The sequence below is a fragment of the Sardina pilchardus genome, chromosome 7 (genome assembly GCF_963854185.1).
Source record: "Sardina pilchardus chromosome 7, fSarPil1.1, whole genome shotgun sequence".
Taxonomy (NCBI): Eukaryota; Metazoa; Chordata; class Actinopteri; order Clupeiformes; family Clupeidae; genus Sardina; species Sardina pilchardus.
Genome location: NC_085000.1, coordinates 8,748,476 through 8,820,564, shown reverse-complemented (window position 1 = coordinate 8,820,564; position 72,089 = coordinate 8,748,476). Strand labels below are relative to the sequence as shown.

General features: G+C 41.3%; 4 protein-coding genes across 4 annotated transcripts in view; 3 read left to right on the top strand and 1 right to left on the bottom strand.

The window, feature by feature from the left end:
• Positions 1–439: 439 nt before the first annotated feature.
• Positions 440–7,607, bottom strand: LOC134087241 (troponin C, skeletal muscle). Its single transcript, XM_062540616.1, has 6 exons — positions 7,477–7,607; positions 2,826–2,880; positions 2,223–2,366; positions 1,749–1,863; positions 1,164–1,300; positions 440–930 (listed from the first exon to the last, which is right to left on the bottom strand). The coding sequence occupies exons 1-6, from the start codon at positions 7,477–7,479 to the stop codon at positions 899–901; spliced, it is 486 nt and encodes a 161-aa protein (XP_062396600.1). The 5' UTR covers positions 7,480–7,607; the 3' UTR covers positions 440–898.
• A 25,724-nt stretch (positions 7,608–33,331) lies between these two features.
• On the top strand, positions 33,332–53,839 carry si:rp71-17i16.5 (phosphatidylinositol 4,5-bisphosphate 3-kinase catalytic subunit gamma isoform). Its single transcript, XM_062540193.1, has 10 exons — positions 33,332–35,041; positions 35,235–35,300; positions 35,676–35,901; positions 37,193–37,287; positions 38,072–38,218; positions 38,703–38,793; positions 39,559–39,689; positions 48,466–48,577; positions 52,581–52,738; positions 53,022–53,839. The coding sequence occupies exons 1-10, from the start codon at positions 33,332–33,334 to the stop codon at positions 53,277–53,279; spliced, it is 2,994 nt and encodes a 997-aa protein (XP_062396177.1). The 3' UTR covers positions 53,280–53,839.
• Positions 53,840–66,321: 12,482 nt separating this feature from the next.
• On the top strand, positions 66,322–68,435 carry si:rp71-17i16.6 (uncharacterized protein LOC100148415 homolog). Its single transcript, XM_062542141.1, has 5 exons — positions 66,322–66,609; positions 66,789–66,947; positions 67,228–67,325; positions 67,665–67,750; positions 68,106–68,435. Exons 2-5 carry the CDS (start codon positions 66,841–66,843, stop codon positions 68,328–68,330), a joined length of 516 nt encoding a protein of 171 aa, XP_062398125.1. The 5' UTR covers positions 66,322–66,609; positions 66,789–66,840; the 3' UTR covers positions 68,331–68,435.
• A 2,381-nt stretch (positions 68,436–70,816) lies between these two features.
• Positions 70,817–72,089, top strand: part of lamb2l (laminin, beta 2-like) — a 49,703-nt gene continuing 48,430 nt past the window's right edge. The window contains exon 1 of the mRNA XM_062540612.1: positions 70,817–70,972. The gene's annotated coding sequence lies outside the window, so the exon portion shown is untranslated. The remainder of the gene's footprint in view (positions 70,973–72,089) is intronic.

The window sequence follows — 72,089 nt, the reverse complement described above, 5'->3', positions numbered from 1 at the left end:
ATGATCTGTGACCCAAACGAGTGCCAAGGAAGGCGGGAGGGCAGGGAAGGGGAAGGGGGTGGGGGGTTAGTTTTATGAGAAAATGCAGTGACGTATCTCATTGACATACAATATTATATTTAGGTGTGGAATATGAAGAATGAGACTACAAAAAGACAAATGTGTCAACTTGTAATAATGGCATGGACATTTTACTGGAAATGACAGTGAGTAATGCATCAAAAACAACATGCTGTAAACATTCCAGTACTTTCTGTCAAGTAGAGAGAGGTTCGGCCAATTCTGTTTTTCTCTGCCATGGCTGTTGTCTAATTCAAGAAGAAATAAATCCCCTTGAACACACACACTTCCTGAATTACATGATATAGTTTCTGAGTGTTTTACGTCATTTGTAGTCTCTTTAACATCAATATAAAACATGGAGGTGGGATTCTGAGGCGAAGATGGAAGCTAGTTTATTTTTGAACGTTTCACAGAGGGTGGGGCACGCAGTGAGGGCCCAAAGAGGAGACTCAAATAAGGGGGTGGGATGGGGTAGGCGGGTATCTTTCCAGAAGTAGCAGGTGTGGAAGAAGACAGCTGAAAGAGAGGCAAGGGGTGGGAGGGAAAGTCTCTCAAGGGTGTATTGGGAGGAGGAGGAATGGGGATAGATGGGGGGTGGGGATTAGTCCACTTCAAGGGTTTCACATAGCTATTTATAAATGTCCACCAGCAGCCATCTCCAGAAAAGTGTTGGCAATAGAATATATGGTCGATTCATCACCATTGGCTGCTGACTTTTCTGTAAAATGATGGACTTCCCATCTTCAATCTTCATTCTTCTCCAAGGTGTTAGTTCTCTGTATTTTCACCACAGCCTCTTGTAAAGAATGGGGAATGAAGGAATATGGTTTGTCTCTTACTGGACGTTCTCCATCATTTTCAGGAACTCTGTGAAAGAGAAGGAGAGATTCTGGATTACATACCACCATTGGAGAGGGATGTTGTGATAGTCTACACAGACATAATGAAGGTGGTTATAGACATACTGTAATGAGGGGAGCAGAGAGAGAGAGAGTGTGTCTGTGTGTGGGCGTGCATGCGTGTGTGTGTGCGTGTGTGTGTGAGTATGTTTTTATAATAAGATATCATAAGATGTGTGTTCACAGATAAAATCTCCTCACCATCGAAATCGATCTTGCCATCTTTGTTTGTGTCAGCGTCAGCCATCAGCTCGTCCACTTCCTCCTCCATTAATGGCTCTCCGGTGGCACGCATGATGTCGCCAAACTCCTCACGGTCGATCCACCCATCCCCATTCCTGTTGCCATCGTCATTGGAATCAAAACAATCATTCACTTAGTCATCTGAAAGGGATTTTATTAACTATCTACTATGCACTTCACTAGGACACACACATGGCCTAGAAAAGGGTGAAGATTTTGGGCAGTGCCCCCTGCAGATGTTTAAATGTACTACAACCAGGATGGCTGTCCTCGTCCAATGTAACCATGTACAGCAACTCAGACACTGGCAAGTAAGTAATGTCAAGTAAGGTCGGCCTGTGGGGTACTGTTCAATCATGTACCTACTCTGTACATACAAGAATAAACGTGTGCATCACAAATGACGGCATTCAGGTGATCATTTGTTAAAACTAACAAACAAAACAGATTTAACCAAATCAGTGATTGTTGGTTCACAGATACTTGACAAATTATTGGAAGGAAAAAAGATTCAGTTCATGCTTAAGGCTTACAGATACGCACTTGTCAAACACACGGAAACATTCTGATAACTCCTCATCTGACTTTCCAGCCTGGTCCTCTTTCAGCTGCTGCACCATCATGACTAAGAACTCCTCAAAGTCGATGGTTCCACTGCCTACAGAAGATTTAATAGATTAACGAGTTTACTGATCTGATGACACTGATACCTACAATAAACAAGCACTTCACATTTGGAATATAAACACTAATGTTCTCTAGCCAGAATGTTGAAGGAAATAAGCAATTATATTTTGAATATATGCCTTTTCTGAATTAGCCATTTAAGTAATCTTGTCTAGGTGTTTTTATGTTAATGTGTATTAAAGAGGTATGTGTTTGCACTGAACTTTACAGTACATCAATGAATAACTAATTACCATATGAAAGTGTCCTATAAAATTTACACATTTGTTTAATAGTCAATGGAAAATATAATATGAGCAGGGAAATATTACATCAACAGGTTTGATTTACCATCCTCATCAACCTCTATAATAATGGCATCCAGTTCTTCTCTGGTTGGGTTCTGGCCCAACATTCTCATGACTTGACCCAACTCCTTGGTGCTGATATCACCGCCACCATCTGTGTCAAACAAGTCGAAGGCAGCCTTGAACTCTGACAAAAACAAAGATAGGTAATTTAAAGCAACTGTAGTTTTACACTGCACTAATGCTGTTGATAGTTATGTCTAAAAAAATAAATAAAATAATGGAACATATAATGGATTCTGTTTATATGACATTGGAACAGCAGGAGGCAATGATGGGCTGGCTTGATCAAGTCTACTAATTGCCTCCTGCTATTCCAATGTCATACAAACAAGATCCATTACTGTAAATGTTCCATCATTATTTGAGTTTTTTTTTTTAACACAATTATTTTTTTAAAACACAATTCAGTAATGTCATCAGATATACATGGGCAAATCAAAGTAAGCATGGATATTTGCCTATAGAACAAACAAAAAACAGTAAACAAATAAAAACAAACAGGCTATAACATATCAATTATTAATCATTCATTTGACAATGTTTTATGCAGGCAAAACATACAAACACACACACACAAAATTACCCGCTGTCATTTCCTCGGTCAAGAAGGAGCGAGCATCTGCTTGGGCATCAGTCGGCTGAAAAAGAAAGAGGCATTTTTGTGAGAGGTATATAATTTGGCCATTTTTGTGAGAGGTCTATAATCTCATATACACACAAAGAAAATTGCATTGTCCAAATAATCAAAGAACGGTCCAGACCATTTAAAAAGGAATAATCTCTATTACTTCTTTTTTACTACCAAGTGATCAATTTGAATATGATTAATTATTGTTGAGTCATGATCAAAGATTGTTGAAAGGTGCCTACTAAACAAGACCTTTGTGATATTTTGCATCATTGAGCATTGTCTAAATTGAACAGATGTCTTGGATGCCACAAGAGGTCAAAATTCAAGCTAACTACCTTTGTGACATAAAACGGTGACTTCAACAATGTTAGTTGCCTCCCATTAGAGCAAAAACATCCAAACTTTCAATAGACTGGTCCTCACCTCCATTCTCTAAAATGTCACTCGAGTTAGCTAGTCTTCAAGGCTTGTATTTATTTGAATGATGAAATCATAGCAGTGCCAAGCTGATATGTTGCTTTAAAAACATGACGTGACGTGATTTCATCACGTGATTTCATTTGAGGCATTAAAGAGCTGAGGATTGTGCATACAAAAATTGTACTTGAAGAGAGCAGTCATTCGCCGTTCCCCACAAAATTTGATGAAACATTCCCCAATCTAGGTGTGCAAAGCTAACACATGGCTGTAATTAAAGCAAAAGGAAGCTCCACAAAGTATTACATCAGGGGTATGATGACTTTTCCAACCCTATTATTCTAGTTTTTAATTTCTTTATTAAAGTTCAGAACTGTAGCCGTTTAAAATTATTTTGATGTTGTAGTTGATGTTGTTCATTTGTAGATAAAACTGGAAGAAAAAAAATGGATTTGATTTCAGGCTGTAAGACAATTAAAGTAACTTCAAAGGGGTGTGATGATTGTCTATAGGCACTGTAGATAGTAAGTAATGAAAGTGGAAAAGAAAGAAAGAAAGTGACTATCTTTTCAAATAATTAAGAGTCGGATTACTCTCTAATCTACAGTAAGGCAGTTCCTATAGTAACCTGTCTTTATGTATTGCATCATTACACTATAAAGCAACCCTAATCAATTTCTCCCTCATTAGGGTTGATTAGGGTTGCTTTATAGTGTAATGATGCAATACATAAAGACAGGTTACTATAGGAACTGCCTTACTGTAGATTAGAGAGTAATCCGACTCTTAATTATTTGAAAAGATAGTCACTTTCTTTCTTTCTTTTCCACTTTCATTACTTACTATCTACAATTTATATAACCATTTAAATTCAACCAGGAAGGAAACAGTCCACTGAATCAACAATAAAACACATTATAAGCATAAGGAGAAACTGAAGATCAAAAGAATAAAACTAAATCCCATTTCTTGCCACTGAGCGATCAGTCATTACAGTTAATGTCTTCAGCGAGAAATCCCTCACTGTGAAAGAGGGTCTTTATTAGTGCTCTGAAACCCAAACCAACATATTTGTGCATTACTCTGAAGTTCTGGTTTGAGGTTAGTGCTACACCTCTTTCCAAGTCGAAGGAGCAAATGCATGGTTGTGGCTTGTCTTGAGGCCATTGTCCACCCAGTATCACTTGTAGTTGGGATCACAGCAAAAGGTGAAGAACTAGTGTGTAGGCTAGAGCACCATGGAATGAGAGAAGTTATGTGTGTGAGTGTGTGAAGGGGGGGGAGGGGTGGGGGGGGGGGGGTTGAGTTTACGCTCAAGCAATGATGCCAAATGATTATTATAGTGCATGAAAATGCACTATACTGTTCTTCCAAGTCTTCTTCCGCAACTTCTTATTATTCTTCTTCTAACGCACGCAATTCAGCTTGAACCATTTAAAGGTAGGGTATGGAATGAGCTTTTTTGGCCATTTTTGCAAAATCACTTGAAATCCTATTCCTAACCCACTTATAGCCACTAAGTTAGAAGCACTGAAATGGAAATTAAACACGTCAATCACCTGCGGAACGGGCAGGGCTCGAAAAACTCCAGCCAATAGAATTCCTCACCCCATTCCATCATTTCACAGCTCGATCGTCAATCTAACGTCTTACTCCTCTTCCTACTCCCCCTCCCCACCGCGCGCGACCCTTTCGAAAGCTGGTGACCGCGAGTCAGTGCTGAAACGAAACCAACTGCCTGCTGCTGCACGACCATGTTCCCCTCTTGTTGTGTCACTTCATTTCTATACAAACTAACTAAGGCAGCGGATACCTACGGAAACTCAATCACCCACGCAATAAATAAGCTATGTAGCAAAAATTACATTTTACCATGACACGAAGAGTGCTGTAAACATGAAATCGAAACTTAACAGCTTGGAGCTACGGTGGAATAGGCGAACCAACGGGGCAGCACTAAACTCGGATATTTCAGGAGATAATCGCCCTGGTAAGAACAAACCAGATTCTGTTCAAATATACACACCTATGGCTACTGAACCATATGTACTACAACCCTTTGGAGGTGAATAGCCTAAAGAATGTAATTGGGGAAGTTGATGTGAGTGATTGTATGGAGACTACAGCTCATAGTGCTGTAGACGCCAGGATGGCATTTCATTTAGCCTGGCTCGCTCTCGCGCTGCGCATTTGAATTGTCGCTCGTGCATGGAGGGCGGGACTTGAGGTTGTATATGTTCAAACTCTGCCGTCCGTTTTGCTAATTCCGTACCCAACCTTTAACATAGAAACTTCATTCAAACGTTGTTGCGTAGGTCTTGCTTATGCCATGTGTGCTTTGTATTTTTCAACTTTGTAACTTTTTTACTTTTTAAACTATTAGTTAAAAACTATTACAATTTCCCCCATAGACTTAACATTGCTCATTATGACATCACGGCAGCAATTAGAATCTTAAGCCAGGTGGCCGGCCACCTGGGCACCAACTGTCAGTTTCTCTGGCTTTAAGCATACAGTCTCTCAGAAGACTACACATATCCTGTTAAACTGTTTCCTCTGTCCACAACTGTTTCAAAATAAAAGTCCTCACTGCAATAATACACTATTAACTCATTTAACCATTGAAACTACTCAACTATTTAACTGTTCAACCATTCCAACTGTCAGTTATCATCCACTATGCCTCCAGTCAACTACATGAAACCTCCATGTACCTAGCAACCAACATAGCAACCATTAAAATTAAGTGTTTATGACCGTTTCCATAGCAACCAACATGATTATACTGCAGTAACTTATTGTTTATTGATAGTGGCCACCATGGATACCCTAGCAACAAATGTTTCAAAATAAAAGTCCTCACTAGCAAGTTAGCTAGTTAACATGGTTAGCATAGTTAGCATTGTTAGCATAGTTAGCATTTTTAGCATAACTGCAAAAAAGCATCAACTAAGTTAGCTAATCAGCCTGGTTAGCATTATTAGCAAATTTAGCATTGTTAGCATAGTTAGCATTTTTAGCATTACTGCTAGAAATCATCGGTTAAGTTAGCTAATCAACCTGGTTAGCATTGTTAGTAAAATTAGCATTGCTAGCATAGTTAGCATTTTTAGCGTAACTGCTAGAAATCATTACCTAAGTTAGCTAATCAACATTTTAACATGGATAGAAATCATTAGTTAAGTTAGAGCTGGAATGTTTCATCTTTAAACTGTCTACCTTCACACTATCAACTCTCTGTAAACTATGCAACCACCATGTTTACCCTAGCTACACCTTAGTAACCATATCTACATTATCTATCTATTTTTGCATTTTCATGCACTGGTAATTCCTTGGAATTGCATTTCTAGTTTTCTTTGAGATCCAGTTTTGAAGCCGAATGGGGTCACTGCTCTCTCCCTGCACAACACCGGATCACAAGGTCCAGAAATTACTAGCTCTCTCTCTGGGATTTGGCCCTTCAGCATCAAATGGCTGGGTCATTTACTGGCCTTGCTGGCCTTTTCACCTGTCCTCTGCAGCAGAAATAGTGCACCATAGACCAATGTATACTTGGCTTATCAGCTAAGCTTCAAGTGTTAAGATGTCAGCTATGTTAGCTCCCATGAATGTGACATTGATGTTCCTGCCAGTGCTCTCTCCAGTGCTGACCATCATGTCAACTCCCATCACAGCATCTAAGATCAAATAAACTTGCCTCAAAAATCCTCCCCCAAAGGCTAATATATGACATACTTTGGAAAAGTCATATGGAAACTAAATGTATTTCATTTTGAAAATGTACACATTCTGACTGCAGATAACTGATTAGACGCTAAAAATGATCAACAACTGGTGTCCACAAAATAACTGCTTGACCTGTTTGCCACAGACACCTGTTCTTTTTCCACACCAATACTCTGAACGCCCACATAAACATCCTCATACATCCAGTGGTGCTGCGCTGGGTGTTTTCTGGACACCTTGATGATTTCATGGTCACGCAAGATACTAGTCCATGAAGGGTGAATGTCCAATCCACTATCTTTACAGACGGTCAGCTCTGTTTCCAGGACTACTGTCTTCAAAAAAAGCTTCTAATCCCAAGAAGAACCAGGTCATCCTAACTAACTGATTGTCAGTCAGTGTCCTTCCCTTTTACATCTCGACATCCAATAGGTATGTAGCATAGAGAAAATCTTACCATAGTGGCTGGCTTGGCTGATGAGCTGACCAAAGAGAGTCAGAGAAAAACAAAGATCTGTGATTCACACTCCCCCTGAAAAAAAAACAAAGTATCCCGACGAGGATCCAACACAACTTCCCCAATAAGTACCTGTATGTTCCCTCTCAGTTAAACCGAAGCTGACTGGGATTGGTTGAGACGTACTCGAGAGGGTTAACCTTGACCAATCTCTTTCGTGCTTGACGAGGCTAAACCCCGCCCCACACCCTTCCCTAGGCTGTCTGTACCACTCTAATGCCCCATGCACACTCTTGCTTTCCCCATATTTAGCTAGAGGACAGGGCAGGCAGCCGCAATGACATTTAATGAAAAAGGAAAAGGAAAAAAACAAAAACAAACAAGTGAGACATCGAGAAGTTATTTTGGCACCGGATTAACAAAGAATGCTCGGACAAATGGATCCTCTCTTTTGCTCTCCTACTCCTCCTCCTCATTCTCTCTCTATCCCTCTCTCTGTCTCTGTGTAATATGCACAAACACAGAGAGAGAGAGGGAGAGAGAGAAAGAGAGAGAGAGAAAGAGAGAGATGTGTTTCATTGCTTGCATGCTTGTGTCTCTCTCCTCCTCATCTGTCCATCTGTCCATCAGTGTGGCTGGTTCGACCGTCTTTCTTCACCAACACTATGTGGACACATCATGTTTGGACTTCTGCAAAATAGGTGACAAGTAATTAATATTCTTCTGGTGTCAATGATTCCTGTCCATTAGAATAAAAAAGTATTAGGAAACTGTCAGAAAAATATTCACTCCTTCAAACTAAAGAGAGAGTAGGATGTAATTTAGTTAAAATAACATATTTTTCAGAAATAATTGTTTCGTACAATTATATAAATATGTTTTTCACTTTCATCTGTCTATCTTCATAACATGTTAAATTCTTTTCAGTCATAACAGTGACACATCAGAAATTGTTCTTCACTCTGGACCATATAATTTCCCGATGACTTAGACATGAACATTCAATTCTTCATTGATGACATGTATTGTTAAATAATTATACACAATTTCTTTCTTTCATTCTTTCTCTCATCTTTTCAACACTCTTCTGCAGCTCATCTCTCTCTCTCTCTCTCTCTCTCTCTCTCTCTCTCTCTCGGCTTGTTCCTGGGCTGCTCTCACCTCTACTGCACAAGGAGTGACCTTGTCCACTAATCCGTATCTACACATCATTCCCGGCTCGTGGCTGCTCCGGTTTCTTGTTGTAATCCTTGACGTGCTAGAGTTTCGTTGGCTTTGCAAATATGTATATCTCCAAGGCCCAACTTCTTTGCTGCAAGGGTGACCACATGTCTTTGGGTGACCACTCACACGCGCACACATACACACAAACACAAACACTCCCTTCCCTCTAAAAGCTCTTGCTTTCTTTCTTCCTCCTTTTCACACACAGAAACATACACACACACACACACACACACACATGCATGAGCGCGCACACACACACAAACACATACACACATACACATACACACATACACGCTTTCCAACAAAAAACATACAGACATCTCTATGTAACACAAACGCTATGTAACGCAAAGATGTAACGCAAATTAACACATTAGAACACACATTAACATGTATGTCAATCGGCACCAGTCTTTGATGAGCAGTCACCAAAGGAGCATGGCCCTAAGTCAACAGTTTGACTCATGCACCGGGAAGAAGTAAAACAAGCCATATGCTACATGCTCCATTGCATGTCACAAGCCCAGGCTATCAGTCAAGTTAAAACAATTTGGTATGTCTGTATCTATCATGCGCGCACACACGTGCGCGCGCGCACGCACACTGACACACACACACGCACACACACACACACACACACACACACACACACACATCCACAGACACACACAAATATTTTTTTCTTTCATACACCGACAATAAAGCATCATAATCAAATGTTTGGAAATCAACTGCCCTCATCAAGTAACTTCCTGTGAAATATCAGCATGGAAATCAATTTGTGATTTAAGGCTTGTTGCTGCACCATGCATGGCTAAACCAATGGTCACTTAGCAACTGGGTTACTAAACAGTGGTGGGCTCATATGTCAGGCTAAGGATTTAGGATTAGGTGATTGGCAGGGCATCCTTTCTGGCTCTGTGTCTTCCTCACTACCATATAGCAGAGCAGTCAGCACTCATATTCCTTTCTACTGTGTTGAAAGGTTTGGCTGAATCTGTTGCTCTCTAGCTTTTAAAGCACACATCATAAACGCTATCTCCTTGATTCCTTCGGTAGATGCGTTTATGGAAAGGTGATGCTATGCAAAATATATACATGATTCTTGTGAGTGTGAGGGACTCCTGGGGAAACACAACCCACTTAATCTCTGAGTGTACTTATTATAGTCTCAGTAGTTGGTCAGGTCAACAGACACTTGTTTGCCTCACTCATTGACTGTCATCAAACAAGCCTGCACAAACAGTGATACAGATATATGTGCCTACCCTACCCAAGACAAAAGAAATCCCAAACAAGACATGACACTTCTAAAACCCTGTTGGGTTTGGGATCTGATTCTAACACAGAGATCTGTGACTTCTGACAACGGAGCCAACTGCTTTACTGCCTACATCCAAAGTCATATAGATCTCATTTTTTCATGTGGTTCAATAGGAGACCACGAGTACGCACAACATTCTGGAGTTGGCAAGGGTCATTGATTTGACTGACCGCAACAACACTCAAAGTGTGATCATTATTTCCCCGCATGCCAACAAGACCAAGCACGCATCTGAGCACTCTGACTGTCTATCCTTGACGGCTCCATATATATCTCCATAATCCACAGAACTGCTATGCACTGCACACAGACACGGTCAGAATTTTGCTGGAGTTGGCAGCTATAACAATGACAGATTTTTCTGATGTTATTACACAACGCCAAACCATATATAATAATCATATAAATCAATGACCAATACATTATTTCCACAATGAAGAAATGGCAGTCAAGACAGGGTGTCAGCTATAATATATAAATTACAATATAATTACTCAAAATGGAGTTAAGCACTGTGTAATAGTTCCATGGCATATTTTCACAATGTGCTTTGCAGTTTGAAATGCCTGTTTTCTGACTGAAGATTTGAGTTACTCATTCAGTGGGACTCTGTCCAGAGTGAGAGCACCTAGTGTGTTTTGGGGTGTGGTGGTAGAGGTGGTAGTGGTGGTGAGTGTGTGTGTGTGTGTGTGTGTGTGTGTGTGTGTGTGTGTGTGCTGTGTGTGTGTTGGGGGGCCGACAGTAACTGTATAGCCTAGGGGCCCTTGGCCACCTTAATCCGCCCCTGTGAGTGACAGTCATATTTTGTATCACTTTGCGGTACATCTAGTTTAATATGCACATATCAGATCTTGATCTGACTTGATCAGATGCACTGATCAATGGAAGCGTTTCATAACCTAGTAGGCCAAACTCAACTATGATCCCCATCCACTGGCAAATGTATGCATGAATACATGAACCTCTGCTGAACCCTTTTATTGTCAGAGTTTACTGTGTTTCATGGCAATAAATAAAGTGAGTCTTACAGTCGCATGCAAATGTTTGGGCAGTGGGCACCCATGCTAAAGTTGATTAAAAAGGGGAATAAAAATAATCTTTTGGAAATTGTGAATGACGAATGTATCGTAAAAAAAAAAAAAATCTTCCTTAAAATAAAGGGTGTATAAGTTTATGCAGGATACTATGCATCCTAATAAAGTTCCCTTGTCCTTTGGAATTAAAATAGCCCCACATCCTCGCATACCCTTCACCAGATTGGCACGGGTACTTTTCATAAGATCATCTCTCAATGCAAATCAAACTATTAGCTTAGGCTATAAAACCATGCCAATCTCTAGCTGTGGTGAATCCAAACTTTTGTGTATGACTGTATATGTTTTGTAAGTGACAGCATCTCACCAATGCATCTTTCATTCACCCCTAAAATACTTCATTTTGCATTGATAGCTCAGTGTGGGTAGCTAGCTGACCAAGTCAATAAACATGGCAATGCAACAGTGCAGTGTTAGCGTCATCAAATCTCTACAACATTTATGTGCACTGTGTGTTCCTCCATTCAAACTTGAACATTCTGGCCCAGGTTTCCATGCCAGACATAAATAGAGAGATGATATGCATAGGCTGCATACTAAGAGATGTATGTAAATATATTCACTTCAGCTCAATCCCATTGAACAATTTAGCTCCTTGAGGGGACATACAAATCAAAGATCAGACATACAGATATTCCCCATCAGCAGTCATATGTTAGCAGACACTTCATATCTTCTAGCATAAACAGATACAAAGGTTTTTATCAAACAAGCTTGGTTGATTTGCTACTGTTCTGTGTTACCCTGAGGTGACATACGAATCAAAGATTAGAATCAGAGATATTCCCCATCAGCTAGTTTAACTCCTAGACATTGCTTTAATACTGAGCATCTGATGTCATTTGTACTTATATTGTTAATCCAAGCTGACGGAAAGTAGCAGGTGGTTGTTTCTTTCTCTTTCTCTCTCTGTCTCATACGCACTCTCACTCACTTGTTCACTCACTCACTCACTTGCTTTCTGTCTGCGTTCTCTGTCTCTCTCACAATCTGCATCTCTTTCTTCAGAGCCCCTCCCCTTTTCTGCACTTTATTCTTAGACAATCTTTCTACAGACACAGCTGCAACCTGGGCACCAACCAAAGATGTCTCTAACTAAATAAGGAAAGGGGCAGAATAAGGCCAGAGACTGTTGATAAAGCAAACGCTTCACAAGAGAGTAATTTCCTGTATCTGTAGGAGTCCGGAAGTCCTAACACCAAAGTTTAATTATTTTTCCTGTGTCCGAAAGAGTGTTTCAATGGCATCAAACACAATGACACTAAAATAGTACACATATTCAAAAATCATATTCATCCTCTCTTAATGCTTATTCAGAGAAAAGTTTATGTTTGACGTAATGGGCATGCCTATTTCTGAGTCCTGAACTATGTGCCATTTCGTTCCATTGGAAATTTCCTTTATGATTCATCTTGGTGACTAGACAATCTTTGATAAGACTCTGTCTTCATGGAACTCAGCCTGGTCTCTTGATCCCTCTTACAGAACAATAGCTTCGACCATAACAATGCAGACAAGAGGATCTGAGACGGAGAAAGGGAGCATATCAATTAGATAAAACACTAATCACTGGCCAAATCATGTTTTTTCCATTTACGCAGGAAACTGAGAGCTGTGGGCTTATGTGAAGAAATTTATGTGAACAAATAAATTCACGTTATAGAGAACAGGCACTTGTCTCCTAGTACCACATGTTTAGGAATTCACTCTCAGCCTTCCAGGCAGCTGCAAAAGCAGCTAGAGCTGCGCACTTCTCCAACATCATCAGCAAACATTCCCACCGACCCAGAATCCTTTTCAGCACTTTGAATTCCATCATCAACCTCCAAGTCCCCTCTCAGGTTGAAGCATCAACTGACGTCTGTGAGACATTTTTAACGTTTTTTATTTAAAAAATACTGAGAAGGTTGTTTCATCGCAATTATTGCCTTTTTTAAACTCTGCTGGTATTTTAGAGCCCTTTCAATCAGGTTTTAGAGCACTGCATAGCACTGAGACAGCCCTGCTGAAGGTTACCAATGACCTGCTCCTCACCCTGGACTCTGGTGATAATGCCATTTTGGTCCTACTAGACCTTAGTGCTGCATTCGATACTGTTGACCACACCACTCTCATCACATCTTCAGCTAAAAACCTTGGTGTCATCTTTGAGTCTGAGTTTAAGCAAAATGCCACAGTGGTAAAAAAGCAGCTTCTACCAGCTCAGAGTTATTAATAAAGTTAAACCCTCTCTGACATTTAAAGACCTGGAAAAATTCATGCTTTTATTGCATTGCGGCTGGACTACTGCAATTCTTTATACCTGGGACTAACCCAGACACTTATTTCACACTTACAGCTGGTTCAGAATATCTGAAAATCTGTAAAGTGGTGTGGGGGGGGGTCTTAAACTGAGTTAAAAGCTAAGGAGTAGAGATGGGCTTTGAGATGGGATTTGAAAGTGTTTAGAGAAGGTCTAATGTGGTTGGGGAGATTGTTCCAGAGTTTGGGGGCAATAGCAGCAAAGGCACGGTCTCCTCTACATTTAAATTCAGTTTTGGGAACAGTCAGCAAAAATAGATCAGAAGATCTAAGACTTCTAGCAGGGGAGTATTATCAGACCTCATCCATCCCCATTCAGCCCCCAGGGCCCTCAGATCCTGCAGCATGGGTCTTCTGCATGTCCCACGCTCCAGACTCAAATAAAGAGGAGATAGAGCTTTTGCAGTAGCTGCACCTCGCCTGTGGAACCAGCTGCCACCCCCATTAGATGCTCCCTCCATCACCAGTTTTAAATCTAAGTTAAAAACACACCTCTTCTCCCTGGCGTTCCCTTTTAGTGTATGATTGATATTTTCCTCTTCTTTGTTTTTATTTATATTTTATATTACTTTTATATTACTTTTGAATTTGTTCTTTTAATTTTTATCTATTTTACTGTGTCATACCTTGCACCTGTACGACACTGTGGTCAGTGTAAACTGTATTTTATATGTGCTTATAAATAAACTTTACTTACTTACTTACATACATACAGCACTCCAGCCATGGATGTTGATGGAGTACAGCACACTTCATATTCTCCCTCTTACCTCATTCATTCTCCTGGTGTTCTCTAGGAGATCAAACTGTTTGATTCTCTGCTCATATCTGTAGTGGAATAACAACAAAGGCTAATGGATCCTGTTGTCAACGAAACCGTCTGGAGACAGGAATCACCTGTAGAGAGCCTCCTCGTCCAACATCTGCTTCTGGAAGAATGTTAGAAAATCCCATGAACACACACCTAAACCTTGTGGAAAGCCTTCTTAGAAGAGTTGAAGCTGTTATAGCTACAAAGAGTCGACCAACATTATATTAAACCCTATGGATTAAGATGTCACTTAAGTTCATATGCGAGTCAAGGCAGGTGGCCCAATACTTTTGGCAAAATAGTGTACAAACCGGATTCCAAAAAAGTTGGGACACTATACAAATCGTGAATAAAAACTGAATGCAATGATGTGGAGGTGCCAACTTCTAATATTTTATTCAGAATAGAACATAAATCATGGAACAAAAGTTTAAACTGAGAAAATGTATCATTTTAAGGGAAAAATATGTTGATTAAAAATTTCATGGTGTCAACAAATCCCAAAAAAGTTGGGACAAGGCCATTTTCACCACTGTGTGGCATCTCCCCTTCTTCTTACAACACTTAACAGACGTCTGGGGACCGCGGAGACCAGTTTCTCAAGTTTAGAAATAGGAATGCTCTCCCATTCTTGTCTAATACAGGCCTCTAACTGTTCAATCGTCTTGGGCCTCCTTTGTCGCACCTTCCTCTTTATGATGCGCCAAATGTTCTCTATAGGTGAAAGATCTGGACTGCAGACTGGCCATTTCAGTACCCGGATCCTTCTCCTACGCAGCCATGATGTTGTGATTGATGCAGAATGTGGTCTGGCATTATCTTGTTGAAAAATGCAGGGTCTTCCCTGAAAGAGATGACGTCTGGATGGGAGCATATGTTGTTCTAGAACCTGAATATATTTTTCTGCATTGATGGTGCCTTTCCAGACATGCAAGCTGCCCATGCCACACGCACTCATGCAACCCCATACCATCAGAGATGCAGGCTTCTGAACTGAGCGTTGATAACAACTTGGGTTGTCCTTGTCCTCTTTGGTCCGGATGACATGGCGTCCCACATTTCCAAAAAGAACTTCGAATCGTGACTCGTCTGACCACAGAACAGTCTTCCATTTTGCCACACTCCATTTTAAATGATCCCTGGCCCAGTGAAAACGCCTGAGCTTGTGGATCTTGCTTAGAAATGGCTTCTTCTTTGCACTGTAAAGTTTCAGCTGGCAACGGCGGATGGCACGGTGGATTGTGTTCACTGACAATGGTTTCTGGAAGTATTCCTGAGCCCATTCTGTGATTTCCTTTACAGTAGCATTCCTGTTTGTGGTGCAGTGTCGTTTAAGGGCCCGGAGATCACGGGCATCCAGTATGGTTTTACGGCCTTGACCCTTACGCACAGAGATTGTTCCAGATTCTCTGAATCTTCGGATGATATTATGCACAGTTGATGATGATAACTGCAAAGTCTTTGCAATTTTTCGCTGGGTAACACCTTTCTGATATTGCTCCACTATCTTTCTGCACAACATTGTGGGAATTGGTGATCCTCTACTCATCTTGGCTTCTGAGAGACACTGCCACTCTGAGAACCTCTTTTTATACCCAATCATGTTGCCAACAGACCTAATTAGTGTTAATTGGTCTTCCAGCTCCTAGTTATGCTCAAATTTACTTTTTCCAGCCTCTTATTGCTACTTGTCCCAACTTTTTTGGGATTTGTTGACACCATGAAATTTTGAATCAACATATTTTTCCTTTAAAATGATACATTTACTCGGATTAAACTTTTGATCTGTCATCTACATTCTATTACAAATAAAATATTGACATTTGCCATCTCCATATCATTGCATTCAGTTTTTATTCACAATTTGTTTAGTGTCCCAACTTTTTTGGAATCCGGTTTGTATATCAGGGCATATTGCATAAGCATGGGTGGAAACATTATTGGGGCGGTGGTAGTGTAGTGGTTAATGAGCTAGGCTTACGTCCGGTAGCCTGAAAATTGATGGTTCAATTCTCGGCTTCCACCGTTGTGCCCTTGAGCAAGGCTAACCCCAAGCTGCTCAAGGGACATCCTTGTAATATAGTTGACATATGTAAGTCACAAAAAGTGTCTGCTAAATGTAATGCATATGTTGTCTTTTGCGCACAGCGGCAAGCCGGCAACTGAATGGGGCTGTAAAAAAGACATTCATTCATTAGGCCTATACAAAATAGGTCTTTTTTTTTTGCTCTTTTCAGTCTTTAGATTGAAGTTTGAGGGAGTTGCAGTTGTTCCAATACAAGGGTGACACGAACTACAGTACACAACTTGTAGAGCTTGATGATTTATACTGTCTCTGTGATCATTCCTTATCTCAACCCACAACAAACCACTTGTTAGAGCAACACTGTAAGCCACCTAGTGGCCAATGACCAATGCCAATATGATAGTGGCAAATCACAGGGTTTTTACTGCTTACACACTAAATCTTTGCTGTTACACATAAAAAAAAAAACACCATCACCACCCCACACCAAATCTCCGAAACCTAATTTCAGCCTTTTACTCAGTTTTCAATGTCGTCAGACATCTTTTTGCAAAAGACCACACCCAACTCTCAAAACAAAAAATCTAACAGGAAGTTGCTTGATTTCATTTTTAAAAAACAACCTATCAAAATCCCACACTCATTTGCCACTTATCCACATTCACTCCTCCAGGCACAAACACTCATTACTTTACTGAACACCATCTTGTCATTGCCTTATAGATCCTTTCAATCTGTTCAGGATTTCCGGTTGAAATGTTCAGAACCAATGCAGATACTTTGAAACGAAAATGAATCAGACTTTAGTGTAATGCTCTACAAAAACTCAACTTTACAATTTGTCTTTTGTTATTTTTGCTTGTACCATGAGCTCAATAATGTTCTCTGTTCTCCTCCGGAACTGCCGTAGAAACGCACATGTTTGTGTCTGCAGTTGATAGAGTCGGCCTATGAATACACACACACACACACGCACACACACACGCACACACGCACGCACGCACGCACGCACGCATCTCAGCTTTTTCAAACATCCATCTGGTGGTCATCTCATTTTGCTTTGTTGGCAGTAAAATACTGTATTCACAACAGCAAATTATTTTGGGAAAAATCACTATTTTTGGTTTCAATATTGACTACATGTTTTTTACGATTGTTTACACACTCAAATAAAGATTTCCACTCAATTTTCTAAATCCAACTCCAAGGAGTAAAACACCTCCACATATTTGCACAACATTATACATACAATGTCTGCTTCACCCTTTTTGCAAAACATTACACACAGTGATTTGTAAAACTCTACACACATCCTTAGACACAATAAGGATTGTGAGGTTATTTCCTTGTCAAAGCCCCGGATTGCCAATGACTACACTAATGAATGAATTGGATAACCACATCCACCAGGCGTGGAAGCACTCATGTGCTAATTTGAAAATGCAGCACTCAGGTGTGCTATATACAGTCTTGTTGCTTTTACAGTAGTTGTTCTTCAGAGTCTAAATGTATGTACTTCATGCAGTAATTTCTATTTGTCTACAGATTTTATTTGTTTCATTGATTTCATTGTTGGTTGATTACTGTTAGTGATTATAGTAAGAAATGCTGTAAGTATTCATGACATGTCATTTTGCAAACAATCTAGGACTAACGCAAATTGAGTGTGGTGTTTGGATAAGTGTTAGTGATGAATGCGACATATGGCAAGAGATTAGTCTACTCTTTTCGTGTGTTCCGGTGAAAACGTTGCTCCACCTATATGTGATGGAGATAATAGGTAATGGTTCATCCCTCTCCAGAACTGAACTCCGTTTATGCCGACTGAGGAGAAGCCCTGCCGGCAGTTAATGGAAGTGGACATTAGTTTTATAAATCCAACTGCTGAGGAAAATATTACTTGAGTAATATTGGCGGTGTTGGGGAGAGATGCAAAGTCCCATCACTGGCATAACTGACCTGGCCAGGGTGCAGTGGCCATTCCGTTATTCATTTAATCCTTGTCGTTTAAATGCTTAGTGGTCAGTCTCACTGTCTCTCTTCCCACCACTTTTCTTAACTTTCATGAACGCGAAGAAGACCTAATCAGAATCGCTAGGCTAAGTGTTTTTGATGAAGTCAATGCCTGGATTTAAGAACGCTACGGAAATGACGATGACTGAAGTGGGACAGTGCATCTTCAATGTGATGCTGCCATCGGAAATCACAGTGCAAGCGCTTTTGTGGACTACAGCACTTCTTGTCATAGTTGCGGCAACTGTCAATGGATGGATACTATTTGGACTCAAACAGATGGAAGATCTCCCTTGGACCCCGCGTTTTGTGTTGTTAGAGAATCTTATTTTGAGTGACGTTCTTTTCATCGTCACACAAGGTCCTACAGTTGCCTACTGTCTGTTTCAGAGAACCACTTTGTCTTTAGGGAACTGGTGTTTTTTCCAGTATTTCCTGGGTACAGTCTGCATTTTCTGTTCACTTCTCACCATCACTTGCATGGCCATGGAACGCTATCTATACGTATGTCAGGCCATCCACTACACAAGAATCCTCACCTTCCGTTGCATGTGTATAATTGTGGGGATCATCTGGATGCTGTCTCTATGTCTGACGTCTGTCGGTATGATCCTTCTGTTTCTCGGACGAGACCAGGATACCCCGTCCGCACGGCAAACCACTTTCGGACTCTTGTGTGAGCCAGACACGCTGGAAACCTCCTTGGGTAACCCTCGGGCACTGGCTGTTTTCCGGAAGCTCTCGGGCTCTATCCTGACAATAGTCTGTCTGCTGAGCTACTCGTTCTCATATATGCGTATGTACCAGGACGCAAGCAACGCCGTGCAACCGTTTCAACAGGTGAACCGACGGGCGCGCAAAACTGTACTGTTCTACTGCGGCATGTTGCTGTTCCAGCTGCTGCCCGTGTTCTTCAAGATAAGTTCGGACGCGATCTGGGAGCTGAAGGGTACTGCGTCCATGGTATCCGACGCGTGTTCCGTACTGTCCCCTTCACCGACGGCTGGAAGTCTCCACATTGCACTCGTGATGCTCTGTCTTGTGCCGCCTTGCATCAATCCACTAGTCTATGGATTGCGGAACCCAGAGGTCTACCAGGCGTGTTCGAGGACGATCTGCTGTTCCATGAGGGGGCGAAACCCCATTCATGCAGAGGGGTCAACCTAAACCCAAAGCCATGGCATCAATCTCCATAATGCTCGGGAGAGACTGAGATTGAAACAAATGGAATCAGTACTCTTAATGTTGACAGCTCTTAATCTTTTTTTTTAAATAAGTTGATTGTCGGGAAGGTGTCCACTCAAGTCACAGGTACATTGAGGTAAATAGGCTAGTGGAACTGGGTCATGCTGCACATCTCTAGGTCTCAAACCTTCAGCTGTTTTGAGATAGATAGCTCAGATCACCTCTCCAGTCCTTGCTTACACTGACTCCTTATACCTGTTTAAAATGAGTCTTAACTTTCTACGTTACTAAATTCCCTCAGGATGAACACATTATTTTATCTATAGGCCTAGCTGTCTATCTGTCTATCTGTCTATCTATCGATCTACTGTATCTATCTATCTACAAAGTCTTGCCACACAATGTCTGGAACCTGTCACTGAAACACCATAACTCATACCATATCTGCAAAACCTATAGTCTCATTTTCAACATTTGACACATTGCTTACGTTTACTGTGTCATAGTCCATGAAAGACCGAAGAGCAGGTTGAGCAGTGTGCCGTACTTGATGTTTCAATTTTTTTTGTAATATTGTGACAAAAGTGTTTACAATGTGCAAAATGCTTTTTTTTCTGTGAGCAATAGTTAGACTCTAGTTAGACTAGAGTTTTGTCACTCTCCCTGTGTGTGTGTGTGTGTGTGTGTGTGTGTGTGTTTGTGTGTGTGTGCATACACAGTACATGTGTACATGTGTGTGTTTGGTCTGTATAGTATCAGCTGCCAGCATTGTATGTATATTTTAGTTGTTAACAAATGTCATTTGAAAAGCCATTGATAATAGTATCTGTAAAAAGATGAATAAATACTTCAGTAAATTGCCATGCAACCATTTTCTTTTTCTTTTTAGATGGAACAATACATGTTAATTATTTCACTCACAGTCTGCACTGTGACCTCGATGTCATCAATTACTGTAAAAGAGTTGTTCCTGGATATCATTCTGGAACAATGGACCACAAGCACATTCTGTTTATTAATCTGATATCATTTTAAAAGGCTAACTGAGAAACATTGGAGAACGCTTTTGCAATTATGTTAGCACATAGCGTAATCTGAAAATTTCCGCTCTAATTAAAAAAAACAATGCAACTGATTTCAGCTGGTATTCTGTCTATAATGTAGTGGAATGGACATTTCTTGACCACATAGTAAACATGTTTTGGGAGTGCTTTACTCATACACTGGGTATTATTTATAAAGTGTAATACGTGCCTAAAAGTGATTGACATGGATGTACTATTCAAATGTTCTCATAAACCTCAATGATTTTGTTGTATAAGCTTTAGAATGCATTGTGATACTTCACACCTAATGGATATTGACTGTAAGTTAAGTGTGGTTGCCCATGTTTTCATGATGCTTTCTATAGTGACTGCTTGAAAATGCGTAGAAATTCCAATGTCAAAATGTTTATCTCAACCACATGTAATAAAAACTTATTTGACACTTGTTTGCATAATCAGTTACTGTATTCATTCAGTGGATTTTCTTATCATAGGTGACAGTACAAAGATACACAGGTCGTCAAGTGAGCGATCTGTTTGGTTGTTGGGGGCATTTAAATCGTTTGAATCTTTTGAATCTCTATGTCACCAAAGAAAGAGGAAGGGCCAAAGATGAATAGTTCTTTGTTTTCAGCTCTTATCAAAGCAAAGAACAAATGGGGAAGTTCACATGCTCTAACATTCACCTGCCTTCAAGAGCACGGTTGGAAACGCAAACATAAAACTTCCCAGTGAGCAGTGAGATAAGTTCTTGGTAAGTACAGTCATTTATTTTCATTTGAAAACAGACAGAGCAAAAGGAGTGAAGTAGTATTTGTCTGGACAGTGGACACAAAAAAGGACTGAGCTCTTTCAATCGAGGTACTCATTTTCCTTTTTGCTATAATTTCCTTTCTGTCAGAAATAATGCATGGACTTATTATTCATGGCTTGTCCACATGCTCCAGTACTACTGAATCAGAGAGATCCCAGGCACTGGATTGCTGCTTAATGGCAGGTTGCTTTGTTGTCCTTAAACATCACATCATATCCATTTTCAGTACAAAAAGGACATGTTTGGAATGACTTGCTTGCTGTTCGTTATGATAGGACAGTGAAAAGACTGACAGGCAGCGAGTGGGAGAGAGATGGGATGGAATTGAGGAATGTCAGACTCCAGACTCCAGATTCTCTTGGGCACTTGGACCTGAATGTAATATGGACACTGTGGCTACTCTATTTATGCCACAGCACCCCTGAATATCAGTCCAATTTTCAGCGACTTAATGTCAAAGGATTTTGATTAGTAGCCAACTTATAAAATACTGTGGGCTTTTTAGGAGATGACTATGAGCTGAAAAAGAATAGGCAAAGGCCCATGGCAAAATCATAAACGATGCTGAAAACAGTGAAAGCATAGGTAGCTCATGCAATAGAAGAAGAATCTACTACAGCATTTCATTTGATTATGACTCGAGAGTAGAAATATAGTGGGTTGCCATTCAGCACAGAGGGGTAACCAATTATGCCCTCAGGTTGGCAACACAATGAGTTTGAAGATTTGATTTCATATTAAGGTAAAACAAAATTGTGTTGCTTTAATGGCAGTTCACAGCAACTAAAAGAATCATCATCAACAATCAGCAAGTTCAGGAAGCTAGAAACTTAGAGCCACGTTTAAGCTATTCTTCCCTGTTCAGTTCATAAAGGTTTACAGTTTCCGTGCAATGTATTGCTGCTGGGAAGAAAATTACATATTACAAACTGTTTTTTTTTTTTCAAACAGTTTTATTGATTCACAAGCTCGTATATTCAGGAGTGCTGCTTGGGTGTAGATATTCAACAAGTATACCTCCGGTGCTCATCAGTATGGAGATCCAACAAAGTTTCAATCTGGTAATGAGGCACTCGAAAAGGAAACATGTTGGCATATTTTTAATGATTAGCCAAGTTCAATTAAGGCTTTTTAAAAAATACCTTTTCGAGTGCCTCAGACTCACTACCAGATTGAACGTTTTATTGATTCATTTGGTCTGGTCCTGTTCCTTCTGATTCTGCTACAATTGGTGGAGCATGACCACAGCACTGCTGCTGCGTTTGACAGCATAAAAAAAAAAAGGATATATAGGATACTATACTTACTGGGAGGAAGTCATCAGTAGAGCTTTTTACAACTTAACGGTTAAACATTTCCTGTGAAAACTACAATATGTTTCTACAGCTATTGCTCATAACATTACTTTTCTGTTCTATTATTGTAGGCTATAAGCTCACAGTAAGAAGTTTAATCTCCAGTAAAAGGCGAGACACTACAGTTGAATAGGGTAAAATTTTTAAATAATAGGTATCACCATGAAACTTCCTCAGTTGATTACTTACACAAGTATGAGAAAAAAGTGTATTACACGTTTTTGAAATGTGTATGGTTAATTATGCAAATTAGGCATTATCTCATTAAATATGCATGATTTTGCATATATTTCCGGTAGCTAGATCTGAGCAAAGCCAGGTGCAAAATTATTCTTTCATGTTGTTTACAAACAAGATTACAATAAAATTACAGAGGTATTTCAGGATATCTGCTTTCGGAAATCCAAATATACTGTCCACAGCCTTAAAAAACATTTTTTTTTATTATTAACATGTCACATAAATCAGGCCAGGAATGATGTATTAACAAATCCCTCTGTAAATGTCTTAAGAATACTGTCTAGATTGCATAGCGTCATGCAGGAGAAATGGGGCTTTCCAACGGTGTCACACACGATATGATTTGGATCACGGTCGCGGGAGTACATGACAGCATGGGAACTTTTGAGAAAATGTGGAGAAATACATAGGCGCGAGCACACAAAAGTTCGTGAAATAAACACCTAAATGTGCAAATCGGACTTTGTTGTTGTAGTAGGGTGGTAGCTAGAATACATGCTAAGGTAGCAAACTAGCACAAAATCTCGAAATTGACCGGAGGTCACAAAAACAATGTTTTTAGTCGGCAGGCCAACTCCAGGAAATGTGCTTAGAAAACACTTTTGATGGCATTTTTTGTTAAAAGTTGGCAACCATGCTAGAAGTTATTAGAGGGCTCTGAGGTTCCAGAATCCAGTGGTTGCCAAAGTCATATTTAGAATTTAAGGTCAAATTTGAAGGTCAAAAGCTCAAAAACAATAATAAATGTTATAGATTGTCTTTTTGGGGACCTCTTTTTTTCATGGCATTCTTTTTTAAATGTTGACAACCATGCTAGAAGTTAACAGTAGGGTCTGAGGTTCCAGAATCCAGTGGTTGCCAAAATCATATTCATAATTTAAGGTCAAATTTGAAGGTCAGAACCTCAAAAACAATAAATACATGTAATGGTTTGTCTTTTTGGGGACCTCTTTTTTCATGCCATTCTTTTTCTTTTAAAATGTTGGCAACCATGCTAGAAGTTAACAGTAGGGTCTGAGGTTCCAGGATCCAGTGGTTGCCAAAATTAAGTTCACAATTTAAGGTCAAATTTAAAGGTCAACAGCTCAAAAACAATAAATAAATGTTATGGTTCGTCTTTTTGGGGACCTGTTTATTTTAATGGCATTCTTTTTAAATGTTGCCAACCATGCTAGAACAGTGGGGTCTGAGGTTCCAGATGGTACTTGCCACAATGATAGGTAAATGTGAAAAGAATTTAGATTTTAACACTCACATCAGAAGCGACCAGGTCGCCGGGCTCACTGAAGAAGAGTCAACATGAGTCCGATTCAACATGAATTTGTTTTATCCACTCATGATTTTATATTGGGATGTTTGATTTAGCTTATCATAGAGCGGCTCTGGCCTGTCAGCCTGGGGCATTCGAAAATGTGTACATTCCAATTGGTTTTCGCCGAGCTACATCATAGTTCATTAGCATATTCAGACTTTTAACTTTTTCGATCTGGTCACCCAATTCGTTTCGCTTTATTATTTTGTTTTATTATTATGTGAGGCACATTGAGCTCCCCTGTATGAAATGCACTATATCAATAAAACTTGCCTTGCCACCGTATTTGCTATGGCCACCCTATTTGCAGATAAATAATGACATTCGTCACTCTGGTTGCTTCTGATGTGAACACACGGTTAGGTGATAAGTTACATAAAACAATCTTCAGTTTTGCGGATGACAAAAAATAATGACATCATTAGGAAATAAAAACCGAGAGTAGAGACTGTATTGCACACTTTCCACGTGGAATTATTCATGGTCTACGGGCAAACCATGAGGAGGCTGACACACGCATCATCCTACATATGCTGGAAGTAATTAATGCTGGGTACAAGAACATCATTGTGAAGTGCCGTGATACAGATCTCCTCCTTCTGCCTCTTCACTTCACTAGAAACCAAGTCTGCAAGGTGTGGATGATGAGTGGGACTTCCAAGGAAAATGAGTGCTACCCAGTCCACCTTATCAATGAGAACTATATACCTCGGGTATTTGTGGATAATGTACTCGGCTTCCATGCCCTAACTGGTTGCGATACTGTCTCCTCATTTGCTGGACATGGGAAGAAGTCATGTTGGACTGTGTATTTGCAACACCCAGAACGGTTACATGGTGTTGGTCGGGATGGGCCTCAAGGTGACGTTGAGGAGTTTTTGTGCCATCTGTACAAAGCACCATGCACATTTTTGGGTATTGACAGGGCTAGACATGACTTGTTTCAGATTGGCAAAAAGGCAATGGAAATGTTACCTCCAACAAGTGATGAATTGTCATTGCATCTTGCATGTGCAAATCACCAGGCAAAGGTATGGTTGCAATCTGACAAGGTAGATGTTATGGCCTGGTCAGATTGCACGATATCAGCCCGATTTTGGCCATTTGTCGTGACCGACAAGTTTACAGCGCTGTATCCGATTTCAAATGATCGGGCACGACATCAAACGCGGAGGGAATCTTATAATGTGACATGCTTCACGACTTGCGATTTGTCGTTCACAACGTTCTAAAACAGCCCGACCAAAAGACTGGCTTGTCAGAAATTTGACGGGAGTCGTAATGACGCGACCGATGCTTTCGGTGTATGTGGCCACTCTCCCGACCAAGACGCGCAGAGGTTTTCATGGTTCTAAAATCGCATAGTGTGACATGGTAGATCGTAAACGACAATTGTGAGCGACAAAAACATTGTAGCCTATAGTCTGACCCTGCCATTAGTGAAATCCCTGAGGAGACAGGTGGTTGGAAGGTTGTAGACCAACACTTGGTGGTTGTGTGACTCAGGAACCTCCTGTTCCAAGTAGTTGCTTGGAGCTGATAACTCGTGGTTGTAGAACCATATGCCATACACATGCCTGCACTTGCCTTAAGAATGGACAGCCTTGCACACCTGCATGCAGTTGTGATGCTGATGGATGTCTCAACAATGTAGGGATGGAACATGATCAGGACGAGACAGCCTTTTTGTAATACAGCAACAAAAATTGCACATTGCAAAACATTGCATATATTACAAAAACATTCAGACAGTCTGAATTGACATTTGAATTGACATTGACATTTTGCCTTGAAATAAAGAAGCATTCTTGTTATTCATTAGGAATATATTCTCTAGAGAAAGTTTTGTGTTATTCATAGCATAAAGGAGTAATGGCCATATCAAGTCTATATATCCAAATTATTTATCAATAAAAATAAATCTTTATCAAAAAAATCTTTCAAACTTTTCAAAAAAGAATGCCATGAAAATAAGGCTGGGATTATACTTGCCGTTAGACCAAGCGTAAGCGTATGCGCCCGTGTGCGACCTGCTGTGTCCTGTGTACAGACTCGCTGCAGCATTAGGCACCTTACTAGAGGTCTTCACCAGGGGGAGACTAGTAGCCTAATATCAGATGTGGATGTGGCCATGTGCCATTGTTTACTCTCATGATTGCCCCCAGCTTTGATGTCGATAATGCATCTTGCAGTCACTTTCTTTTGGCAATGATCGCCCCCTACTTTCTTGTCAGTATTGCATCTCGCGGACGCGTCGTGTTCGTTTGCGACGACGTGCACGACCGACGCACCAAACGACCGCAAAATACGCGAGGCAGCCATGATGCGTACACGAACGCGTTGTCTACAGCAAGTCTAAACGTGCCTTAAAGCCCCCAAAAAGACTAACCATAAAATCTATTGTTTTTGACCTTTTGACCTTCAAATTTGACCTTGAATTATAAATATGATTTTGGCAACCACTGGACTCTGGAACCTCAGACCCTACTAATAACTTCTAGCATGGTTGCCAACTTTTTAAAAAGGATGTCAAGAAAATAGAGCCCCCCAAAAAAGACAAACCATTAAAATCTATTGTTTCCAACTTTTTGACCTTCAAATTTGACCTTAAATTATAAATATGATTTTGGCAACCACTGGATTCTGGAACCTCAGACCCAACTAATAACTTCTAGCATGGTTGCCAACTTTTAACAAAAAATGCCATCAAAAGTTTTTTTTAGGGTCTTGGCCTGCCGACTATTTCAACTGCCGTGTCTCGCAGAAGAAAGTCAAGATGGGTGTGCTTTCGAGTGTGTTTGTGTGAAATATATCTTACAGCAGCCGCCCCTGGGTTGCTTTATATAACTGAACCCAGGGAAAGACTGAAAACACACAATGTTCTATTATTGTATAAGCTCACAGTAAAACGTTTAATCTCCAGTAAATTAACAGAAGAAAGTCAAGATGGGTGTGCTTTCGAGTGCACTGTAACGATTTTTCGCGATTGTAACAGTATTTTACTGTAATGCACGCAGTAATATACCGTTTACTCCAATACAGTACATTACTGCTTGTAGCAAAGGATTGTGGGTAAGAAACGGACACTTCTGTACAGTACTTTAGTACTGTAAGTCAATTTACAGTAGTAAAATCCCCGGGAAAAAATTGACCAATAGCAAGGATTTATTTATATTTAAACAGGGAGGTGGGTGAAAATATAGTGGACCGACAGACCAGATCATACACATTTGTAAAAAAAATATATTAGGATTTGGTCATGCTTACATAAAACAAGCATAAACTGCCAAGAAAAAAATTGCAAAAAAGAAAAAAAGAAATTGTTCTACAGCGAACGTTAGCCCCCCAGCCCCCGCCCCCTCTGCCCCTTGCTTGTGCTGCGTGTGAAGTTGAACAGTTTCTGCCTCTCTCTGTGGACGGATGATTATTCCAACAGTTCATATGACGGTCAGTGAAACGAACTGGTGAGTAAATAAACATTAAGTACATTAAACAAATGTAACATCGTAATGCAATTTGTTCGAGCTCAGAGTCCAAAGTTGTTGTGCTTGCCTCTGAATGAGCTTCAACTCCGGTTTAGCTATTGATAACGATGCTAGCAGCTAGTTGCTTAGCGAGGGCTGCCTCAGTTCAAGTGACTAGCCTTTTCAATGCTATCTGTCTCAAGGTCAAGTCGCAACATAGATCCCAAGTTCCCAACTAATGCCTGGTGGTGAGAGAGCGTGCTCATTTGAACTGCATGGTAAAAAAACCCCCTAACAAATCAAAACGAATGGATCATTTTTTCGAATTGTGCTCATTGATAGACATGTAACGTTAGTGACGTTTGCTAACGCTCTCGGCTAGTTAGCTAGCTAGTCTTTCAGTTAACATTTCTTGAATACTAACCAGCGAAAGTCTTACATAACCGGATTTCATGATCTCAAAGTGTAGCTAGGAAACATGTGCTGTCGTATTTATTAATAATATGCCTACATCTTGAATCTAAAACGGGCAACCTAGCAGTGACTGAGGTAACGTTAAAGGGATATTCCGCCATTTTTGGAAATACGCTCATTTTCCACCTTCCCTCGAGCAAAACAATCGATATTTACCTTGTTCCCGTTCATCCAGCCATTCTGTGAGTCTGGCGATACAACTTTTAGCTTCAGCCTAGCATAGATCATTGAATCGGATTAGACCATTAGCTTCTCGCCTGCTAGCTTCATGTTTAAAAGTGACTAATATTTCTGGTAATTTTCCCATTTAAAACGTGTGTCCTCTCAAGTTAGAAAGTGCAATAAGACCAACTGAAAATGAACCCTGCCGTTTTTCTAGGCTGATTTGACATGGAACTACATTCTCATCTGGCGTAATAATCAAGGCAACTTGCAGCTACTGGCACTACTACTGCTTGATGTCTATGGGGACTATTTTCAGATGCTGCGTACGATATCACTGCGCCTATGGTACGTTTGCAAGTTGCCTTGATTATTACGCCAGATGAGAGTGTAGTTCCATGTCAAATCAGCCTAGAAAAACGCCAGGTTTCATTTTCAGTTGGTCTTATTGCACTTTCTAACTTGAGAGGAGACGCGTTTTAAATGGGAAAATTATCAGAAATCTTAGTCACTTTTAAACATGAAGCTAGCAGGCGAGAAGCTAATGGTCTAATCCGATTCAGTGATCTATGCTAGGCTGAAGCTAAAAGTTGTATCGCCAGACTCACAGAATGGCTGGATGAACGGGAACAAGGTAAATATCGATTGTTTTGCTCGAGGGGAGGTGGAAAATGAGCGTATTTCCAAAAATGGCGGAATATCCCTTTAACAATCGCTTTTTCTGGTTGCAACAGGTGGTCCTCCTTGCCGCCCGACTTCTGCAAGCCTGGAATCTGGTGAGTGCTAAAATCAATTCAAACTGCTTTTATTATCAAAGTCTTTTTAAAGACTCATATATAAGTGTCTCTGTTATTATCTACTGATTACACGTTGACGTGCATTTTTTACTTAATAAATCGATGGTAGCATTTGTATGTAAAATGGTGGTAGCATTTGTATGTAAAAAAAATGCAATGTAAAAGTTTTACCAGCATATAAAGAGACCTAGAAATTTTAAAAAGGGTTTAATGTGACCAAGCCGCTTCTAGAAGAGTTCTTGAGTCCAAGAAGCGCTCCTAGACAAACGTTCTCTGAGACCTAGAAATCTGACTAATTCAAAGTTCATTTGTGGACTGATTGTTGATTTTGCACATTGTTTAAAGTGTTTGATTGATATTGCTTGTTTGTTACAGCCTACAGGTGATTGTTCTTAAAGGGATATTCCGCCATTTTTGGAAATAAGCTGAATTTCCACCTCTCATAGAGCAAAACAATTGATCTTTACCTTTTTCCTGTTCATCCAGCCATTCTGTGAGTCTGGCGATACAACTTTTAGCTTCAGCCTAGCATAGATCATTGAATCGGATTAGACCAGTAGTGTCTCGCCTGCTAGCATCATATTTAAAAGTGACTAAGATTTCCAGTAATTTTCCCATTTAAAACGTGTCTCTTCTCAAGTTAGAAAGTGCAATAAGGTGGTGTTTTTCTAGGCTGATTCAACATGGAACTACACTCTCATCTGGCGTAATAATCAAGGGAAGTTGCAAACGTGCCACGGGTGCAGTGATATCACGCAGCATCTGAAAATAGTCCCCATAGACAACAAGCAGTAATAGTGCCTGATATCACTGCGCTCATGGTACGTTTGCAACTTTACTTGATTATTACGCTAGATGAGAGTGTAGTTCCATGAATTGTTGTAGTTACATCAATTGTTTTGCTCGAGGGGAGGTGGAAAATTAGATTATTTCCAAAAATGGTGGAATATCCCTTTGAGGCAAAACCGTGGATGGTGACGATGGATGGCAAGGTCATCATTGAACCACAAGAGCGCTTACTGATTTCGCCTCTGCGTTGCCCGTTCTCTGGAATTCAGCCTCTGCTCTGGAATTCGTTCAGAGGTTTGTCTTTCTAAGTTAATGGTGATATTTGAAGTGGCTATGTGTAATTCTCATGCAACATTTTTGATTCTCACATTGTTTTATACAACAGCCACACATGATAGAATAATATTGTTAGTTGGTTATCATGCTAGTGAATCTGGACAAGGTACCTCTGTGTTTTTGTGTCAGGTTATTCGAATACTGTTGCCAAGTTTTGTTATATTTAATCTAAAAATCTAATGCCTCATTCACATAACAGTATGCAACAGTTAGTGCATGTTAGGGGCAGCCATGACCTACTGGTCTTCGGGCTTGTAACCGAAGGGTTGCCGGTTCAATTCCCGACCAGTGGACCATGGCTGAAGTGTCCTTGAGCAAGGTACCTAACCCCTCATTGCTCCAGGCAGCCAACTGTACTGGGTTAGTGTGTGCTGTGCACCTTACAGAGTGTTTCACTGTGTAAATTCACTAATTCACAATTGGCCGGAGTGGTATGCCATGCCTTGTGGGTTTGAATCCCAGCTGCCTCTGTTGTGCCCTTGAGCAAGGTACTTAACCCTGAGTAGACAGAAACTCTTGCACAAACTGGCTGCATAGTATAGACCACATTCACACTGTACACATCACACAAGAAACAATTTAACTCATATTTCAGCCGGACAATGCACAAGCACACTGATTGCGGTGTGAATGAGGCCTAGTTACATATACTGTAGATCCTGTAAGATACTGGACACAATTTAATTGTTTTTTTTTTTTTGTATTCTTTTGTGATTGCAGATTCATTCTCAGGATCAACCTCCAAGGCTCCAAGTGCGAGACCAAATCCCACACCAGCAAGAAGACCGGTAAAAGAGTGCAAAAGAAAATCTGCAATGTCAATGTGGCGTCATTTATCAGAGAAATAGTGGACTCTAATTGGCAGAATTTTTAATATGTGTCAACCTCCATCCCATTGATGCTACTCTCTGTTAACAGCTTTCCATTTTCACCATGCCATGAGATCACAACTGTGTGTGCTCTCCCCTCTTTCTTTTTTTCTAACTCTCTGTCCCTCTTTCTTTCTCTCATGGGAGAATTTGTATATGTTGTATTTGTGTTTTGTTAGAGGTATATTGCAATTTAAGCCCATTTTCTGAGTAGCCCAGGATGCAAAACAGGACAGGATAGTGATTGCCTGTAGCCAGCAATGTTGAAGCTGCCAGAGCAGATTCGAAATGTGACCCTCCATAGCGAAAACAGTTGCTTTGGTTAAATCTACAAAGTTAAGTTATTGTGCTCACACGAACGGTCATAAACTAAACTTTCCAACGATATGTATATAGAAAGTATTACAGAAACTATCGCTAAGATAACCGCATTCAAAGTTGACATGGTTCTCCCATCACGATATGCCAGAAGAGGAGAAATCAACTTTTTAAACGGCGTGGACAACGGGAATGACTGCTAATGTATTGAATCTTCTCCGGGTTGAACAGTCAAAACGTATGTTTTTCCGTGAAATGAGTTCACGATATGAAACTGTAGATAGTATACTGTCGAATTATGCGAAAACGTGAAATTCAACATTTTAACCCGGAACTTTGTTTATTGTGGATTTTCTCAAAATAGTATCAAACGACTGTTTTCGCTATGGAGGGTTACAAATGAGCCAAATAGTCAAGACCAGACCAATCTTCAAAATTCAGGTGTCAATCACTCTTGCATCCTAGGCAACCCAGAAAAGAGCCTTAAAACGAGTATGAGTACTGCATGTTGTTCTTTGTGCCTTAAGTTTTTAATTAAATCAAATATTACTGATTTTGATTGTGTTTCTTTTTCACTCACAATTGTTTACCTTGTAGTTAGTGGGCACTTTGTTTAAACTTCAATTTCTGCTATCTGATTGTTTGCTAGACAATTTAATGAAATCAGATTGGTTGGGGAATACAACGCCTTGTGTAGCCTCCCTGACATAGTACTGTAACAGACATAGTACTGTAACAAAATGTAATATTGCTATTTATGTATGGGGATTGGTCAGTGATTTTTTTTCAGCCTATTAAGTAGATGATAATACAGTAATTGAGCTAGTATTGTAAATGAACATACGGTAAACATACTGTAAATAAGATTACAATAAGACAAAAAATACTGGCAGCTGGATGCCAGTAAGTTATTGTAAATAAGATTACAGCAGGGACAAAGTTACTGTAAATAAGATTACAATAAGGGCAAAATTACTGGCAGCTGGAGGCCAGTAAGTTATTGTAAATAAGATTACAGTAGGGTCAAAGTTACTGTAAATAAGATTACAATAAGGCCAAAATTACTGGCAGCTGGAGGCCAGTAAGTTACTGTAATCTGTTTACAGTAGTGTGGAGTGGTATTGTAAACTGATATACAGTAATCATACTGTAAATTATATTACAGTAAGTTACTGGCCTCCAGCTGCCAGTAAGTTACTGTAAAAACTACAGCAACGTTTTTACAGTGTGTGTTTGTGTGAAATATATCCTACAGCAGCCGCCCCTGGGTTGCTTTATATAACTGAACCCAAGACCGAAAACACACAAATAGCTTTTTGAGTTTCACTCTGTCAAACACTCTGTTTGACTGACTGAGGAAGAGGCCGTACATCAAAACATTAATCAATTGTTCCATCAAGGTCTCTAAAAGCTATTTGTGTGTTACAGTCCTTCCCTACGTTCAGTCATTTGAAGTGGCCTTGATCCTGAAGCTAATTCTGTGGTCAATGCTTCTGGTCCTGGACCACTGAGGGGCTTGAGTGCACATGATATCTATTCCATTTCTTATTTTTTCTTACTTTTAACTACACTTTTAGAAAGTATGTGTAATCTGCAGTTCTCTCTCTCTCTCTCTGCTAGCATCCATGGAAGAGCAATGTGTTTTAGAGACGCACTCACAGTACGTCTGCAGAGACAACCTCAGATCTCCTGAAAACACCCTCCAGTTCATTTGTGAGTTTCCCAGAGAGAATCGTCCCTCAGGTGATGGACAGGAGACCTTTGTGGTTAAACTCCCAGCTCAGTGCAATGTGCACCAGCTGCGCTTGCGTCTCTGTATGCTAGCACAGGAGAGGTATCAGCTTCCCGACCCTCTTGGACTCTTAGACCCTGAGAGATATCAGCTCCTGTATACCAAAATGGATGACGTGTATGAGATATATGATGATTGCCAAGTCCTGCAAACACTAAATGTGCCCTGGTTTCTCGATCCCCATGGCATGAGGATGGCACGCATTTCTATCGCAGAAAAGAAAACAGATAAAGAAGATGTGCACAATTACCATCATGCTTTAGCCAAGCTTATTGGATATGACTTGAATTCTACCGCAGGGAGCAGGCTGAGTGAACTGAGCTTTACCCGCAGAAAGTTTGCTGCCCCCCGCAGAGAGGAATTGAAAAGCCGTGACCCAAAAGCTTACGCCACTGAACCATGGACCACAACCACACCCCTTCAGAAAGACCTCCAAGAGTGGCATGAGCGCAAACTTCCAATTGCCGTCTATTTCAATAACAAAGGCTTTTGTATGAACATAGACATTGAAATTTCTCCAGATCATCTTCTGAAGGTACTTCTGGAAACGGTGTCTAAAATGGACCCCTCTATTGAATGGTCCACGTCTGATCCAGTTCTGAAGGTCTGTGGAAGGGAGGAGTTCTTAGTTGGAAATATCCCCTTGTATAACTTCCTTTGGGTTAGGAGCTGTCTGAAGAGGTGTAAAGACCTTCATTTGACAATCACTGATGTCGCTTTGCTTCCAGAGGATAAGGTGAGAAGTGAGACCTTGCCCCTAGTGGACAACCTCACTAGCCTCTCAAGCTTTCACGAGGACCTTGCTCTTGGTGGGAAAGAGATCGATGAAATACTCATGATCTCCCTGTGGGACTGTGAGAGAAAGTTTCGGGTGAAACTTTTGGGGTTTGACATTCCCGAACGCCCAGCCAAATTGCCCCAAATCATTTGTGTTGAGGCTTCCATCATCTATGGCAACAAGGTAGTGTCCGCTGTCTGCTCCACTGCTAAACCCTTCACGGATGAGGTTCTGTGGAACACATGGCTTGAGTTTGACATCCTCCTGAAGAACATCCCTCGTGGCTCAAAGCTCGGATTTACCATTAACACCTTTGACAACTCCACAGCAAAGGAATCCAAATCACCTACTAGTGGAGGCAAGGAGCCAGACTTCCAGAGGTGTAAAGGAAATGTGCTGTATTTTGTGAATCTTCAGCTCATCGACCACAGATCTGTGCTCAGCCAGGGGCCTCACACTCTTCACATGTGGCCGTTTCCTGAGCGAGAGGAGGAGGCATTCACTTTCGAGGCTGACAAGCTCTCCACGGCAACCAATCCCGACGTGGCCACGTCCATGGCCATCACCTTCCTCCTGGACCGTTACAGTTTTCCCGTGGTCATCCCGCACAGCAGAGGAGTCCCCAACACTCTTTCTCCTCCCAGTGTTTTGTCGCCGTCATCTAATTCCAGCCTACCACCCTCTCTCCTTGCCTCAAACCCGACATCGCCTTCAAAGTCGGATGTACCTGGAAGTGGATCACCAACATCATCGCCTTCCGCCCAAAGAGATCGTCTGAGGAGGTTTCGGGAGGAAAGTATCCGCTACACCTCCAACCTGCCTCAGTTCCTGCAGAGCATTGACTGGTTAAAGCCTGACGCCGTGCAGGACATCCACTGGCTGCTGGGTCACTGGGAGCCGCATGACCTGGAGCTGCCAGTGGCTCTGGAGCTTCTGAGCGTTGGCTTTGCTGATGAAAAGGTCAGAAGCCTGGCTGTCCATCGGCTGGAGCTGCTGTCCAATGAAGAAGTACTGAGGTACCTTCTGCAGCTGGTTCAGGTTAGTTATCAATACAGTACGTGCAGGTCTGTGATATTGCAGCTGTCACTGACATTTATGCTTCACAACAAATGGATGTTGACTTAAAGATGGGGACATAGCAGGCCATTCAAGAAAACAAGCTCTTTTTGTTCATCTTAATTTATTCTGCATGCTTTGTTGCAGGGCTTTGACATGTTTTTTGCTTTTTTAGACCCTCAAGGTTGAGCCCTATCATGACAGCTGTCTGGCTAGATTCCTCATCCGAAGATCACTCAGAGTAAGCATATCAATTAAAGTGGGATTTGAAGATTGGGGTGCATGATACTGCATAGGGATAATGTGTAGTACGCTGGTCATTATTGGGAAAATAAGTACCGACAGGGCAAACCGGACAAATGCTACTAGCGTCCAGCAAGGCAACCATAGGCTTGGTAGCGGAATACTAGCAGAAATCCAAACATTCTTGATATGCATTAATGTAGAAGTCTTTGTAAATTATGAATTCACCATTTACTAATAAATAACTAAGGCTTCCTGTAGTTATTATAAAGTGTTAGAAACTGACATAAGAACATCCATAAAAGCAGACCAGCATGAGGATATGACATACAAACACAGACCACTCTCATTCTATGGGTTTTCTTCTCCTCAGAGCAAGAGAATTGGTCACTTTTTCTTTTGGTTTTTGCGGAGTGAGGTGGCGGGATGTCCATTCTTTCGTGAACGCATGGCAGTGATTCTGGAGGCTTACTTAATGGGCTGTGGTCAATCCATGCTGTCGAGTTTCCAACAACAAGTTCAGGTGGTGGACAACTTGCATGATGTTGCAAGTGCAGTAAAGAGGTTATATCCGGACAAAAGTGATCTCCCTCCAACAGGTAAAGATCATCGTCTTCAACTGTCTTTATTTTTGGAGTATGGGCAACAAGACCTGTTGTCACTCATAGACGGAAAAATCAAATCTAAACAAGTATTATTAATCTTATATCATGATAAAAAAAAAAAGCCATGAGGAGTAGACTATTTACAATGGCAAAGTTAAAGGTCTAGGGGAAGCTCTAGAGTCACCAAAAATACCAAAAATAGTATCCCTTTAACCCTTGTAAGGTCAGGTGTTCATATTTTTGTTACTGAGCACTTCCTTATAGCACTTCCTTGAGTAGACAATAGCGTTAGCCTTACGGGCTGGGCACTGGTCGTAGACTGCTGTGATGGTACTGCTCCAGACTTCAACTGAACTCGACAAAGTTAATTAAGACACTTTCTTCCAAATGTGATGAACAGGGAACTAATTTCGAATTATGTTTTGGCATTGATCCAAAAAACAAATTGAAGCCAATTCTTGGGCAAATGTTCATTGTTGTTATTCTACTTGGCAACACATAATAAAAAACATGCACTCCGACGTGTTTTGGCTGAAAGCCTTCGTCAGGGAGTACACAGCCTGACGAGGACTCTCAGCCGAAACGTGTCGGAGTGCGTGTTCTTTATTAGGCCCTATATATTTTTTTAATTATGTGTTGCCAAGTAGAATAAAGTTTTAACTTTAAATTTAAACTTTCTACTAGATGAGTGCCTTGGTATCTTTCAATTTTTTTGTTGCATGTGGTAGAATTGGCCTATAACAATCACTTCTCTGTTTTAATGAAGGGAGGGTTTCTTTTTTTCTCCCTGTTGCTTTCACTTGTCTTTTCTAAAACGGGTTATCATAATAGTGATATGGTCCTCTACTTGTCTGAAAAGGGAGATTGTAATTATAATTGTATCGACTAATGCGCACAGAAGTTTGTGTACATTTCTGGGCTGAAACCAAGCTCTTATTCAGTATGTATGTCTTTAAAGGTGCTATCTGGAGTTCTGTAGGCTTCCAGTTCTCTTGATGTAGTCACACGGCACACTTTCATTGACTTGTATTGTATTTGTATTGTATCACATGGTCATCACAAGTGATATTACAGGAGAGCCAGGTTGCTACCTGGTTTGCATGCTAACATTTGTGAATGTCACATTATGTCAAAGTGTTTGTTTCTTCACATTCTATTGAAATTGTTTTAAATAAAATAAACCCCACATAGCACCTTAATTTTGGACAGTGTGGAAATAGGAAAGACAAATATTATTTTCCATTCATGTTGTCATTTCATACATGTTGTAATTTCACCCCTGAAGCTGCACAGAAGCTTCAGGACTTGCTGCAGAGCTGCCACTTCCCATCGGACTTCCAGGTGCCCTTTGATCCACGCATCAGAGCTGGACAAATTCAGGTCCAAACTGTTTCACTCCTTAACAACATTGAACATGTTTTACTGTGTTTTAAATGTTTTACTGAGGCAGGAAGATTTTGTTTAATGTTTTTATTTTTAAAGGCCAGCTATTTCATGGATCCAGGATACTATGCAACCTAATAAAGTTCCCTTGACCTTTGGAATTAAAATAGCCCCACATCATCACATACCCTTCACCATACCTAGGGATTGGCATGATGTTTTTTCCAGCCTATTCGCCTGTTTGATGCTCATTTGAGCTTACAAATCAAACCAGCTAATAGTCTAACTGGAAACAACAACAAGAACAAACATGCCAATCTCTAGGTATGGTGAAGGGTATGTGGTGAAACTTATCAGGATGCATATCCTGGATCCATGAAATAGCTGGCCTTTAAAAGTAACGTATAATAAAAAAAAAAACTTCCTGCCTCTATGGAAATTTAACATAGGTAAAATACTTATGACCCCTGTATTTTAAGGAAGATAATGTATACATTTACGATACATTCTTCATTCACAAAGAAAATGAATGCCCTTAAAGGCTGTATTTCTATTTTTTTTTTAATTAAGGCATTAAGATCAATTTCCAAAAGATGATTTTATATTCTTCTTTTTAGTCAACTTTAGCATGGGTCCAAACACATACAGTATTTTCCCCACTGTGTGTAATTACGTGAATATGTGTAAATGTATATCCTTGCTGAAACCAGTTGAAGCTGGATAGGCCTTTAAATAATCAATGATCTCTTAAAATAACCTCACCATTTATCATTCAATATAGTTAAACAGGTGCAAAATAATGGCTTCCAAGAAGAAGCCTTTATGGCTTGAATTCTCATGTGTTGATTCACAAGCCACTACTGGTACTTCTGTGGAAATAATATTCAAAGAAGGTGATGACCTCCGACAGGATATGCTAGTTATTCAGGTAAGGACACCTGAAGGATAAAAGACACCCTGGTGTTAAGAATCAAAGCAAACATGGACTGACTCACAATGGTGGGTTCAGGATTCAAACCCAGGCGTACTAATTGTCAGACATTACCACTGTTCCATCGCACCCATATTCTATTAACAGCTTAATACAGGTCTTGTGCTTTTACACAATTGACCAGGTACACGATCAGACGTACCTGATTTATTGTGCTAAAGCTCAGACTGATTGGTCTGCAATTTCTGTGCAAGTGTTTTTAGGTATGTGTGTAGGTAAGCTTTGTTCTAAGCATTTGTATATTGCATTTTGTAAAAAAGAAAATTGTAATGCAAACATTATGGCAAATGCAAAGCACACACACACACACACACACACACACACACACACACACGTGTGTGTGTGTGTGTGTGTGTGTGTGTGTGTGTGTGTGTGAGAGGATATACTGTATCTGATTTCTAATAGCTGATTTTTATTTCAGACATTGAAAGTTATGGATTCAATATGGCAGGAAAGATCCTTAAACCTCAACCTGGTGCCTTATGGTTGCATATCCACTGGGCACAACATAGGTACAGGACTTGAAAATGATAGTATTTCGATAATGTGTATCCAGCCACACTACCATATTGAAATAACAACTTTGAAACTGTTAGAAAGTTAACACCCAATTTTACTTGATTGAACACTCCACATTGTTGAAAAAAAGCAACACTACTACACCAACACTATACAACAATTAAAGAGGACATAGAATGGATGAATTGCACAACCTCCCCTAATTCATGAAAACCAAGACAAAAATGGTTTCCATTCTATGTCTCCTTTAAGGTGTTGTATTCACACTACACTAGCGTTGGTGTTACAACTATGTTAAGAATAACACTTTCTTTAACACCAGCCAGTGTGAAGACAACATAACTCTGGGTTTAAATGACTAATAGTAGCACTACTGGGTGTAAATACAAATAACACTAACTAGAAATATAGCTATAGGCACAGGCAGACTTGAATCAAGTTGTAGAAGCATCTCAAAGACAATTAATAGAAGCAGGATGCACCAGAGCTCAATTGCAAGTGTCATAACAAAGGGTCTGAATACTTTAGTCTTAATAAATTCACAACACACTTCAAACACCTGCTTTTTTGTTGGAGTATTGTGTAGATTGATGAGGAAAATACAGTAATTTATTCCATTTTAAGATGAGTCTGAAACATCTCAAAAGGGTCTGTATAGCTGTACCACTGCCTTTACAAGCCTCTTACACCATGACACAATGCAGAGACTGGTGTCTAATTGCTTGTGTCTACTCCTCTTTATGTTGCCTGTGCCTTAGGAATGATAGAGATAGTCAGAGATGCTGTCACCATTGCGGCTGTGCAAAGGAGCAAAGGAGGCACGAGAGGAGCGTTCAGAAACGATGCTCTGTTCGAATGGCTGAAGGACAAGTGTCCACTTCAGGGAATAGTGAGATATGGGTTTCATTTTGTCCTTTTCCGTGCTATTCTTTTTTTCCTTTTGGAATCAGAATCAAAATATATCAATTTTTCATTCATTGTTTTTTTCATGAGCATGTCCACAGGTCTAAAAACATACATTGATTCCCATTTTTATTACTATTATTATTATTATTATTTTTTAGAGAGAGTTGAAGAGTACTGTTGTGTTTTCTGTGGAATTATATAATTTGTAAAGTTGTTCTTTCTTATTTTCATATACTTAACTTAACTACAAATGCACTTATGGAAAGAAACCGAGAGAAACAGAGGTGTAGCAGCCTAATAGCGTAGTGTCTCTTTAAGAGTCGAGTGTGCCGGGAGTCATGTGACCAGCATTGAGTGTGTTAAAAGGAAGCGCGAGATTCATTTAGTTTGTAATGAATTTCAACCCGGTGTGCAGCCACTTGGTAAGCTCTCTCTATCTCAAATGTTTCTTGTCTGCCTTTATGTTGTGCGCTTCATGTTGTCTGCTGTCGCTATGCTATGTTTGCTGTGTTGCGTCCATTGTATTTTAGAGAAAAGCTGTGCTCCGGTAGATGTAAAGTTAAGCAGTTCAGTTAACTCATTATAATGCTATGTTCCAGAGTTATACATTGATGCGGTGGCAAGCTGTAGGACATAACATTCAGACTTGACATTTCATGTGTACTTTCCTTAGATTTGTAAATGTTTGTAGTATGAATTGCGGGCTGGTATTTCACTTCCTGGTTTGCCGCGGGGCATTTTGGGAGCTGTAGTTCAGCTGTAGTTACCTGCTTATACTAATGATTGCCAGTATTTGCATAGCAGTTTGGTTGACTTGAATATGGTGCATAGCCTAATGTTTGAAGTGTGAAGCGTGCATTCAAATGATTATTATTATTTAGTATTGTATATTTGTACTTTGATTAATGTATATGATTTGTGTTAATCTATTATGAGTTATGCATATTTGATGGTATTTGATATGGGTAAATGTTATTTATTGTTGCTTATTGTTAATGGGCTATTTAGACAGAATTGAGGGGCTGTGTTTAAACTATGCACATGAAATTTGAAACATTGCATTCCTCATTCATTTCAGGTTTATTACCTGACCGATTCTGACTGACTGACTGTTGGCTGCATTTAAAGAAAAATAAACAAACAAATGTGGAATACCGAGTAATATCCTCTTTGTGCACTGGGTTGCCCTTTCCGTGGGGAGAAAACGGAACAGTAATAAACCAACGGTTCGAGCGCATCAAGCTAAGTCTGCTCGCCCTATCAGCGTTGACCAGTGAAGAAGCACCAAGAGAAGAGGAATAGGCCGAATAGACCCCTCTATGTAACGGCGCTTTGGTCAGTGCAGGGAAAGAAAGGAAGATGGATTCAAGCGAATTAGCTGCTCTAAAAGGAAAGCGCTCAAAAGCACAAGCCTCTTTCAGCAAGAAAGCCAATAAGCTGTCCCTCACTGTAGACCTCCTAGAGAAAAAGGTGCTTATCGACGAGATCAGAGCACTTGCTGTGGACTTGGAAGGGTGCACGATGCTGGTCTCGAATATGTTGATGCTCTTGGAGAAGTGGAAAGTGAGAAAGAAAAAGAACAAGCAGGAAAAGAAGCGGCTCACGTAAAGGAGAAAACGGTGACCTTCCTTGTCACCTATACAGAAGCACTCGAGCTCGTTAGGGAGACGTTATGGTCCAAATTCGCCTACGGTGACTTTAAATTGTACGCCGACGGTGCAGAGGAGAAATGTACTGAAGTGGAGGGTACTGATGTGAAGAAGTTGCCACAAGAAGACTTTGAAGTCCTGAGAGAGAGCCTGGTGGAGAGAATCAGAATGCTTCAGCAGAAGGTGCTTGAATGGGAAGGTCTTCTCTCTGGAGCCAAGACAACAGCGTACAAGCAGCAGCTATACAAGCTGGGCAACAGACTGCATGACTGGGTGCGGAGCTGGCAAAAGTTGAGGCGGACTGGAGAGCTTAACATAAGTGATGGAGAGCTGAGCGACTCTGGCGAGGAGCCCCGAATCCCCAATGGAGTACCTGTACCTGCAGCACCTGTACCGGTAGCCCCTGCATTTCCATACGCACCTCCACAAAACATCCCTGACCTGCATCCTGGCTTCAGACCACAGATCAACCTTGAAAGAACACGCCTGCCTATGTTCTCGGGAGACATGACTGACTACTACCGGTGGAAAGCTGAGTGGGAAGAGCTGGAACAACTGGGAAACCCACAGAGGACAGCTGGTGTTACAAGGTTCCACCTCCTGGCAAGTCTCAGCGACAGGGTGAAGAAAGACTTGGTTCTCTCCAGCTGTGCTTCGGCGGATGAAATGTTCAGGCGCCTCGACAACCGCTTCGGGAACAAGGCGAAAATTGTCCTGAAGATATCTGAAGAGGTTCAGGCCCTACCCCCCGTAAAGAGGGACAACCCTAGGAAAGCAATTGAGCTGATTCAAGCCGTGGAGCGTGCCCTTAGTAACCTTGTGATCCTGGGAGAAGAGGAGGTCATAAAGAACCGCTGGGTAGCGCAGTCCCTTGAAAGCAAACTACCAAGCTCTCTGAAGGAGAAATGGATTGCGCACAAGACTGAGCCTGTGAATGGGTTTGCTCCACATAACCACTTTGACTGCCTACTGTGTTTCCTGAAGAAGCAGGAGGTAATCCTGGAGGAGCTGGACCAGCTGGAGCCAAGTCCAAGAGAGGGAAGCGCCTCAGTGAAAGGCCTGACAGACAGGCCAGAAAGAGGAGTCAGAAAAGCATTCTCCAAAGCTACCTCAGGCCAAAGAGAGTCTCCGTTGAAACCACGCTTGGGCTCGTGCACTGCCTGTGCTGATGAGACACACACTGGTAGGCTGTTTGCCTGCAAAGCCTTCAGGGAGATGGATCTCCAGAGGAGAAAGGCCCATCTGAAGACCCATGGGATATGCAATCGGTGTCTGTGCTTGCACCTAAAGGATGGCCGTTGTAACCAGAAGTTTCTCTGCAGTAAATTGGACTGCCGCAAAGAAGAGTCTCACCACTATCTTCTCTGTCCCAAGTCCATCGCTCAAGAGAAAGATGCTGGCAGCGAGATGCAAGGTACCAAAAGGATGGAGAGAAAAGGCCTTGGGCTGACCAGCAAGCAAGAAGAGCTCCTGGCGAAAGTCACTCCAGAGCTAAGAGCAGAATTCAGGAAGGCATTCACCAACAAAGCCTCAACCACAATCTGCACTGCTGGAGGTGGACTGAAAGAGTACCCAGTTGTAATGATGTTGCTAGAAGTGACCACTAACTTAGGCCAGCTGATAGGCACCCTTATTGACCTTGCCTCTGACACCAACTATATAACAAACAACGCTGCCCAGCGACTTGGACTGATTGGTGAGAGCATCAAGTTAATCGTCCATGGGATAGGAGGGATGACAACAACAGTTCCAACCAAGAGGTACTCCCTACGGCTAAGAGTGAAGACCACCAAGGGGACTGTGATGGAACACAAACTACTCTGCTACGGCCTGGAGAGTATTGCAGAGATAAGTCAGCATGTCACTCCGCAGCAACTGCAAAAGATCTTTCCTGACGTCGCTGCAGAGGAGCTGGTCCGCCCTGAGAACATCGATCTTCTGATCAGCCACAGGGAAGGTCGTCTAGTTCCACAGCCGTTCAAGTTGGAGGGAGATCTAGTCCTCTGGGATGGCCCATTGGGCAAAACTGTTGCTGGTACTCACCCTGATCTCTTTGAAGTGGTCGACCTAACGCTGCACCAGTCTGAGACTCACTTTGCAAGGTCAATGAGAACATCCTCAAGGGTGTACAAGGAGGTCGTTGTGGCAACTGAAGACCTGAGTGATGACCCAACGAGGATGGAAGAAGTGACCCTCAGCAGCACCTCTGCCACAAGTAAGGAGGTGTTTGAGTGGTTCAAGTGGGATAGTATCGGAGCAGCGTGTGATCCGAAATGCGGAAGCTGTAAGTGAAGCAAATGTCCTCCAGGAGGCAAAGAGATGACCCTTGGAGAAGAAAGGGACTTAGAAAAAATAAAGGACTGCCTCTCTTATGTGTTAGCAGACAAACACAGCGACACCCCACACTGGGACGCGGCCTACCCATGGAAAGTAAGCCCAGCGATTCTGCCAGATAACCGCCGAGCAGTGGAAGCCACCTTCAAGAACACAGAGGCTCGGTTGGCAAGAGAGCCTGTGTGGAAAGCAGCATATGGAGAGCAGATCCACGAGATGGTATCAAGAGGAGCAGCCATCAAGCTCACAAAGGAAGAGATTGAGGGCTGGAACGGTCCAATCTGGTACATCAGCCATCTTGTTGCCCCAAATCCTCATTCCAGCTCAACGCCAGTGAGGATAGTCTGGAATAGTAGCCAGGAGTTTAAGGGATTGAGCCTGAATAACCTCCTGCACAAAGGCCCAGATGTCCTCAACCCAATCCGAGGTGTTCTGTTGAGATTCAGGAGCAGATTGTATGCTGCTCTTGGTGATGTGAAGAAAATGTATAATTCAGTGTGGCTGAAGGACGAAGAGGTCCACCTCCATCGATTCCTCTGGAGGGATAACCCCGAAGATGATATTGGTGTGTTTGCTGTCGTCAGGGTCAACATTGGTGACAAGCCTGCCGGATGCATTGCTCAGATCGCCATGAGAGAAACGGCAAACCTACCTCAGTTCACGTCCATGGTTGAAGAGCGTCGGATCCTTACAGAAGACTGCTATGTGGACGACATCTTGACTTCGCATAATGACCTCCAAACTTTGTTTAGGATGACCAAAGAAGTGGAAAAGATCCTAAAAGCAGGCGGCTTCACCCTCAAGCCATGGGTCCTGACAGGCCAAAGTGGGAGGAGTGAGAAACCCACTGACTCCAGCAATATCAGGCTAACAGAGCCAAAGACCCTGATACTCCCCAACCAGATGCGGGACGAGGAGAATAAGGCGTTGGGATTAGGATATGAGCCCGAATCTGACAAACTCCGTGTGCTGACGTCAGTGAACTTTTCAAGGAGGCGAGGAAAGATGAGGACTGGTCTGGATCTTCGAGAGGATGAGATCAGAGGCAGCACTCCCGACCCTCTCACCCGACGCATGCTGCTGAGTCAGATTGCAGGGTTCTATGACCCCATCGGCCTGGCTTCACCTGCCAAGCAACGTGGAGTGATGCTCATCAGACAGTCCTTTCAGGAAGCAGGAAGAGACCATCTCACCAAGGACACCTGGGACAATCCTCTTTCACCACGTCTTCGAGAGGCTGCAATAACACTCTTTGAGCAGTATGTGAGGCTTGGCCAGCTCCGATTCGACAGGAGTCTCACACCCCATGGAGCCATAGGTCACCCAATGGGGATTACGTTTTCTGATGGTAGTGAAGCTTCCTACGGAGCCATTCTTTACCTACGGTGGGAGACAGAAGATGGAGTCGTAGTGAAGCTGGTCGAATCAAAGGCCAAGCTCACTCCCCTAGACCAGAAAGGTGATGTCATTAAAGCAGAGCTATGCGGGGCTGTCTTTGCATGCCGCCTGAAGACCTACTTCGAGAAGCACTGCTACATCCAGGTCGATCGGTGGATCCATTTTGTCGATAGTCAGACAATCCTGGGAGCCATACAGAAGGATAGCTATGGCTATCAGACATTTTTTGCAAACCGGATCGGAGAAATCCAAAAGGCTGGATCAGTAGATAGCTGGAGGTGGGTCGAAGGAAGACAGAACATCGCCGACATCATCACAAGTGGGGCATCCCCTGAGGAGCTTGGTGAAGGATCTGTCTGGCAAGAAGGCCCACAATTTTTAAAGCTGCCTGAATCAGATTGGCCTGTGAAGACTGCCAGAGAGATCAACCCCTCTGTGACTGAAGAGATCGGTGGACTTCGGAGGAAGGCGTTCTCAGCGCTGGTCAAAGTAGAAGCCCAGCCCAGGAAATGGTTAGGCTCAATCAGTGTTGCGCTTGTGCACCTTGTGGATCCCCAAGGGTTTAGCTCACTGGCACGGTTGTGTGGGACTATTGCCTGGATGAGACGAGCAGTAGGAATCTGGCTGGGCAACAGCCAGGCCCCAGTTCAGTCAAAGTGGGAGGCAAGACCATACCTGTCTGTGGAAGAAAGAGCAACAGCTTTCAAAGATCTAGGTCTTGCAGCTCAAGATGGTGTTGAGTTCCGTGACACAACCCTGGATCGCCTGGTTGTTCAGAAGGAAGAAAAGACAGGACTATTGCTTTGCGGAGGAAGAATCCAAAGCTGGAATAAGGACAGAGTGGCTGTACCGTTAATCCCATGCCAGTCGTGGCTCGCAACCCTACTGGCCAGGGAGGCACATGAAGAAAACCATGAAGGTGTCGCTTCTACTCTTCTACGGACAAGAAAGAAAGCCTGGATCATGCAGGGACGAAGAACGATTAAGAAGGTACTGAACAACTGTGTCACCTGCAGAAAGCAAAGAGCCAAGATGTGCCAGCAAGTAATGAGTGATCTCCCTCAAGAGCGTACTAAAAGAGCAAGCCCATTTGAGTATACCACCCTTGACCTTTTTGGCCCCTTCGAGGTGAAAGACTCTGTTAAACGAAGGACAAGCAAGAAGGTCTGGGGCATTGTTTTCTGTTGTATGGCCTCGAGAGCCATCCATGCGGATCTCACCGATGACCAGTCATCAGAAAGCTTCCTCCAAGCATACTCCCGATTTGTTGCTCTGAGGGGGCATCCAAGGAAACTATGGTCCGACAGAGGTACCAACTTTGTTGGTGCCAAGCCGGCTATGCATGAGTTGCATAAACATCTGGCTTGCCTGCAGGCTGTGTCCATAGAAGATGTAGCTGCTAAGAATGGGACTGAGTGGAAGTGGGATTTTCACCCTGCAGATGCACCCCACAGGAATGGAGCGGCAGAAGCTGCTGTGAAGCTTTTGAAGAGGGCGCTCATGAGCCTTGGAGGAGCTACAGGGTCTCTCACATGGGGAGAGCTCCAAACTCTGTTCTATCAGGCGGCCAACCTGACAAATGAACGCCCAATCGATGCCAGAGCTCAAGAACAGGAGGATTCGGTTGAGTATTTAACACCCAACTCCCTCATACTGGGTCGAGCATCGCTTGGAGGAGACACCAGCGGGCTTGACCTAGAGACCCATTCCTGGCGTCGTCTAAGGGCTATTCAAATTGGAGTGGACCAGTTCTGGGCAAAGTGGAGGGAACTAGCTGGCCCAAATCTGTTCATTCGACACAAGTGGCACCGGACAGAGAGGAACGTCAAAGCCGGCGACCTTGTCTGGATTGCTGACCCAAATGCTTTGAGAGGTCAGTTTCGTCTGGGCCGAATTCTGACCGTTTATCCTGACAGCAAAGGGATTGTCAGGGATGCTGACATTGCAACGTGTGCTGGCCTTCCTGTTTCCCTGGCAGGTGGCCAGAAGAAGAGGAGTTCTTCAATGCCCATGACTGTAATCAGAAGAGACGTGAGAAGACTGGTGGTCCTTCTCCCAGTGGAGGACAAACTTCATCCACCAGCCGCCATGAAACCCGCCTCTTCCTGAACCCCTCTCCCCCTGGCCCAAACCCCTGTCACCCTGTCACCGCCCTGACCCCTACTGGCTGGTTGGTGCAAGCCTAGCGCTGCCACAATGCCTATCACATTGCACATACATGAAGAAGCAAGAGCATACACATCCCATACCTCACATACCTGGGCAGTACACCACACACCTGCCACAGGGATGTGATTGACTTGGACATTGGACTAAGATGCTCTTTCATCAGAAACTTACAAAGAAAAAAAAAAAAAAAAAGGCTGTCACTAAGAGGGGTCTAGAATGAGTTTGGTAAGTTCCCTGGATCATGAGATCAGGAACTTAAGTGGGAGGTGTTGTGTTTTCTGTGGAATTATATAATTTGTAAAGTTGTTCTTTCTTATTTTCATATACTTAACTTAACTACAAATGCACTTATGGAAAGAAACCGAGAGAAACAGAGGTGTAGCAGCCTAATATGCCTTTATGTTGTGCGCTTCATGTTGTCTGCTGTCGCTATGCTATGTTTGCTGTGTTGCGTCCATTGTATTTTTGAGAAAAGCTGTGCTCCGGTAGATGTAAAGTTAAGCAGTTCAGTTAACTCATTATAATGCTATGTTCCAGAGTTATACATTGATGCGGTGGCAAGCTGTAGGACATAACATTCAGACTTGACATTTCATGTGTACTTTCCTTAGATTTGTAAATGTTTGTAGTATGAATTGCGGGCTGGTATTTCACTTCCTGGTTTGCCGCGGGGCATTTTGGGAGCTGTAGTTCAGCTGTAGTTACCTGCAGTTACCTGCTTATACTAATGATTGCCAGTATTTGCATAGCAGTTTGGTTGACTTGAATATGGTGCATAGCCTAATGTTTGAAGTGTGAAGCGTGCATTCAAATGATTATTATTATTTAGTATTGTATATTTGTACTTTGACTAATGTATATGATTTGTGTTATTCTATTATGAGTTATGCATATTTGATGGTATTTGATATGGGTAAATGTTATTTATTGTTGCTTATTGTTAATGGGCTATTTAGACAGAATTGAGGGGCTGTGTTTAAACTATGCACATGAAATTTGAAACATTGCATTCCTCATTCATTTCAGGTTTATTACCTGACCGATTCTGACTGACTGACTGTTGGCTGCATTTAAAGAAAAATAAACAAACAAATGTGGAATACCGAGTAATATCCTCTTTGTGCACTGGGTTGCCCTTTCCGTGGGGAGAAAACGGAACAAGTACTGTTAAAAGTTAATGCTGTCTACTTTTCTCTGATTGGTCTTCAGCACTACCAAGCGATGGAGAGGTTTGTCAACTCATGTGCAGGGTATTGTGTGGCCACGTATGTGCTAGGAATTGGAGATCGCCACAATGATAACATCATGATCACTGATAAAGGTAAGGGGCTATAATTTGTCGCTTGTCGCACGATACTATTTTGAGAAAATCCACAATAAACAAACTTCCGGGTTATATCATGCATATCATGACCAATGGCACTTCTGTCATTGTCTGAGCAGCCCCTTAGGTGTTTATCGACCTAGCAGCTTTCCTCGGATAGGAAGCTGCTCCTCCTTCCAACCTCGCTCTGAAATCGAAACGGAAAAGAGCTGCTTTGCTACAGGAATTAAGAGATCTTTTGCTACAGACTGCTGTCGGTGCATTCCCTCTATATTATATCAGAGCTACTGTATGTTCATACTTTGTTATAAAAGACACATATTTAGTTTGTTTATTATTGCACGTCTCAATTGTAGGGGGACCCCAATAAGAGCAAATCTGGTTAAGGGCCTTAAACTTTGTTAGCAATAGCCTAGACTTGAGAGATGCAAGTCAGCACATCAGCTTGCCACCCCAGTTGCAGACAGTAAAAGTCCTGCCATATATTCTTTCTACCTGTGCACTTACGTAACAGGTAACACTTTATTTTAAGACACTTTTCAAAGGGTTGGTATGAATGTTGAGTCATGTTTCATGAAACAGTCATGAATGCTTCATGTGCAGTTCATGACAGCTGTTATGAATGTGTTATGAACGAACCCGTCATGTAAAGTGTTACCAATCTTTGTAATGCAGAATATGCTCCCTATTCTAAAGTTGGGTCTTTGTTCACATTTAATTCACAATTAATTTGGCACCTATTAACCCCCATGTATGTGTGTCATGCTAAAGGAGAAATCCGGTGTGATTCAATCCCTAGCTCTGCTGTATGAGATCAAATTTTTTTTTTGAGTTTGAGACTTTTGATTTCTCAGGAGCCAAGAAAGTTAGACAGGGCAAAACCCAGAACGATCTGATTAAGGTCACTACCAAACTTTTCTCAATTGATTCTATAATGAATTATGAATTATGAAAGAATTATTTGAATTCCAAAGGCCAAGGGGACTTTATCAGGGTGCATAGTGTCCTGGATCCATGAAATAACTGGCCTTTAAAATGAAAATAAAAATCATCTATGGGAATTTAACATGGGCGTTCCAATACTGGAGCTCCCATATGAGCACCCATATGAGCACTTTGAGTGGGCGTGCTCACAGGTCTGTCTTTCACATAAGTAAAATAAATAAGAATAGGGAAATAACATTAGAATAGGGAACATATTCGGCTTAATTATGAGTTATTTGCACAGTATTAGCACTTGTGGTTTAGTGTTTACTTCCATTTGAATAGACCATCTTTGATAAGTATTATTATGGGTGAATAACTGTTCTTGTGGTACTACCACCTTCCAAGCCCCATACTGAGCATGCATATTTAGGTCATAATTCAAATAGGAAGGAGACTGGAGCACACTGATCTTACTTGCAGTCTTTATTGGTGCAAACAATAAACTGACGTTTCGACACCGTGTCTTTTTCAGAGTTCAGGCACAGTTTATAAGTTAGGACTTGATTGTGCAACCAGATACACATCAATTCACATCAATTAGAATCAATCAAACAATTAGCCACGTCTCTGTCAATTAGCCACACCCCAAGTAATAGAGCAGGTTCAAACAGGTTTTGCACATTTAAAGAGACAACAGGTCTTTTTTTTAAAACTAAAAACAAGTCACAGTCCAGAATTACAAGAGATAACAGTTAGTTAAAAAATCAAAAAAGACATCTGCTCCACACTTTGTATTTTCAAATATTCTCCCCTATCAGGAAAAGTTAAATCTATCATTCTAAAACACTGGAACATTTTGAAAAGTGATTCATCCCTAGTGGACATTAGTTCTACCCGTCCACTTGTCACTTTTAAACGTTCACGCAATTTGCGAGACAGACTGGTTCATTCAGAAACAAAGATTTCTAAAGAGAGCACTTGGTTACCTAGTCAACCAAAAGGTTTCTATCGGTGTGGCCATTGTTCTCAAAGCTCTAATTCTTCAGATATCAAAAATTACACGCATCCACGCACAGGCAAAAAGTATCCAATTAAGTATTTTATTAAAGAGGACATAGAATGGATGAATTGAGTATTGCACTGTGCTCTCTGATGTTAAAACAGTATATATTTAACTTTGATCTAAAAAAATAAACTCAATTGCAATTTTACAAGACTAATTAAAACCATATATTTAGGCTGGGTATTGAAATGGTCCGTTTGACTAAATGGCGCCCTCTTTGGCAACCCCAATTGAGCTTCAATGGCTTTGCGATGTCTGACATCACAAGCAAGCAGTTTTGCTGAGTCGCCCATTTTTTAGTGTCTATTTCTAAGTTCAAGATTTTCATATGAAGGAGGACACAACCATGCCTCATGTTCATGATAGCTCTTTGTTTATGCACAACCTCTCATAATTCATGAAAACCAAGAAGAAAATGATTTCCATTCTATGTCACCTTTAATTGCAATAGTACTCTTGTGATCTATATGCTGAAGTGCCCATGTGGTCTTGTTTATATTGGCCAAACTAAAAGAGCACTAAAAATCTGTATCTCAGAACATAAGACGGCAATAAGAAAACAAAATACGGATTATGCAATGGCTCGTCATTATGTAAAGGCTAATCATGGGTCCGTTGCTTCACTGAAGTTCTGGGGCATAGAGAAAATTCAGCCTCCTCGGGGTGGAAATGTGATTGATTTATTGCTTCGTAGAGAGGCCTTTTTGATCCATATGCTAAATACTGTGGAACCTTATGGAATAAATGAAGAATTAAGTTTGTCTAGCTATTTATGAATGTTTATTGGAAAATAACTCTTTCTGTAATGTATCTCTTGTAATTCTGGACTGTGACTTGTTTTTAGTTTTAAAAAAAGACCTTTTGTCTCTTTAAATGTGCAAAACCCGTTTGAACCTGCTCTATTACTTGGTGTGTGGCTAATTGACAGAGACGTGGCTGATTGTTTGATTAATTCTAATTGATGTGAATTGATGTGTATCTGGTTGAACAATCAAGTCCTAACTTATAAACTGTGCCTGAAACTCTGTTAACTATGACTCTGAAGAAGACACGGTAGTGTCAAAACGTCAGTTTATTGTTTGCACCAATAAAGACTGCAAGTAAGATCAGTGTGCTCCAGTCTCCTTCCTATTTGATTCTCCTGAAAGTCCTACTGAGAAGCACCTGAAACAGCAGACGATTTCGGATTGATGCGCAGAGTTCTTCATTTGAATTAGGTCATAATTCATATGCAACAACTTAGGCTACTCAATAACTAAGAATAAGGGGTAATTAGGAGCTTACGAAGAGGAAATTCTTAATTAAGGGTCTGGTAAGGGTAGAATAAGGTCTTGCAGAATAAGGTATTAATTAGTGATTCATAATGACTGCCAAATGGCTACTATGCTACTAATATACATGTTAGTAAGCAGCTAATTAATGGTGAATATGTGTGTCTTAATATAAAGTGTTACCAGTTGGATACTACTTTACTAAATAGTTGGATCAAATACTTGGCAGGACATTTTTGGACGAGCACTGCTGAGTTTTTTTCTCTGCTGTTTCATCTTCTCATCAGCAATATCCAAGCTCATGCTAGTTTGGTGCACGGGGGAGACGAGGAGCCTTGATTGATATGTGGGTCTCCAGGCAACTTGCGTAGTGTGCATATAGGGTGGTCCAACTCTGTGTGACATTTACAAGGATTTTTATCATGATTCATTTCAGCAAAATTGCTCATATTCATTCAACAGTAACTTTTCATTAAGATGATTTTGGCGAGACACTGAGTTTCATTTAAAAGAATATTAACACACAAAAATCTATCTGGTAACAGAAAATGATTGTCAGCATGGTAACTGTAGACAGTGATTGGACTGACTGCATAAATGAAGCACAAATATTAAGGCCTAATGTTCCTACAGTAATAAGAACTGTTTGAAACTGAATTGATAAAATTCCTATCCTTATTCTGATGACGTTTTTTTTTTCCTCACAGCAAAGTAGATTTACTGTATATATTTTTCATAGGCAATCTTTTCCATATCGATTTCGGCCACATTCTGGGCAACACAAAAAGCTTCATGGGGATGAACAGGGAACGGGTCCCCTTCGTCCTCACCCCAGATTTCCTCTATGTCATGGGCAGGGTCAAGGGTCGCTCCAGCCTGTACTTCCAGAGATTTCGGGTGAGTGTCGCCAAAGGTCTTATGGGTTCATTTTGTGATTTAAAAATGCCATTGGTCATGGAAGCATTTAAATCAAAAGCGGTGATATGAAAAACTGATAGCGTGACATTCTCCCACAATACTTTGGATCTGTTTGTGGCAAACATGTACTACATGCATCATTTTGAAGGCATGTTTAAGGTATACACACACACACACACACACACACACAACACCACCACCACCACAACACATACACACACCCACTCACTCCATGTGAATATGAATATGCGTCTCTCTTCAGGACATCTGTATCGAGGCCTACCTGTCCCTGCGCTCTCAGTCCAGGCTGCTGGTGACGCTCTTCTCCCTGATGCTGCTGACGGGGATCCCAGAGCTGAGCGCGGCGCAGGACATGCGCTACCTCCGCACTGCGCTGCAAGAGGAGCGCGGAGAGGAAGAGGCCCGAGGTCACTTCCTGCAGCAGATCAACATCTGCGAGCAGCTGGGCTGGACTGTTCAGGCCAATTGGTGGTTTCACATGGTCGCAGGGATTAAGTAATGAAACTGCACTAACTGAACTTTTTTTGCTATTGTTAAATAATTAAGATGACATCTTGGCCAGTTGTCAGAGGGATACTGTGTTGCTTGCTTTTTCCTACTATACGTCCCAGTAGTATATTTCAAGATGCAAATATCATGAGAGGTTAGATTTTTTGACCCTAGCAATTAAAACTATTAAATTGGGCGTCATAACTGATGACCGACTACAATTCTCTGAGCGTGTAGCCTCAGTGGCAAAATCATGTTGGTTTATCCTTTACAAAATTAAGAAGATCAGACCATATTTGACACAACTTCTTATACAAGCCATATGGTTCTTTCCAAACTGGACTACTGGAATTCATTATTAGCTGGCTTGCCTGTAGCACCGCATTATGTAATAACACCGCATTATGTAATAATGTAATAAATGTGCACGCCATTATGTAATAATTGCCTCATTTTGTAATAATCTGCCGCATTATGTAATAAACTTCTTGAACGCAATATGTAATACATTTTGCTGCATTATGTAATAAGTTATTACATATTGCGGTTGTTACTACATAATGTGGTTGTTGCGTTTTTTTTTTTTTGCCAAATGTAACAATTGGTGCATTATGTAGTAACCAACCAAAATGTACATTTTCATTGATTAAAAACAGCATGGTAGGCCTAATGTGTATTTTACTCAAAAATGATAAGTAAGGGGACAGTATGTCAACTACTGCTCAGCTTTCATTGTAACAATCCACCTTTTAACTTTGGTTGTGCTCATTTAAACGCACAAGGGGTTCTTTTCAATTAATATTTGCAGTCATATTAGTCATGAGATCAAGTTTGGAGGTAAGTGCTTCTGATAGTTAACCAATTTATAAAATTGTCAAGTAAATCTCTGTCTTTGCTCAAGCAGCAGCAAAGATAAGACATACAGCACCAAATGATTAAACATGGGCTGTTCACAAGATGGGTGTGCCATGCATTCTGTTTTCTGTTAACAGATATTATTATATTATTGGCTAAGTTAGCTGGTGTTGATATAGCCAACCATAAGCTAAGCTAACACATATTAACATATCCAAAGGAAAAAAGGGTTAGCAGAGGCACTCACTATAAAAAGCATATTTCTAAAAATCTCGGAGTGCCTCTGCTAACCCTTTTTTCCTTTGGACACATGCCCACCAAATTTTCATCAATGTTTGTGTCAACCACAACAGACAACAGGCTAGGTGGCGCTATAGAGTCCCTAAGCCACACCCTAGGCCAAAGCTCTCTGACTAGCTGCAGCAATAACACAAAAGCCTACCTAATTGTCGTGAATGTATGTGTCAACCATAATAGACAATGTGCTAGGTGGCGCTATAGAGTCGCTAAGCCACACCCTAGGCCAGAGCTCTGTTTCTGACTAGCGGCAGTAATAACACATAAGCTCACCAAAATTGATTCATTTTCGTGAATGTATACGTCAACCACAACAGGTAACACACTTGGTGGCGCTATAGAGTCCCTAAGCCACACCCTCGGCCTGAGCTCTGTCTCTGAATAGCTATAGCAAAACACATGCCCACCAAATTTGGTTCATTTTTCGTGAATGTACGTGTCAACCACAACAGACAATGCGCTAAGTGGCGCTATAGAGTCCCTAAGCCACACCCTAGGCCAGAGCCAAGAAGCTCAGTCCAGCCTGCACGAAAACCATGGCGGAAAGTCATTCGCAAGATCAGTGAAAAAGCGTGTAGCCTACGGTAGCCTACTGTTTGATAGGGTAAAGCGGTAACACTTTATATTAAGACACACATATTAACCATTAATTAGCTGCTTACTAACATGTATATTAGTAGCATACAAGCCATTTGGTAGTCATTATAAATCACTAATTAATACCTTATTCTGCAAGACCTTATTCTACCCTTACCAGACCCTTAATTTAGAATTTCCTCTTTGTAAGCTCCTAATTACCCCTTATTCATAGTTATTAAGTAAGTTGTTGCATATGAATTATGACCTAAATATGCATGGCTCAATATGGGGCTTGGGAGGTGGTAGTACCACAAGAACAGATATTCACATCTATTCAAATGGAAGAAAACACTAAACCACAAGTGCTAATAGTGTGCAAATAACTCATAATTAAGCCGAATATGTTCCCTATTCTAAAGTTATTTCCCTATTCTTATTTATTTTACTTATGTGAAAGACCTGTGAGCACGCCCACTCAAAGTGTTCATGCTCATTCAACATGCAGGTTGATGTTCAGGATGCGTTTAGAGCAGCGGTTCCCAAACTTTTTTCTCCTTGTACCACCTTCTACATCCTGACTCGGCTCGCGTACCCCCCACCATCCAACACATTTCTCTTTTTTTTTTAAGGTATTTTTTTGGGCTTTTATGCCTTTAATCAGATAGGACAGTGTAGGGTGATGGGAAGCGAGTGGGAGAGAGAGTAGGGTGGGATCCGGAAAGGACCACGGGTCGGGAATCGAACCCGGGTCGCCGGCGTGTGGTGCAGGTGCCCCAGCCAGTCGCGCCACGACTGGGGCCCATCCAACACATTTCTACAGGAGACAGCAGAGCAGGTGCTTGCTTTGTTCAAGTCATAGGTGAGAGAGATAAAGAGCAAAGTATTGGTGCATATGGTTTGAGAATAATTGAAGACGAAGCATCTCTCTGGGCCCAAGTGCAAGTACATGCTGGTGATGAGCCATGAAGAATTTGCTGAATGTGAAAGACAGACTCGTGAGCACGACCACACATGCTCATTCAACATGCAGGTTAATGTTCAGGACACATTTAGAGAGGAAGCAAAACGAGTGTGGTGTGAAAGAAGACACAGCTGTCACAGGTCTCTTCTTTTTTTACCTTGTTCGTCATTTTCATATACTTCTTCAGGCGTATCCACACCTGTGACAGCAGTGTCTTCTTTCTCTAAATGCATCCTGAACATTAAAGGGATAATCCGGAGTGAAATGCACTTTAGATAAATTTTTCGGACTATTGGGAGTACATACGTTGAGTTGACACCAAAATCATGTCATTCGGATGTATTTTGAGAAAGTTCGAGTTCACCGTTTTTAGCCAAAACTCGTTAGCCTGTAAGTGACCGGGGCAGGTCCTTTCGCCACTACAAAACGCTATTTTTATACCTCTTCTACTGTTCCAAACAACACTACACTTACGTGGTAGTGAGTAGAGGGTCCCTAAAGCCAAACCGAAGTATCCCCACGTCTTTATGTGGTCGGATAGAGAGTCCAGAATGAATTTAATCGAGTCAGTACCTTTCCGGAAATGTTAGTACAGTGTTGTGGAAGCGTTGCGCAGCTGCCGCAGCGACATTTCCGGAAGGTACTGACTCGATTAAATTCATTCTGGACTCTCTATCCGACCACATAAAGACGTGGGGATACTTCGGTTTGGCTTTAGAGACCCTCTACTCACTACCACGTAAGTGTAGTGTTGTTTGGAACAGTAGAAGAGGTATAAAAATAGCGTTTTGTAGTGGCGAAAGGACCTGCCCCGGTCACTTACAGGCTAACGAGTTTTGGCTAAAAACGGTGAACTCGAACTTTCTCAAAATACATCCGAATTACATGATTTTGGTGTCAACTCAACGTATGTACTCCCAATAGTCCGAAAAATTGATCTAAAGTGCATTTCACTCCGGATTATCCCTTTAACCTGCATGTTGAATGAGCATGAACACTTTGAGCGGTCATGCTCACAAGTCTGTCTTTCTCATAAGTAGGGCCTAAACTCTCACCTATGACCTTTGAACAAAGCAAGCACCTGCTGTCTTCTGTAGAATGAATCTATGTGGATCTATGATGGCAATATTGGTTGAAAGGAACATTTTGTGCAGAAATGAATGTTGATTAAAATATTTTTAAATAACTTTATTCTATTTTACTATTACTGTTTACTATTATATGCTATTTATTATTACTAAATTCAGTGGACAATTGGTGGGGAAGATCAGTTACAATACAGTCTCAAAACAAGAATCTGTTTCTTCACAGACCCATTCTCACAGGCAGTTTATTTGATAAAATTATGTTTTTATTGCAATTCTGTTATATTTATATACATCAACTAACATAAATATGACCATAATTTACGCCGCATCTAACTTTACTCCTGAAAGGAATATAATATTCATTAATGAAATGTCACCCAAACATAAAGGGGCAATCCATACCCTTTATTTCTGAAAAATGCAAAATAGCTCATTAACTATGCGCGATATTAGAATAAAATGTATAGCCTAGTTACTATTAAACACTATATTCCTATGATATGTACTACTTTTGCATGGTCATTTGTTATAATTGATATCATTTTAATATTATTTGGGCCTAACGCCATTTACTGATCTACTTACAGCCATATTATCAATATGTTTCTTTATTATGCATTATATACGCTCATGTATTAAAATATGCAAATTATCTCATTAACTATATGCGCAATATAAAAATGTCCCAAGCAGAAATGGATTCTATGCAAAAAAACATTATAGAAGAATCAATTGAGAAAAGTTTGGTAGTGACCTTAATCAGGTCGTTCTGGGTTTTGCCCTGTCTAACTTTCTTGGCTCCTGAGTAATCAAAAGTCTCAAAAAAATGTTTGACCTCATACAGCAGAGCTAAGGATTGAATCACACCAGATTTCTCCTTTAGCATGACACATACATGGAGGTTAATAAGTGCCAAATTAATTGTGAATTAAATGTGAACAAAGACCCAACTTTAGAATAGGGAGCATATTCTACATTACAAAGACTTAATTATGAGTTGTTTGTAGACTATTAGCACTTGTGGTTTAGTGTTTACTTCCACTTGATTAGACCATCTTTGATAAGTATTATTATGGGTGAATATCTGTTCTTGTGGTACTACCACCTTCCAAGCCCCATACTGAGCCATGCATTTTTAGGTCATAATTCATATGCAACAACTTACTTAATAACTATGAATAAGGGGTAATTAGGAGCTTACATAGGGGGAATTCTTAATTAAGGGTAGAATAAGGTCTTGCAGAATAAGGTATTAATTAGTGACTTACAATGACTACCAAATGGCTACTATGCTACTAATATACATGTTAGTAAGCAGCGAATTAATGGTGAATATGTGTGTCTTAAAAATAAAGTGTTACCGGTAAAGCATTACCTAGAGGCAAGTAAACATAATAATAATAACATTAAAAACAAACGTTAATGATGGATTGACAGTTGTTCGGAAAATCCCATCTATCAGACGAGTTACAGCAATGTACAGTACAGGATGGCTAACGTCACAAAATGATTAGGAGTCTGCGCAGTACAATGGAAAGTAAACAGATTTTTCTGATAGGCAGTTCTGATAGGCAGTTCCCTCCATATACTGATAGTTTGGCTATATGTGTGTGAAATGTGAGTCATGGCCTCTTTTTAACTGTAGGTAAAGAACATTGTTAAAATTCACTTTATTATTCTGCAGTTCCATTGTGTGATCAGTGTGTTAGGCTATATGTTGCAGCTGAATTGTTTTTCATTTAGTTGCTTAAATACTTAATATCATCGTTAAATTAATACTTATTTGTAAGCATTCATTTTGAGTAAAATACACATTATCAAGCTGTTTTTAATCAATAAAAATGTCAATTTCGGTTGGTTATTACATAATGCACCAATTGTTACATTTGGAAAAAAAAAAACGCAACACCCGCATTATGTAGTAACAACCGCAATGTGTAATAACTTATTACATAATGCAGCAAAATGTATTACATATTGCGTTCAAGAAGTGTATTACATAATGCGGCAGATTATTACAGAATGCGGCAATTATTACATAATGGCGTGCACATTTATTACATTATTACATAATGCGGTGTTATTACATAATGCGGTGCTACATTGCCTGCTTGTGTAGTGAGACCGGTACGTTGATGCTGATCCCAATCCCACACCTGTGTGATTTTTCTTTGCACAATTCTTCAATCAGCAGTCTCTCATTAACCATAAGAGATACCATGTCTGTCCTGTGTTGCTATTTGTAAGTATGGATCTAGCACATTTAGAGAAAGTACTGTATTGCCTATTTATGTCTGTTCCATTTCTTTTGAATTGTTCTGGTATCAGAAAACAAAAGACAAAATGTATTGAATAAAAATTGTATTCATGCAGCTCCCAAGATGTAACTAGTTGACATGTAAGACCGATACAGCACCTAGACATGACAAATTGTATTCGTTTTTCTCAGTCGCTTTGGTGCTTTTCTCAGATCAGAATGATTTTCTCAGTGTTTTCCAATGCAATAGTATCATAATGAAAACATGACACAGCCATTTGACTATATCTTGTTCATAAACATGGTGTCGAGACTTCTCATTTTGATAACACTGGCAGTTTCATTGACATGAATACTTGCTTTTGAGGAATGGACTATCCATTTTGGGCAAGTGACATGCTTTTGAGTGACAGGCCTTTGCAGGTTATCCACTAGGCTTTGCAGATATGCAAATGTTAATAGCCTAGTGATGTGAGAAATCACTTCAATTTTTAATTGAAATAGACCCAACCGTAAACACATGGACTTTCTCTGAATGTGCCTTAGATCCATACTTGCAAATAGCAACACAGAACAGACATTATCTCTTGTGGATAATGAGTATTTGCTGATTTAAGAATTGTGCAAAGGAAGTTCACACAGGTGTATCAGAGATTCAGACTTACGCAAGGAACCTTGTCCACCTATAGAATAAATGTTTTCCTTATGCACAGCTGTGCTGTGCAAAGAATGTGTTAATGAAGACCAAGTGGATGCCAGTTTCTTTACGCAGGTCAAAGCAGTCGAGAAAAACTGTAAATGGTTAATGAATCGGCCGGTTACCATGGAAGTAGTGTCTGCTGGTTGCCATGGAAGTAGAATGGAAGCAGGGGACTAGTCTGAATTATGTATTCATGAGTTACTTCTCTAGCTGGGTCATGGTAAAAAAGGTGAATGCAATTGTTTATTGTGATTGCTTAGATCCTACTTTTGCAGCTAATGCCTATCTTTGGAAAACTCTACACACTAATCATAAAACTTACACCACACCAGCAAAGCATGAATGATTCTTGTAGAACTAGTATTCCAATATGTTAAGTATTCATGCTTGTTTCAGTACATTTAATGGAGGTTCAAACAATAGCACAGTAGGCTAGATAAAAGCAAAATCTAGAAATAAATGTAGACCTAGAAAGAGAATACACACCACAGTTTTTTTACAACTGTTTCAAAACTGAAAATGGAAATGTCATACACATATCAGCAAGCATGGGCCTTACATTATAAACCTTTTGTCATAATATGACATTTTGGATACACTGTACATGCTGTTGCTCAAATCCTGAAGCTCTTATGTCTTTCATTGGCTTATGCTTATATAGGCTACAAGACTGAAAGTCACCTACAGAGTGAGGTTGAAATACGTAGTAAATATGTAAGCAAAAATAGTGCTTTTTCCCTCAAATGATTTGCTGTGAATACAATATTTTAGCCATCAGGAAAAATGGAAACAAAACACAATGCCACAATAGGCCCCGGCAGTGGCGCAACTGGCTGGGGCACCTGCACTGTACGCTGGCGACCCGGGTTCGATTCCCGCCCCGTGGTCCTTTCCAGATCCCACCCCGACTCTCTCCCACTCACTTCCTGTCATTCTCTCTACTGTCCTGTCCAATTAAAGGCATAAAAAGCCCAAAAAATAATCTTTAAAAAAAAAAAAACACAATGCCACAACCACAAGCAGAGTTTTGAGGGAGCTGATTTTGCCAGGAACAGAAATAGCTGTACTTCCACAGAAAGAAAATATCCATCAAATTGCTTTTTCCACAGGAAATATACTGTGGGTGTATCTGTGTGTGGTTGGGGGCAGTTGGGCTTGTATATTCATAAGTCTATTCATGTGTTTCATTAAGTCCCTTTCCACAGGTGTAGTACAGTTTTCCTTGATTGCTTTGACCTGCTTAAAGAAACTGGGCAGAGCAGAAAACACCCCTTGCAAATGTGTTAACCCTTTCTCATTTGATTGGCACATTTTCCCCACCCTTTTGCTGAACAGATAAGTCGGATGTCATTCAAGCAATCCAAACTCCATTGTTTTAGCTATAATCAAATAGAAATCATCTCTTCCTAATTATTAGAAAGCACCTCAGTATGAAATCACTGAAGCAGCGGTTTGACACTGCTTTATTTTTAATTTCTTATACAGCGTTACACCCCACTGTAAAAATGGCCCTTTAGGGGTGAACCAACAACAACCCACCACTGACCCCAAATCCAAACAAGAACGCCTTTTTAAAATGACCCAACCAGTGGGATTTATTAACATTAAGTTGTAAAAAAAAACTGTGGCGTGTATTCTCTTTCTAGGTCTAGATTTATTTCTAGATTTTGCTTTTATCTACTGTGCTATTGTTTGAACCTCCATTAAATGTACTGAAACAAGCATCAATACTTTACATATTGGAATACTAGTGCCATCAGAGCTGTGCTTTTTAATGGTGTACACCAGGGGGCACTAATACTCAATCACACTATTCATGACCTAGAGACAGTTTGGCCTTGCAACACATGCATGTGTTACATTCTTTGTTTATATTTTTTCTAACATTCCAAAAATTCCAAACGACAACAGAAACAACAAAACAGTATCAGTTATCATGGTGAACAACAGTCTGTTTGAGGAATTTAGATATGAATATGAATAGTTATATTCATTTTACATTGTGTTGTTATGCGTTTGACATTATAAGCATGTCTGTATTTTGTTAAACTTTCTCATGTTATTGGTCCCCACCTAATGCATTTGAATGCAATGCATGTCTAATTTACTGTCAACAACTAACTGGTCTGACCTTTACAGTATATACAAATTGTATATTGCATATACTGAAGCATATGTTTCACAAATTAAGAATCATAAATGTTAGAAATAAAATGTTATTGTTTTTTCTCATCTTTTAAAAAGCTGAAGTGGGTGGGGTTCATGTGTCGATGCGCTGCATGGGTGGGAGGGTGGGGTGGGTGACTAGCTGCTGACAGAGGGAGAAGCTTGGGGTAGGATAGTGTGTGTGTGTGTGTGTGTGTGTGTGTGTGTGTGTGTGGTGAGGGGGTTTGGGTGGTGGGGGGGCGGGGGCTGGGGTGGGGGTAGGGGGGTACTGTCTGAGAAACTGCCAGACAGTCGAGCTGCCACAACGTGGCATAACGTCTGAGCTAGCCACCTCTGATGGCACTTGAGTTGTGTCTCTTTCGCAGTCTATGTTTGTCTCTTCCTTTTTTTGTTTCTCTCTCCTTCTTTTTAGTTGTTTTACTGTCTAATCTTGTTTAATCCATTTCCTTTGTTTCTGTTTTTTTATTTGTATGCATTTTTTTTCAATCTTCATCCCTCACACTCTCTTTCTGTTTCTTTTTCTACCTTAATCCTTTTCCCCTCTCTCTCTCATCCCTGTATCTGTCTCGCTCTCTCTCTGTGTCTCTCTCTCTCTCTCTCTCATTGTATTCCTCATTCCGCCGTCCACATGGTCTGACCACACACACGAGACCCAGTTCTGAGTGTGTTTTGGGGCTGCCCGCTTCAGCGGTCAGGCAAGCCGTGGATGCCACAGCGGGACGGTGGGCACCTCCAGAGGTAAGTGTGTGTCTCACTCTCTCACTGTTGGGGACCACATGACGGATGTGTTCATGATTTATTTAGCGCCACTGATGTGCCAGGACTGCCAGTCTGGCTGTTGAGTCTGCTGCCAGTCTTGTGTTGGTCGTGCCAGAACTCACCATCTTAAGATGGCACAAAATATGTCATTGAAGGGTTCTGTACTTCCCGAAATGTTCAGGCACTATGCTTGAACGTGTGTGTGTGTGTGTGTGTGTGTGTGTATGAAATGTGGTACACTACTATGGTCCAGGGAGTTTTTGGTGATGCTAAGGTGTCTCTGAGTGAATGCTCTTTCATTTCACTCTAACCCATTGCTGCTGGTTACACCTCTGTGTTGTGTTACCACAGGTCATGAGCTTGCGTGAGATAGAGACAAGTGATGGTGCCTTTTCGGTGCACAAAGACACACACACGAGCCTTGTGTCGCCCATGGGACACACCCACACACAGACTTGCGCGCTACTGTTTTGGGCCATGCGTGGCACTGACATGGGCAGTGGGCTGTGTCCAGTAGTAAACTGTGTTGCGAGTTGTGCTTTTGTGAAAGCCCTCCCTCTCACGTGGTTCGGCTAGCACATACTGTAGGCTAGAGACATGCAAGAGGAAAAAGGCTGGCCTAGACTGGCAAAGACAATGACCTGATTTCTGTCTGTCTGACTACTCACTCAGGGTAGGTTACTAATAGGCTCATTGGTTGGTTGGTTGGTTTACGTGGATGTTTGTTTGTTTTTGCAGTGCAAACCTGTCATTTTCTCTACTGCCATTGATAATGGTATCTATTTACTCAGTGTGTCAGACAGCCTGTTTTAAACAACCCACTTCCTCTTGTAGGCTATAGCTGAGAACACAGAAGTACTCCATTAGCCTGTGCCATTGCACGGGTTGGTTGCTCATCATCGTTCTGGTCTCAGGCGCAGGCTCTGTGGATGAGTGCCATAATGTAAAATTGATGAAGTGATCTCAGTGTGAGGCAGAAGAGGGGACAACCTCCCATCCTGCACTGTGTCATGTCTCCTCCATCCATTAGGGGCCTTTATGTTACAGTACATGCATAGATGTGTACATACCTGTTTCAAGAGAGTTCAATTATCAGTGTCTTTGTTGTTCCCACAAGGTTTCCGTTTTAACATTCCATATGTTATCTTAATGCAGCGGAAGTAGGTTGGGAACGAAATAGAACGTTCAAGCATTGTTTTAGTTTTTCTTGTTGAAAGGGTCCATGCGCACATGGTCTATGCTTCTTTAGTTCTAGGACTGCTCCTTGTCCAGAGTTGTAAAAGTCCGGCCTCAGAAAGTTTAAGTCAACTGAATCTAAAAGTGCAACTCCTCAGCCAGGTAGATGAGCTCATGAGTAAACTCTTCTGTGTTAAGTGTATAGGTAGAAACAATACATGGTGGGACTTTAACTTTCTGAGGACAGACTTCTACACCTTTGTCCTTGGCATTTAGTCTGTCTGTGTCTGACAATAACTAGTTCTCATATATACATATATATATTATAATATATATATATATATATATTTATTATTATTATTTTTTTTTAATCAAACATAGGCATTTTTACCAGCTATTTCTCTTTCAGTGGGACTTCACCAGGAAAGGATTGCAAAGTATATAAATTCATAGCACAGCTCAGCATAGCAAATTGAATGTTGTTTTACTTAAGTGGATGCATTAAGTCTCTTACTGTATGTGTATTACGTACGTGTGTTCTTCTGGTTATGTGTGTATGAGTGGACAGTGGTCATTGTGGCTGCTGGCATGAATGTGTGTGCATGGCTGTGAGTGTGTGTGTGTGTGTGTGTGTGTGTGTGTGTGTGTGTGTGTGTGTGTGTGTGTGTGTGTGTGTGTGTGTGTGTGTGTGTGTGTGTGTGTGTGTGTGTGTGTGTGTGTGTGTGTCGCTGGCCACTCATTGTCCTTCTTCCCTTGCAGGGACCTGTCGCCATGCTGCCCTGTGATGGTCTTCCCTTTCAGCGGCAGTGGCCCGTGGCTAAGCTGCTATGACACACTGAAGCGTCCCATGCCCCCCCTGCCTGGGGCCTGCTATGGGGGCGCAGGAAGGCTCCCCAATTATCCTGTCAAAGTTTTGGAGGGAACCTCTGGCCACCATACATTTCAGACAAAACACAGATCATTTTTTTTAAGGGTATGAGGATATATTTCTGGACAATGGGCTTTTGGATAGAGCGATATTGATTCTGAGTAGTCCATGTTGCTCTCCACTGAATGTTGAAATAGTTTGATAATGTAGGACTGTGTCACCACTGTATTATCCCCAAGAGGATCATGCTGTTCTTGCCAGCATGCTATTAATTGAAAACATGCTAAGAGATCATGACTTGTGATTTTCCCTCGCTTTGCATTCCAAACAAAAAAGAAGTAAAGTGGACATACTCTTTGCCCCCCTCCCACGCACACACACCACCCCCACCTTTACCCTCATCATTGTCTTCTCATATATTATCATTTTGTTCACACTGGCTTGGAATTCGTGACCTTTGCCCTCTCCCAGCGTGACTGATTTCCTCTGGTGTTCAGAGTGGACCAGGGTTTTCTAGCACCATTTGAAATCGGTTGTGCTGAAAGGCATTCCGACCCCACCAGTACAGTACCATACGCGATGACTTCATTAGCACTAATGTCAAAGAACTGAGAGGTAATTTGTGAGTATGTGAGCCAAAGTTGCGAGCATGCCAGTCATAATCCACAGGATAGTACTGTAGTATTAATTGCTACCTAAGGTCTCTTCGGCACTGTAGCTTGGACATTATTCCTCATTTTTGTAAATCAGATTAAAGTGTCTGCTAAATTAATACATGTCTGCTAAATTAATAAATGTAATGTACATTTTTACTTGATTAAAGTTTTTTTGACCATGTTATACTGTAAGTGAAAATCTTGTTGTTCTATTGGCAGTTCAACTTAAAATAAACTAAATTATCTGGCAAGATTTGTGCTTGTATGGCTTGTATAGTAGGAAACTGCACTGAAAATTGCCTAAAAAAAGAGTACAAAGTACAAACAGTAAACTGCTGAAAGAATAAATATGATGAGAAATATTTATGGTCATTGGCCACCTTAGCACCAGACAAGCAATTCAAGGATATTTTTTCCGAGGGAGTCTGTTACAGTAATAGGTTTCCATCTTTCTTGCCACCCACTGTCTGTGTCTCTGTGTGTCTTGTTCTTACATGGTGTGTAGTTTGGGATTAACAGGATAAGTTTGGGCCAATAGTTTACGAGTCAATCATTAAACGAAGCAGCCATTATAATGGAAGGTACATTTCCCAGCACAGCACACTCATGCACACAGACATGCACAACACTTACACGTGCACACAGACATACACAGCATATACATACACACAGATACACACAACACTTACACCATGTCTCTCCATCCCTGTGGAATGAAAGAGGGAGTCATGGGACAAAGCAAGAGAGAAAGTGAACAGAGAAAGAGAGCAGAGAAAGAGAGAGGGTTGTCTTCTCCTCCAGCTGAGGGAATCAGGTGCCCTCTGTCACCTGGGCAACCACCATGTCTGTGCGCCATGTGACGCAGTCTACTGAGGAACCACTGATTCTGTCAGTGTGATCTGAGCAAACCCACTGGAGCTGTGTGAGCCAGAGCCCTGCAGCACAGTCTCTCCACAGAAGCCCTGCAGTGACACACAGGTAGGAACACAGACAACCTCTCACATTAGGCTGTTTTTTTCTGTGGGAACTGATTTGGGAAAATGTTTGTTAACTAGTGGAGTTGCTGGTTAAAGTAATTTGTGCTTTAGTTTGAACGATTTTGGTTAGACTGCTAGCTCCAACAAGGAAGTCTAACAAGTTTAATTGCACTCTGACAGGCGATGAAAGTTGTGTTCTCATTACGAGTTACGATAACAATCTAATTGGATAATGAGCGCGGAGGCAGAAGACTCAGACGCCATACCATCAAAAGACCCCCTGACGGAGGAGGAAACGGAACCCAGCAATGAGCCCTGTTACCGCCAGTATCTGCACAGGTGAGATAGCCACCCACGCTCACCTGGCCTTGCAACACCTGGTGTCATTATCAGACAGGAACGTCAGGCCTGCTGCATCTCTAGGTGCATGTGAAATATCATTCTGTTCATTATAATCATCGTAAATAAGGAGAAAAGGAAAATAACCACCATAGCCTATGGTGTGTCTCTGGTGATGAAGGAGCAGGCTGTTGTGTGGCTCTCTAGACAGTGAGCGATGCGTGAGGGAGGGTCTGCTTTCATTTGCTCAGCTGCCTCTGCTCTGGCCGTCTCCTCCCAGGTTGTTTGGTGAGGCCACCACTCAGTATTTCCTCAGTGACGCGGCCCCAGAGAGAGACACGCCCCCCTGGTACACTCACATGATGGATCGCCTGGGAGGTACCAGACACACTTATCACACAAGAGTGTGTGTGTGTATGTGAGTGTGTGTGTGTGTGTGTGTGTGTGTGTGTGTGTGTGTGTGTGTGTGTGTGTGTGTGTGTGTGTGTGTGAGATGGGGGGAGGTTGTATTTGAACCTTCTGAGCTTGGTTACTTCTTAATGTGTCCTAACATTTTTTCCATGCTAATACCAATAATAACTTATTTTCAAATTAGACACCATAATTGATGTTCAGCCCAGAAGGTACAGGACTATACTGTAGGTGTAGTATAATGATTGCTGAGGTTATGCTCCACCACTGTGCAGAGATTAGAGACTACATAACATCTGTTTCCAGACAGTCTAAGTGCAGAGGCGGTATGGAATGCCTTGAGTGATCGGACCAGGGCCTTAGTGATGGAAATTGAAGCAAACTCTTACCAGGTTAGTCCACTTGTCACACATTGTCCACCACATTGAGGTATACTAGAACAGAAAAACACATACAGGACATGTAGGACATGGTTTGATGTTAGTCTAATTGATTGAGAAAAGTGCACACACATCCATGAAATTGAACAGGTGGTAGATCAAAACTCAAACTGATGGTAAACATCAAAAGAAGTATCTGCACACTGTATGAAACATTCATTCATACAGTAGCACCATTTCAGTCTCACAGATCTTTGTCAGGCATTATAAAATCACCCTCATAAAGACAATATGAAGACACTGGTACAAATGTACAAATCTTAACGGGAGCGTCCAACCTAAGTCCTTTTTTCCTCTCTCTGAGCAGGCTAAAAAGCTCCATTTGGATGGAAATGGGGAGCGAGGCAGGAACTACCGTCGCCATCTCTCCGGAGTCAGGTTGATGTTCCGTACTGCTAAATATAAGGAAGCGTGTTCCGCCATTCTCCTTGAACAGAACCCACCTCCCTTTTTCACTGACTTTGAGGCCAGTGGACCCACCAAGTACATACAGCATGAGGAGATTCAACCAGTGGAAACTTTCAAAGATTAGATGATGTTGTCGTGACAACAAGGGGGGAAATTATTTGAATTGCATGAGCTGTTCTCTAGGCTACTGCTTTAGCTAAAAATAAACGCATTAACGCAGAATCTCTAAGTTTATTCTGCTGTACTGTTTCTTTTATCTACCATCACTGGGCCTTCAATTTCAAGTTCAAGTTTTTTGTCATGTACTCATAAAAATAATTTATGAGCTCAAGTGTCCATTCAACTACAGAAATAAATTGAAAGAAAATAAATAAATAGACACTGTACAAAAGAGGGATTGGGGAGCACCAAGGGACACCCAGAAGAAACAGGGGCAAGGAAAAACTCCCTAGTAGAAAGAAACCTTGGGAAGATCCACGGCTCAAGGGGCCAACCCAATTGCCTGGGGCCTTCAGCTCACACACTGAAATTAAACTTACAGTAAGGACAATATCCTCACTTAGCCCACCAACCACAGGGGGGAGCCACCTAATCATTCAGTATGTGCTGGTGTGTTTCCCTACAGCATTCTCAGTTTTAACTGACAAGAAACACTCTTAAGTCAAGACTAATTCCTGTAACAACTTTCTGTCAAGAAATTATTACATGGAAAAAATTGTTGACGAAAAGTGAATTGTAATATGGGAAGATCTCATGTGTGAGTTTGTGTCTGTATTATGTGTTTCAGTGTGAGTGAGGGTATTGTGGTAGATGCATGGCTTTCGGGTCAAATGTAATGTTTCAGGACAGAAAGTACTGGAACACTGAACAGTTGGACATGCACATTCAAAAGTTTAGAGAAGGTCACATTAAGTTCACCTACAAAGGTTGCGTATTGGATTTAAGGTTCATCCTGAAATTTCACCCGAAAATAGTTTATCCCAGACTTTTTGTGAGTAGTATGTGTGTGTGTGTGTGTGTGTGTGTGTGTGTGTGTGTGTGTGTGTGTGTGTGTGTGCGCGCGCGCATGTGTGTGTGGGCGATAGTCTAACAGCATGGGTGCACATCAATGATTGTATTTTGCTGACCTCAGCCTCTGTTGGTCATCACGTTAACAGTGCTGAAGCTCTGCACACGCACACACACATACAGTACAAATACACACCCACATACACACACACTGGTAAATCTAAACCACTACAGCTCTACTGGTGATATTTAAGTTCAAGGTCAACCTTTAACCTTGCTGCTGCAATCATCTTGACCAGCTACACAACAGTTTCCTTCAATAAACACAAAAAACAAACAAACACAAACATGCTAATTTCAAGCTACTTGAGTGTTTATTTGCGCCTTACTGACTGACCACTCTATGCTCCCACAGATGTTACGGTGTGAAATTACAGGGGAGAAAGCCGTCCAATTTCAGCTTGCATACAGTGCACAGAGAAGGACATAGGTCTCTGATGTAAGTGGATTTTGCTGTGTGATTTCCACAATGATGTTCACCTCAGTCATACTGAATAGTCGAACATCTATAAACTCACCATATGGGCCAAAGTGCAATATGGCAAAACGTTTTTTTGTTCTGTTGTAATATATTGTTCTATGTGTAGATTAAAAGCTGTATATCGATCAAAGAACTCATGCCACATCCTCATATTTCCATTGGTTTTATAATCCGTGCAGGTAGGCTATGCTTGATTGAAAGATAGTTCTTATCAATGGTACAGTAATCAAGTAGCTAGCAATCAAGTTAAGGTGACCGGCAAATGAAGCATGAGCCTGTGTGAGTGTGTGTGTGTGTGTGTGTGTGTGTGTGTGTGTGTGTGTGTGTGTGTGTGTGTGCGCACACACATGAGTGTGAATCTTGGGTGTGTGTGTGTGTGTGTGTGTGTGTGTGTGTGTGTGTCTTGTGTAGGTGCTGTCACACCATCCTGCAAAATCTGACTCACTGACGACATGGAAGATGATCGCAGTTGCAACCTGATGAGAACAAAAGAAACTGACCCCCTGATTACAAGTGGATGCAAGAGACAGCCTGCCTTATTATCTGTGGGATTTGTCTGGCTCCAGTAGCCTAATATGCTTGTTGACAGATTTTGTCAACGTGGTTCTATTAAAATTCACCCAGTCTAGACTAAACCTTAGCCTATATCTAATCAAATGGAGGAAGATTGCCGCAAAATAAACATGTACACATAGAATAATTATTCCCCCCTTATTTGCATTATACTTGATTGAATTCTGTTGCAATTCATGACATTATATGTTGGACACGGGAAGACATGGAAGAGACAGGAAGAAAAAGCCTAATCACAGAAGAGAATGAAGTTAGAAGGATTTAATCACAGTGACAGCTAAAGTAGTCACACATCTTTAGGGTGTGATCAATCAGATTGTATTCTACAGTATACTGTACATTACAGTACAGTGCATACGCGCAAGTAAGGGTAGCCTACTCAACAGCATCGTCTGTCAGCCATTACCATGTCACCGGGGAGGGCAGTAGCGGCCCGTTGTCGGAACACATTACTATTGTAGCGGGGCGACACCCCTATCATGGACATTCTTTACCTGCCAGAAATACTGTTACGACCATTTCTTACAGCTCCTCCCAAACAGCAGGCTAACTGTCGCGACCAAAGTACTAGCCGGTGAATTTAAGCAGGTGGACCAGCGCGAAGCAGTATAGGCACATCGCGGCGGCACGGACAGGAACAACAGGTGAGATAGACTAGTGGAAGCCTTTCAACTGTTCAGAGTTTATCGGCAACTCGCTTCGTCTTTAGTTTGCCGCAAACTTTGCCGCTGAAGCCAAACTTTGCCATGGTCTGTAAACTAATGCGCAGTGCAAATGTAGTGCATGATTATGCACGATTATTTTCCATTATTTTTTAAAAACAAAACATAATTAACATACGGCAAAGTGTTTACTCTTTCTGCTGTTGGGAAGCTATTTTGACATTTGAAAGCCTACTATTGAGTGCTGCTGCACATTTATTAGGGAAGATTATAGCCTACATGTGTGTATGAGTACGTGTGTGTGTCTGTGTGTGTCAGTCTGTCTGTGTGCAATTATGTTAATAAGTGTCAACAGAATGTAGGCTAGGAAACCACATTTTGCTCTCTCTATTGTAGACCTTTGCTAGAAATCCCACCACATTGAAGTGATGGATGTTTCTGTGGTTAAACCAGTGGCCTGAATTGGAGTGATATGATCTGGCTGGAATGCCATTCGGCCACAAAGGCCGTAGAGCCATAAGGATTTTTTTTCAGATGTGAAAACAATATCGTCCTGGTGTTATGGATATGGTACAGACAAAATGTGTTTAAACTGTGTATAGGCAATTACTTTTGTTATTGCTTTTCTGGGACTGGTGGCCACACCTGCTTTGCATAGCCTATGTATTTATGGTTAATTCAAATATCTCTGTAGCCCATATCACTGTTATTATGACAGGATAACCTATTTACACTGAACTGAAGCTGGCACATTGCTGCCCAAGCTTTGCTCTTTAGACTGGGTTTTGGTGTTTCTGGGATTAGTGAGTTTGCAATGGCACGCATGTGGGCTTGCCTTGCCTTGTGTTGCTCTGGGTCCCCACTTTCCCACTGCCACTCTGTCCCACCTCGGTGGCCTTGCAGGAGCTCAGCGCTGCCTGACTACTGACACTGTGGCCCCGCATTCCTCAGGATTAGAGACCCGGCAGAACAGAGGCGCGAAACACAGAAAGGGGTCAGGTGCCCCTGTCCCTGAAGACATATCAGGCCTCTCTTCATCGGGAGCCCTGCTGCACTGAACACTTTACTGCGTGCTTACAGTTAATCAGAAGGGCTGGTC

Excerpts from the sequence above, each read along its gene's own strand:
- LOC134087241 (XM_062540616.1), bottom strand. Across the intron at positions 1,864-2,222 it reads TATAGAGGTTGATGAGGATG|GCAGTGGAACCATCGACTTT; the intron begins GTAAATCAAACC and ends AATCTTCTGTAG. Across the intron at positions 931-1,163 it reads TGGCAAGATCGATTTCGATG|AGTTCCTGAAAATGATGGAG; the intron begins GTGAGGAGATTT and ends TCTCTTTCACAG.
- si:rp71-17i16.5 (XM_062540193.1), top strand. The coding sequence starts at position 33,332 with ATGGATGACGTGTATGAGATATATGATGATTGCCAAGTCCTGCAAACA. Across the intron at positions 35,902-37,192 it reads AAGTGATCTCCCTCCAACAG|CTGCACAGAAGCTTCAGGAC; the intron begins GTAAAGATCATC and ends TCACCCCTGAAG. Across the intron at positions 48,578-52,580 it reads CATCATGATCACTGATAAAG|GCAATCTTTTCCATATCGAT; the intron begins GTAAGGGGCTAT and ends TATTTTTCATAG.
- si:rp71-17i16.6 (XM_062542141.1), top strand. The coding sequence starts at position 66,841 with ATGAGCGCGGAGGCAGAAGACTCAGACGCCATACCATCAAAAGACCCC. Across the intron at positions 66,948-67,227 it reads TACCGCCAGTATCTGCACAG|GTTGTTTGGTGAGGCCACCA; the intron begins GTGAGATAGCCA and ends GTCTCCTCCCAG. Across the intron at positions 67,751-68,105 it reads TTGAAGCAAACTCTTACCAG|GCTAAAAAGCTCCATTTGGA; the intron begins GTTAGTCCACTT and ends CTCTCTGAGCAG.